At 42.5% G+C, this 72,089-nt stretch overlaps 3 protein-coding genes across 12 annotated transcripts in view; 1 reads left to right on the top strand and 2 right to left on the bottom strand.

Annotated features, from left to right (window-relative positions):
* Positions 1-12,952, bottom strand: part of ide (insulin-degrading enzyme) — a 29,535-nt gene extending 16,583 nt beyond the window's left edge. For both annotated transcript variants that reach the window (XM_061228231.1, XM_061228232.1), the window contains exons 1-11: positions 12,801-12,952; positions 9,255-9,439; positions 7,522-7,729; positions 4,802-4,971; positions 2,923-3,045; positions 1,913-2,025; positions 1,471-1,633; positions 1,169-1,261; positions 923-1,014; positions 269-349; positions 1-5 (exon numbers count right to left, since the gene is read on the bottom strand). The exon at positions 1-5 is cut by the window's left edge and continues 99 nt beyond it. In XM_061228231.1, the coding sequence (XP_061084215.1) occupies positions 1-5; positions 269-349; positions 923-1,014; positions 1,169-1,261; positions 1,471-1,633; positions 1,913-2,025; positions 2,923-3,045; positions 4,802-4,971; positions 7,522-7,729; positions 9,255-9,439; positions 12,801-12,886 (1,319 nt within the window). In that variant the 5' untranslated portion in view covers positions 12,887-12,952. The remainder of the gene's footprint in view (positions 6-268; positions 350-922; positions 1,015-1,168; positions 1,262-1,470; positions 1,634-1,912; positions 2,026-2,922; positions 3,046-4,801; positions 4,972-7,521; positions 7,730-9,254; positions 9,440-12,800) is intronic.
* A 4,959-nt stretch (positions 12,953-17,911) lies between these two features.
* LOC133118755 (kynurenine 3-monooxygenase) lies at positions 17,912-36,365 on the top strand. Its single transcript, XM_061228948.1, has 15 exons — positions 17,912-18,058; positions 20,732-20,801; positions 21,644-21,741; positions 22,289-22,378; positions 23,470-23,518; positions 24,065-24,152; positions 24,438-24,603; positions 24,739-24,810; positions 25,471-25,592; positions 26,286-26,433; positions 27,626-27,683; positions 30,081-30,163; positions 32,304-32,405; positions 33,688-33,747; positions 34,831-36,365. Exons 1-15 carry the CDS (start codon positions 17,963-17,965, stop codon positions 34,966-34,968), a joined length of 1,440 nt encoding a protein of 479 aa, XP_061084932.1. The 5' UTR covers positions 17,912-17,962; the 3' UTR covers positions 34,969-36,365.
* Positions 36,366-37,268: 903 nt separating this feature from the next.
* Positions 37,269-51,614, bottom strand: opn3 (opsin 3). 9 transcript variants are annotated; one of them, XM_061228641.1, is made up of 4 exons: positions 51,485-51,614; positions 39,596-39,915; positions 38,067-38,318; positions 37,269-37,656 (listed from the first exon to the last, which is right to left on the bottom strand). In XM_061228641.1, the coding sequence occupies exons 2-4, from the start codon at positions 39,899-39,901 to the stop codon at positions 37,390-37,392; spliced, it is 825 nt and encodes a 274-aa protein (XP_061084625.1). In that variant the 5' UTR covers positions 39,902-39,915; positions 51,485-51,614; the 3' UTR covers positions 37,269-37,389. The 9 variants fall into 9 exon arrangements, with proteins under 9 accessions (XP_061084625.1, XP_061084618.1, XP_061084619.1 ...); XM_061228634.1 differs by lacking the exon at positions 51,485-51,614 and adding an exon at positions 42,965-43,437; XM_061228635.1 differs by lacking the exon at positions 51,485-51,614 and adding an exon at positions 42,522-42,702.
* Positions 51,615-72,089: the final 20,475 nt, after the last annotated feature.

Here is a 72,089-nt window from a genome sequence, read left to right as displayed (position 1 = left end):
TAGTACTGAAACCCAGGGGGACAACATTCAGCGCAACACAGGGGGAGCCTTTTACAGTAACACAGGGGCTGGCATTCACCAACACAACGGAGAAAAGTGCATACAATGTAAAATAATAACAACAAGGAGGTTTGCGGTACAAGCAACGAGGCCCCGACAATGCACTCCACCGTCTGGCACTCGAGGGACGTCGCCTGAACAAAAGAAGAAGGGAAGAAGAGCGCGGCTGCATTCAGCGCCCTTTATGGGGACAGAGAATAGACCTTACGTGCAGCAAGCCGGCTACTTTAGAGGTGTATCCGCGAGGTCTCTCCTTGTCCTTAAATCTGAAGGCCACTGTGTTCAAGTCCTGCGGAGAAGAATTGCAGTCATCCATCACTGAAAAAGCAATTTGCAGCACTTTCCCAAAAACACCGAAAGAATATCTATGATTGGTTGGTACAATAGAGCCAAATTACTGTCCACTTCCTACACTTCCGTACAGATAATTTCAAAGGGAATGCTTGAGACGAGAGCTAGGTGGACAAAAGCGATATCGTGGACACAGAACTACAGGAGAAGACAGTACAATGCTGTTTCTCCGCTCCATTCACATCCCATGTGGAATGCAGAATGAATACACAAATACAAAACTGTAAAATAACACACAAAGCTGAATTCATTCCAGTGACGATGCACTGCACTGAACTATATTTCATCATTTAACCCTAATACAGAGAAACTTACATAGATTACATTTGAAACATACATTTATACAGCTTAATATTGTTAAACAAGCCATTCAGGTGAGATATTTTGCTCAAAGCTGCAGCAGCAGTACCACAGCTAGGAATGGACCCCACAGCCCTACAAGACCATTACACTACACTGCCCCCTCTCTGTGTGACTGTAAGACCGTGTCTCTGCGGCGTTGGCGGCTCACCTTGCACTCCTGAAAGACCCACTCCTGAGGTCCCTCAGTGCGCAGTTTCTGGATGTACTGGAACATGTGGAAGATGATGTCCTCAACGTGCACTGAGAGACAAGAGGCTCCTTCAGAAACACACACCGCCTCACACCAACGCATGCAGAATTACAGAATAGAGCTGCCAACTGCACGCACACATGCACGCACACGCACGCACACGCACGCACGCAGATGCACGCAGACGCACGAACACAGCCTTACAGAGTCCTTCCTCAGTCAGGTCCACATTGATGATGAAGAACATGAAGCCTCGAGCGCCCTCTTTCTGACCTCCCACCAGTGTGTTCACCCAACCTGTGTGCCAATAAAGATTTCACATTCAAGATCCTCTCAACACAGTACACTGGGGCAGCCCTGTAGCCTGTGTTTCCCCATTACTGCTATCCTAACGCTACTCCACCGTCTAAAGAACATGCTTTCTGATCACAAACACCTATAGATGTACAGATAAAACAGCTGTGTCCATGGCTCAGTAGGCCCCTATGGGGCAGAGCGCTGTTCACCTTTGGCCTTCAGTTCAGACAGCAGGCTTCCTGGGCCCTCATGCCCAATCAGGTGGCCCACATAGTGGCCTGGGTTGCACTTGTAGTACTTCTGCAGGTCGGGGATGGGGAAGGTGACGTACAGATTTCTGATGTCCTTTATGGGCACCACCTTGTAGAATTGCTGAAAGATTCAGGAGGAGAGAATTTTTTTTTTTTTAAATTATATATATTTTTTAAATACACACACCTCTAATTCTGCCACAACACACACACACACACACACAAACTGTTCAGAACCAGTACTATTCCACATGAGCAATGTATCACACTTTACAAAACACAGGAATCAGGAGCTGAGGTAGTTTGTTTTCTTTCTTTTTTATATATATGGAGAGGCACAGTCTAAACCCCTCTGAACATGAATACGCAGGCGTACGGAGGGGTGACGTCATCCACTCACCCGGAGATGCTCTTCCTGGAAGGGGTGCTCAGGGAATTCTGGGACAGGGACATTCTTATTCTCCACTTCACCAAACAGATTGACCACCATGTCGGTCAGCTCGTCCAGGGTCTCTGAGGGACAGAGGAAGGAGAGAGAGAACAATCATAACAACCGGTCAGCAGCCATCTTAAGACAGACTTACGCATACTGCAAGTCATGGCACTGAACTGGAAATAAATACTTGTTCCTTTGGGCATCTGATTTCACATTTTTCACAGAACTGGGTGGAAATACAAGGTTTGTGAGAAACAAACTCAATAATAAAAAATAAAAAAAGGTGTGCTGGCTTAATTGTGTGGCTGGGCCCCAGATGCCAGAGCGGGTAAAGGCCTGGCGTAAACAGCCATCCCCAGGGGTATAATGACTGCAGAGCTGTGAAAGGCATTAATTAAGAGATCACCTCATCGTAAACGCAGCTGTGGAGCGGGATGCCGCCCCAGCCCCGCGGTGCGTGGCTCTACACAAACGCACCGCGCATCTGGCAACCCGCGCCACTCCGGCAGAAAAACCCATCCGAGAAACTGTACACGAAACCAGGGTCAGTCTGAAGTCTGGACCCAAAGGCCCGTTTCAGCCGAGGGGAACGATGAGGACAGCTCTGTAAATCCCGTGAGGAGAGTAATGAGTGCCTAAGGGCTCCAGTGGACGTCCTGTACTGTCAGATTGACCTTCTGTCATTCACCTGCTTCTCCAGTGACAGAGAGTCCCTGCCCCCTGAAACCAACTCCCCGCTCACGCCAGTGCTGCTACATCCTGGCCCTAAATTCAACCGAGCACTGCCAAATCCTGCCCCTACTCAAACCAATGCTGCTAAACCCTGCCCGATACTCAACCCGGCACTGCAAAATCCTGCCCCTATACTCAACCCAGCACCGCTACATCCTGCCCCTCTACTCAAACCAAGCACTGCTATGTCCTGCCCCAAACCAGCAGTCTGGAATTACACATGCACACGCACACGCACACACCTCTGCCCAGTACACACAGCCCCATCAGGTTTGAGGAGTAGTACGTGGAGTGAAACTCCAGCAGCTCCTGACGGACATCAATCCCCTCTTCGGTTGGCCTTGTCTCCAACGTCACCTTGTTCCCTGAAAAACACAGAGAAGACCAGATTCAGGCCAAACACACACTCCTCATGTCTCCAACCATGACTGTCCACAGCCTGATTCTCAGTGCTACAGTAGAGCAATTCTGACACAAACCATTAAAACAACAATTTCAATCAATTCATTTCATTTCATTTCATTGAAGGAATTACAACTGCTCCATGTTCACATTTTCAGCACGTTTTCTTGACAGGTTGCCAACATAGAACACAGATTTATTGTAAATTAAAATGGAATCTTTTCCCTGGCTATTTATTTGCACATATATGACACACAGGGTAAAAGATAAAAATCTGTTCAGAAAGACAAACTTTTTCAAAAAACATAAAACATTCACATTTCTTTTTCTATTTTTCTTATGAATGGAAGTTCCAGAAAGCATGAATGGTCTTCTGAAACAGGTTTCGTTTCCCCCAAATCAAATAAAAATACCCAGAGATCTCTGACAATCCTGCTACAGCAACCCTGTGATTTAAGCCAATCAGATTACAGGCCTCACTCTCACTCAGACAGCACTGCGCTGTGCTTCAAGGGCAGAGTGGTGGGGGCCTGTAAGGACATCCTGGTCGCCTATCAAAACCAGCCAGGAAACTAAAATAAATAAAATAAAATACTTCTGCAAAATTAAATATTCAATCTTTCCATAGCAGGTTAAAGTAGGTTCCTGCCTCTAGGCACATCCATCACAAGGTAAAAGGTTAATTAAAAATACTTCACAAAGCAGTAGGCTATCTTTAGATTATATCAGAGTTAGAAGCCTCAATGCTGCCCCCTGCTGGCCCCAGTGAAGCAGGCCATTATGGGAGATGCATGTTGGAGAACAGTGGAAAAATATTACTGAAAAAACAAAACCTGTTTTTAACAATTCGGCAGATGCATTAGCATGTACAGAAGAGGAAGAGGCTCCAACTGTACCTGTTTCCTAAACATTTGAAGTGCCCTCACAGAACAACAAGTAATTCGATGCAAGCAAAATACTGGTTACATGTACAGTCACCGAGAACTTTATTAGGCATTTATTAGACTTGTTTTTTAGCTCTTCTACTGCTGTAGCCTATCCACTTAAGAGTTATGATGTGTTGTGTGTTCAGATATGTTCTTCTGTATACCACTGTTGCAATGTGTGGTTATTTCTGTTACGGTCACCTTCCTGTCGGCTTTGATCGCTCTAGCCATTCTCCTCTCTCATTAACAAGGCGTTTCTGTCTGCAGAACTGCTGCTCACTGGAATTTTGTTCTTTCCAAACTCTAGAGACTAGTGTGTGTGAAAATCCCAGGAGATCAAGCGGTTTCTGAGATACTCAAACCACTCTGCCTGCTACCAATAATCATTCCACGGTCAAAGTCAAATAGATCACATCTTTTCCCCATTCTGATGGTTAATGTGAACATTAACTGAAGCTCCTGACCCGTATCTACACACAATTGGCTGATTAGATTAGACCGCATTCTTATGTAGGTGTAATAAAGTCAGTGTTCCTAATAAAGTGCTCAGTGAGTGTATATCACAATGAAATGCAACAGTGGCTCAGTCAGGTGGTGATGTGTGGCCAGTGCAGGTGCCCTCCCCACTCCATGCCTAGCCTCTGCACATTCAAACAGCTTCACCCCCCTCTGACCACACAGCAATTCACCAAAAATCCTATCCTGCTGCCCCCTCTGCCTCCATTGCAGTTCACAAACCGCCTATCCGGCCCCATCACTAAGCTCACAGCCGTGAGAGGTGCAGTGTCCATACCTGTGCCGAACTTGCTGAAGGGGTGATTGGGGTTCCCGGTGGCCTTCTCCAGCTGGAACAGCCTCCAGGCGTCGTTCATCACGTTCTTCTTGTGCTCCGAGTCCACCGCGTTCACCTCCCGGTCCTTGCAGCTCTCATCGAACAGCGGGCAGAGGAAGAACTGCGCAAACCTGTCGCCAAACATGCTTATGTTCACCTCCCACCATTTTAACAACAACCTTTCACTTACAAGTCCGGTTCCCAAACAATTTTACTACACCGTTAACCGAACAGTCCACAAGCATGGTGTCAATACACAAGTCTGGTCACAAAGGCACTAAGATACCGCAATATACCAGCAGCGATACACCATGCACCCTGCTCCTGCCTGTAGGGGGGGCCATCTACCCTATGGTTAAATTACCCCCAATGGCCCAGCGCAGGGATGGGGACACTGCGCTGCAGGAGACACCGTCTTCCGGATGAAATGTTAAACCGAGATCCCGAATCACTGTGGTCATTAAAGACCTCACTAATGACACTCATCTTAAAAAGGAGGGGTTTCCTGGTGTCCTGGTTAAATTCCCAACCCGGCCCTTTCAACCTGCCACCTCAGCATCCCCTCAACACTACAACCACCCCAGCGCTTTGCGAGTGTCTAGAAAAGCATTATAACATGCCATGATCTATCAATCTATCCATCAATCCATCTATATTTATCCATGGGACAGCATTGGGTTAGCTCAATGCTCATTTTACAGAGAATACCAGAGTGGAAGGCCACAGGTGTTCATATGAACTGGTCTGTTCACCTCATTTGCACCAGAAAGGCCAGAAGCGGGAAAGCATGAGGCGAGCACAGCTCATTTGAATAGCCCCAGACACGGGTGAGCACCATGCAAATCCGCCAGACACAGCTCAACGCGCATCACCGCAAGCTTCTCCCAGAATGCGCCTCACAAATTCAATACACGGACACATCTGCCATTCCTACCTTAATTCTGAAACAAAGAGACCAAACATATTTTAATACACCTGAAGGAGGACCCATTACACCTCAGAAACTCGCAACAGAGATGTCTCAAATTGCATCAAGAGCAAGACATTTCATATTATCATTAAGTCAAGCGGCACAACTGGCACCAGGAAAATTTAAACGGAAAGGAAAGTCTTCCTGAAGGGTGAACCGTGAAGATGGCCATCACAGGCTCAACCCACATTGTGCAATGTTCAGGCCTCAGGACATGAGTTTTTTTACACATTTGTCTCAGGATACTTCACGAGATACGCAGATAATGACAACGGGCACAGGACCCGCACATGCGACGATGTGTGATGGATTGCCTGCAGACTGTCGGGTCTGTGCCCAGATGGTGAGCGGCTGACACCGGATCAGTTACCTGCCCGGTCTGGCACAATGTACAGCTACAATGCTACTGTCCAATTACCGGAACAGGGATACAGTGAACGAGCAAGAACAATGGCCGTGGGTCAGACACCCCCACTCCACCCACTACACAGGATCTCCATCCCTGGGTAGGGGAACTCCACCCCTAGACAGCATCCCTCTAACCAATCAGCTGGCCACACGACGGCATTACCCATGTGTCACATCTGTCAGTGATGAAATATGCATCACCTTCTCAGCCGTGTGTGGGAGGAACACCAGCCCGCACCCCATTCTGCCGCAAACACTAGAACAGGTGAAACCTGAACTATTCACAAAATGGAAATCCACACCTCTTAAAACGGCTTTAGTGTCCCCACAATACCACCTGCACAGAACATCCCAGCCCCAATCTCACACACTTTTAGGAGTGAGTGGCAGTGTACATTAAGAGTTAAGAGCATACTGAATATGGAATATCCTCCATAGGGGAAGTGATATTGTATTACTGAACACGAGCGTGCTCGACTTGTCTCTGAGATATAACGGTTATAGTCCACCCACCAAAATATTTACAATATCAGCCGGTCAATATTAGCCCAGGGATGCCAAAGGTATCACACTATGAACTTAAATAATATTGCATCACATCCCTCATTTTGTGCAATTTTAGGCAGCTTCGGCTCTGTCAGTGTAAAAAAACCACAATGTGTATTTGCAAAAAGAATTCTCATTAAATTAATACAACTCAGCAGTGAAAATATTTTTGAGTGTCATGAGCTCATGTTTGGACTAACTAGCACATTAAATAACTGAAATTACCATGAAATTGGTCAGATTCAGCTAAAATATATATAGTTAGTTAGCTAGCTGGCTAGCTACAAATAATACACAGCCGTTTTTCCAAGCGAAGGTTATCCCTAGCATTTGTAGACATAGCCAGCTGGCCACATAGCTAGCTAGCCAATGAACTGCAATTGTTAGCCTACTCCACAGAACCTCACACATTAAAAACAGCTTCTACAAACGTCTTGTTTAAATTGATTGATTAGGTAATACATCCTGTAAGGTAATCTTACTTTAGCTATCTACATATATGCGCAGATGACTAGTTAGCTGGCTAGCATGTATTATGTTCATAGCTAGCTGTACTTTTTCATGATCGACAACTAGCTAGTTATCGATCACTAAATCTGGCCAATTTCCCGATGAACACTGATTTAATTAATTGATTTAAAGATGAAATGTGCAATGCAAACTGATGCAAGTTAAGCACCGTGAGGCTAATTTAGACGGGCGGGACATTTTTGACCCGACAGGGGCCTGGCAGACCCAGCCCTCGGGGCGTTCTGACCTGTCCAGCGCCCCCTGCAGGTGCTCGTGGGACACGTCGAAGTAGTAGTTGGTGTGCTCGCCGCTGGTGAAGGCGTTGGAGCTGCCAGCGTGCTCGCTCAGGAACTGGCTGTACTCGTTCTCCTTGGGGTACTTCACCGTGCCCAGGAACAGCATGTGCTCGCAGAAGTGCGCCAGCCCCGAGATGTTGGAGGGGTCTGAGAGGGAGCCTGAAACAGAAAACACGGCACGGCACGGCACGTTCCTCATCACCAGCGACGGAATCATCACCGCCTTCATTAACCTCAACACAAGTCATCATCTCGGGTGTGGTTTTATCCAGCGATGTGCAAAACAGTCGTGAAAAACTGCATTCCAGAAAAGCGGAACCCAGAAGAAGAAAATACAGAACAGCACAGCGCACAGAGGCTAAAATAATGCGAATAAAACATCAAGCTAAATGAAGTACAGAACCAATAACCATCATAAGGGCAGACTTAAAATGACCATATAACACAGTCATTCCTAACATCACTTCCAATCACAGAAGTATAACAATAACAGCTGTCAGCACACCGCCCTCAGCCAAACCCTGTTCTACTTCCACACACTCAAACCTCAGGGCTGTACCCGTAACACATCCAGGTGATTTGCATGGGTTACATTTAATCAGGTGGCTGTCTGGCACATCAGCCCAGGATGAGTCACAACACACACAAGTGCCATTTAGAATGGCTCAATGCCAGCTCTTGTTCTGAACAATTCCAGGTAATCAAGTCACAGAATCTGTCCACAGGTGTGTGGATAAATAAATGTAATCTTGTTTGGAAATTGAACACATTCACATCTAGCAAAGTTGTCTTAAAAGTGGTTCTTAAGTACTGGGGATGAACAAGACGCAGAGAATTATGAGAAATTGACCATCCTTTTCCTCACCAACTGTGATATCACTTGTTTATTAGATGGAGATCTGTGCCTCTTAAATGCGCCATGTCTTGTATACTTTTTTCCGTTAAATCACACCACCAAACATTGCCTGTTTCAGCGAGGCCCGTGTTCCAGTGGACCGTTCGGTCTCTCTTCAGCAGGGCCAGGCCCCCCCCTGGGCCCGTCTGCCCTCAAAATAACATCAGGAACATGCTCTGGGCCTCTCTGCTGCCGCTACACCTCAGGGACGTCTCATTTTTACCCAAAAACAATGTGAATTATTGAATGTCTTCCCCCTGCCCCTGCAGTGCGGCAATATGAAAAATACAGCCAGAGCAGCGTTGCCAAAGCCACAGATACAGAGGGCTCTGCTGAGGGCTGCCAAGGAGAGGGAGAGAGAGGAGGGCAGGAGAGAGAGGGACAGGGACAGGGAGAGGGAGAGAGGGAGGGGGAGAGAGAGAGAGAGAGAGAGAGAGAGAGAGAGAGAGAAGGAGGGGGACAGGGAGAGAGGGAGTGGAAGATGGATGGTGCGAGGGGGATAACAGAAAGGGATGAGCTGAGAGAAAGGGAGAGCGATGTGGTGGCTTGATGGATTACTAGGGTGAGCATGTGTTTGTGCATACCCATCCTTGCCCTGCTTAAATTGTATTGGTGATGAATAAAGCTCTATTGAATTGAAACTGAATTGGGGGAAGGTGGCGACCAAAGAGAATGAGATAAGAGTACAGAAAGCAGAGGGGGAGATGGGAGGGAGGGAAAAAAACTGAAAACAGAGAAGATGGGGAAGAGAGGATATGAATGGAGCGGCCTGAAGGAAGAGGGGGTTACCTATTTGGACATCGAGTGCTGCGGAGGATTTGTCGGTGGTCGGGTCGCTGATGAGGATGGCCTTCAGGCCGTTGGTGAACTCCAGCCCCCGGTAGAGCCGCTTGTCCTCCGGGGAGCGGACGATTTCGCTCACCACCCTCTTCACTGCAGGGTCGGTCATGTTGAGGTGCCGGGCCGTGGCGAGTCTGCAATACCACAGGGGAACACCGGGGACGCAGCCAGGTCAGCAGAAAAAACCAGGCAGACCGATAAAGTAATCACCTTAATGGCAGTAATACCCAACAGACAGCCTGTGCCAAGCTTACGCAGAGGGCTTACATTACCCCGGTCAGTATCACACACAATGCAGAGCTGAAGTACTTTCTCAGGCACTCCAGGGTCTAACGTCAGCCTCCCAACAGGCGTACGCCCGGAACCTTCCAGTCAGAAGCCACACACATTCATAACCAAACAAATGGGGGGGGGTCACATTTCGCAAACAAAGTCAAGGACTTTGAGGACTCTTAAATCGCCTTCCCCAAACGAACAATTAATTCAATTAATTTGCAGTTCATAAAAATTTGCCTCCAAAGTGAATCCTGAAAACCCATTTTCAAAAAACCAGAAGGCATTTTAAAAAATCGCTATTTATGACCGATTATGCGCAGCTAGTAGTCATGTCTACAGTATACACTCCCCTAGAACATAGTCACTCAAAGAGTGGCTCTCGTCATGAAATCTTCCTGAAAGGAAAATAAGGGCCACTGACAATAAGCTGTAAAGAGCACTCCGCTGACCTTCGGCACTTCTTAACAAGCGCATTTAACTGCCCTTGGAAAACAGAGGGTGAAATAACGAGCCAGAGGGTGAGCCAGTTAAAAAGATCCATCCATGAGACGGTGCCCCAGCTTTCCATTCAGGTTGACAACATCTCCTTAAGTCAACAGTAATCCCAGTTTCCCTGGTGATCCAGGTCTCCAAGGATTAATATGAGAAAACGTGGAGTCCAGACAGCACTCAACAGTGGGTACACACATGAGCTGCACTGTAAAAACCCTGTGCAGTCCACAATAAGTAGTGCGGATTTAAGGGTAAGATCTTGCCAACACATTTAGATCAGCAGGTTCATTCTCCCTCTATGGGTTTTTATTTTTATTTTACTGTTGCACTGAGCTATGTCAGCTCAGAATTGAATGCAAAGAGCTAAGAGCTTAAAAAAAGGCCAGTTTTAAACCCAGTCTGTTGGCACTAAAAACTGGGACATAAAACATAGAATGCCCACCACAAGTACACAGGGGAAAGATGCCATATAGCTTTTTATTTTGGGGAAATGTTCATCTCGGCCAACTGACAGTATCCAGGCAGAAGAGGTAAATAGGTCTACAAGGACAATCAAAAGTGATAAACTGAATGCTGCAATTAAAATGGTACGATTTAAAACCTGTACAATATATGTACAAAGTCCAGGCTTTGCATTTGACTTTTTGCTTTGGATCTCATTGCTTGTTCTAACATGGTTTATGACATGCTAATTTTCAAACCATCACTATGTCTTGATTTCCCTAATATCCAAGGTGAAAGGAGACACCAGTGCTAACCAAATCCTGTTCTCAGGTTTCAGGAGTATGGGTTTTCCACTACTACAACATTGTCTGCAATCCGACTACTTTAAGAAACTGTTCTGAATGACCAAGCTAAGCCAATTCAGCTCGATATGGTATCACAAATCACAACATCAATGTAACATGACAGTCTACAAAAGGGTTGTTAGCTCCCATTCTTGGAGGGTTCATGCGCGTTTCAGCATGACAGGTCAATTTCAGTCATCTACTGGCAAAAGCAGGGGTATTCAAAGTCTGAGGAAGCCCTAGGTATGTTGCCCACAAGGGCAATCCCAGAGTTGTAACAGGCTGTTAATTTGTATTAATTCTGCAGTCGTTTTGCAATTCCAGGACTGGAGGTTGACAGCCATGGTCTACAATGACAACATTTTTAATAAACTCCAGATTCTACCATCACCCACTGAAAGTCAGCGTAGTTTTTTGCTGGTTTTTCAGAACGCAGCAAAGACGAATTACAGTTTACTGGTAGTTTGGGTCATAATTCAAAGGTTCTCATCCCAATTTATTTGGATCTTTGCTCAATATAAAATTACATAATTGATACAGTATAGAATAGTGTACGTAAGGTCACCAAAATGACAGGTGATTTTCTCAATGTTGTGTAGCTTGCTACCTTGGATAAATCTCAACAAAAAACGTTCCCAGCTTCTTGTCTTCAAATGCGAAGACCGGAATCACAAAAGACCTAAACTACAGATGCTAAAACATGTAGACCGGCACAGCACTTATTACAATGCCAACATATGTGGTCAATTTCTGCTTTCAGATTGTAACTAATGTGTACCAACAACAAATCAAGAATACGTTGGACTAGCGACGGTAGCTATAGCAAACAAACATGTAAAAATAGTGCGCGACATCCAGGGATACGGTTAAGGTTAACTTAACATTAGCTACAGAACATGAGTAACTGCTAGGTGACGGCAGCATTATGAATAACAAACATTTAAGATACATCATTAAAACCGCTGATGACAATGTGGCTTCACCATTTTTCAAAATTATAACAACATCAGCGAAGACCATAGAGCTAGCTAACAGTTAGCTAACTTAGCTAAATTCAGTGTGGGGGCCAGCAGATAGCTATCTCTAACTTTAGCTGCACTGCTACTGGCCATTGCTACTGTAAACACAGATTGAACGATCCGCTTGCTCTGTTGACCATAATGTAGCCAAACCTAATTTTAGCCACCCAACTTGCCATCTAGCTAGTAAAATAACTTCGTGTGAAAGCTTGTTGATAGACATCTAGTCTAGCTAAATAGAACGTGGCCTTTCAAAATGATCCCACAACACAAGTGTCGTATCATGCAGTAAACAAGACAAATGCAAAAGTAAAAGAAAACGGAATTGAAGTTCGTAAACGTCAGAAGAGGCTATGAAGCGCCGCTTACAAGAGAGGCCTCAGTACCACATCCCGGATACCGGCAGTTTACCGATCCAGGAACCCATTTTTCTGACCATACAGTTTTAGCGAACTGGAACTACCAGGAAACTCAGCTGTTAGCAGATTAATTTAAGTAACGTAGTAGCTATCTACTGGGAAAGTTAACAGGGACCACCTTTGTACCGAACGATACGGAGGCTGAAAGTCTGGAAACTTAACGTTAGCTACATTTGCACACATTGTTTGCATCATTCATGTACACCACAACAAACAAGAAAAGCAAGTCAATCCCAGGTTTAAATAACTGATTAACCAGCCAGCTGCTGAGTGTAACACATGAGTTCGGCTAGCCAAGGCTGCGTAGCGATCACTACTGATAATACTAGACTTGACCCCGGTTAGTCTAGATGTCTCTGGCTGGGTTGTAGCTAACTAGCTAGCGTCGAAGCCAATATTACCATTCAACTCCAGAAAATATCAAACAAAACCTAAAACGGTACAATTAAATGTAGAAATGATCAATGTCGCAGAACGTGTTTTTACTGGCAGGTCACTTACCCCAAGCTTTGATGAAAATATGCACTTTTTCTGAGAATTGGGAGATACCTGTTAAACTGGGCCGTTCGACTAACACATTGCTGCATACTTCTGCCCCCGACAACAAAAAAAAACCTGCAGCGCCATGATTTTATAAGACAAAAGCAACAGATTCATCCATCCCTTTTTGCACACCATTAGACATACATTTGCCTTGAAGTCATCGATACTTATCAATATTATAGATCTCAAAACGAGGATAGTATGGCATTTGTATATATCAAAGTTACATTAACCCCGGAATATCATTAACGGTTTGATGTCAATACATTTCACGATCGAGTCACTCGATTAATTGCACTGGTGCCATTATTCCTGGCGTTACGCAACACAGACTGATCTGAGCCGGCGTGGTGGCAGCTAGATAACTTTTCCCATTTCCAACCATGCCCGGACAATTACGCCTACTGGACTGCTTGAAACCGGACATTAACACCAGGGTTTGACTGATTGAAGCGAATTCTACAGGGTTTTGTGGTCATTGTACATATGAGTAGACAACTGCAAATGTTTACCCTCAGTGGGCACTTTATTAGGTGCTCTTTTACGGAAATAGCCTGCGCCTCCAAACAATGAACCATGTGGCGGAAACTCAATATATAAAGCATTCAGACACAGTTACGATGTTTAGATGTTCTTCTACCAAACATTAGAACGGGTGATCTAAGCGATTTTTAGCGCGGTGTGATGGTGGTTTGGTGCAAGATGTGGTGGTTCCAGCATATCAGAATAAACTGTTCTACAGGGATTTTCAGGCGGTACATGGTAAATGGTAAATGGTAAATGGCAGGCGTTTACAGTGGTGTGAAAAAGTGTTTGCCCCCCTTCCTGATTACTTTTTTTTTTTTGTTTGTCACACTTAAATGTTTCAGATCAAACAAATTTAAATATTAGTCAAAGACAACACAAGTAAACACAAAATGCAGTTTTTTAAATGAAGGTTTTTATTATTAAGGGAGAAAATCCAAACCTACATGGCCCTGTGTGAAAAAGTGATTGCCCCCTAAACCTAATAACTGGTTGGGCCACCCTTAGCAGCAACAACTGCAATCAAGCGTTTGCGATAACTTGCAATGAGTCTCTTACAGCGCTGTGGAGGAATTTTGGCCCACTCATCTTTGCAGAGTTGTTGTAATTCAGCTACATTGGAGGGTTTTCGAGCATGAACCACCTTTTTAAGGTCGTGCCACAGCATCTCAATAGAATTCAGGTCAGGACTTTGACTAGGCACTCCAAAGTCTTCATTTTGTTTTTCTTCAGCCATTCAGAGGTGGACTTGCTGGTGTGTTTTGGATCATTGTCCTGCTGCAGAAACCAAGTTCGTTTCAGCTTGAGGTCACGAACAGATGGCCGGACATTCTCCTTCAGGATTTTTTGGTAGACAGCAGAATTCATGGTTCCATTTATCACTGCAAGTCTTCTAGGTCCTGAAGCAGCAAAACAGCCCCAGATCATCACACTACCACCACCACTGTTGGTATGATGTTCTTTTTCTGAAATGCGGTGTTACTTTTACGCCAGATGTAATGGGACACACACCTTCCAAAAAGTTCAACTTTTGTCTCGTCAGACCACAGACCACAGACCACAGAGAGACAAGTCTTAATGTTCTTTTTGCTCACCAGTGGTTTTCGTCTTGGAACTCTGCCATGCAGGCAATTTTTGCCCAGTCTCTTTCTTATGGTGCAGTCATGAACACTGACCTTAACTGAGGCAAGTGAGGCCTGCAGTTCTTTGGATGTTGTTGTGGGGTCTTTTGTGATCTCTTGGATGAGTCGTCGCTCCTCTCTTGGGGTAATTTAAAAACTGCATTTTGTGTTTACTTGTGTTATCTTTGACTAATATTTAAATTTGTTTGATGATCTGAAACATTTAAGTGTGACAAACATGCAAAAAAAATAAGAAATCAGGAAGGGGGCAAACACTTTTTCACACCACTGTATATAGCGCCTTTATCCAAAGCGCTGTACAATTGCTGCTTCTCCATTCACCCATTCATACACACACACACACACACACACACACACACACACACACGGCAATTGGCTGCCATGCAAGGCCCCGACCAACTCGTCAGGAGCATTTTGGGGGTCAGGGACACCTCGACACAGCCCGGGCGGGGGATCGAACCGGCAACCCTCCAACTGCCAGACGACTGCTCTTATTGCCTGAGCTATGTTGCCAGTCTGTAGAGACTACAGAGAATGGTGGAATAAACAAAAACCATCCAGTGGGCGACAGTCCTTTGAGCAAAAGCACCTTGTTAACGTGAGAAGTAAGAAGAGAAATGGAAGATCCTTTAAGCTAACACAAAAGCTCAATTAACAACTGTTTAGAAAGATGTCCCAGAATTTGGTGCAAATAGCATGAATCTGCCCTGTGTCAATGGTGCATGCTGTTGCTGGTGATGTAATGTTTGAGGAATGTTTTCTTGGCACATTTGGCCCCTTAATGCCAACTGAGCGTAATTTAAATGAGCAGAACAACAGAATCTCTTGCCATCTTCAAGCGCAGACTGAAGACGCACCTCTTCAAGCTGCACCTCTCCCTGTCCCTCCCTACCTCCCTGTAAACCTTAATTGTTGTCTTTACCTGTGATATTTACTTGTGTATTAAGATGTTTTGTTCATACATTTGCGTGTTGCGGGACTACGATTAAAAAAATCTGATGATCAAATAGGCCCTAGTCCTGATCTTTGTTGTGCAGGTAGCTGTTGGAATTGTACTTCCCTCTACGGTCTTTCAGCGCACTTATCCCTGGTTATGGGTATGCACTTTGCCCTTTGTTGTATGTCACTCTGTATATGAGCGTCTGCCAAATGCCATTAATGTAATGTAATGTATTGAATGTGTGGCTGAAAAATCTGTAGAAAGGGCATGATGCTGTCCTGGAGGCAAAAGGCGGTCCTACCCTACTAGGTGCAGCTAATAACTTGGCCATTGAGTGTATAACTGCTTAACAGCTAAGAGGCTGACTACCTCTTCCAATTGTTCTCAAACTGTTCCAACTGAAATGTGCCCTCAGCAAGGGCTAGTGAAATAGCAGTTTGTCACATTGATGTCAACCTATAATATTGTTCATTTGCAATCAATCCATTTGCACACTATAACCAGAGGCTTTACTAATGGCACAATAGGCCTCTGAAGTAATTGGCAAATCAGAATCAGGTTATCACCAACTAAATTTGCACATACAAGTAATTTGCCTTGGTGATTGGTGCATTAGGGCTCAGAAGACAACAACATAGAGCTAACTTATTAACTAACACTGACTAACAGAACATTGAGCGGCAACAACATAGGACTAACATAAATAGAGCTGTGTATATACATTCACATGTCCCAGGTTATTGCACATAGTAATAAATTAAAATAATGAATGACAGACTGATGAATCGGCCTGATAGTGAACAGATGTAGCAGCAGCAGTGGTGGATGGGTGTCTGGATGGGTGTCTGGAGGGGGGTGGGGGTTGTGTGTGTGCATGTGTGTAGAATTGCGGGGTGGGATTGGGCTCCTCCTGAAGTCCACTATCATCTCTAGTGTCTTTAGACTGTTAAGCTCCAGGTTGTTTTGGCTGCACCAGGAGGCCAGGTGGTACCCGGAGTAGGCAGACTCATCCCCATCAGAAATGAGCCCAATGAGGGTGCTGTCCGCGGGAGCTTGCTGGCTTGGTGATGGAGGCGCAGCTGTTTGTGTAGAGGGAGAAGAGTCAGGCACATGCAGCTGGTAGAGTTGGTCCTGGAGGAGGGCTGGAACAATGGTGTTGAACGCAGAGCTGAAGTCCACAAATAGGATCCTGGCACAGCTACCAGGGGTGTCCAGGTGCTGGAGGATGAGGTGGAGGGCCATGTTGACTGTATAGTCTCTGGATCTGTTGGCTCTGTCGGCAAACTATAGTGGGTGCAGGAGGTGATGGACTTGAGGTATATCATATAAACATATCTGTGAAGACTGGGGAGAGCTGGTCTGCACAGCCTAGCAGGGGTTCTGCTTTGCCTCTTGAATGGCCTGTTAAGCAGTATGGTGAATGACAATGTGGTGGTGGGGCTGTTTCGTCCAGATGTGTAACGTGGGGTGTTGATGGTTGTGATGTCGGGGAGCTGGTGCAGGGGGTGGAGTCAGTAATGTCCCATTGTCTTTCAAATGCAGTAGTATTTGTTCAGTTCATTTGCCAGTCAAAGGTCATTCATAAGAGTGGCCAAACCAATACTTGGCCAGCTTGAAGCTTTCCCAATCTTCTCTCTTGTAGGCAGTGGGGATGAGATTTATAACTGAGTGGTCAGATTTTCCCAGTGGAACATGGGAGACTGAGGCACCGCTGACCACAGTAGTCCAAGGTGTTCTCCTCTCTGGTCGGGCATTGAATAAACTAACTGTGATCTGCATCATAAAACATATAATTTTACATACATTTAATATTACCATGTTAATGGTGAATAAACACATTGTAAAATAATAATTGTGTAATGATATTGCAACATGACATCACCTAAATTACCGTAGTGTAAAAGGGTAATAATATGAACACAAGAGGGCAGCACAAAGCAAGATAACAGAAAATCGGAGCAGAATTCGCTTACAGTAGCCGTATCCTTAGCAACTATCAGAACCCATATAGAAATTTAAATACAGAACTTGTTTTTAGCCTGATCCATCTTAATGCAATAACAGTGTCCTCCACAACAAATACACATTATTTATTTATTTGCCTCTGTACTCCAGAACTGTGGTTGCTCTTTTAAGTACTTCTGGGCAAACTGGCCATCCTGTTTTTGCTGCTAACCAGTGCTCTACATCTTGCAGAGTACCGGTAAGCTTTGTCCCAAACGTTATGGAGGGCACCTTACGTGAATAGATTTGGTGGATTCACTATTAAATATAATTACATTTACATCATATGTATACAGTACAAAGTTTTGCCATTTTATGGACATTAAGACTATATAATATAAAATATACTTTCATAGTAGCACATATGCTTTGCCGTTTTCGATGTTAGCTGTAGTATATTTGACAAAAAGGAACACGGAGGTGGGAGGGCTTTCGCTCCTCCCTTAAAATAACGACTACAAAATGCAGGAACTCAGGAAAAGCGAATTTCCCCCATCAAATTCAACCAAATGAATTCCAGGGAAGTACCCGCGATGGACTCTACACCTTGCGAGAACAGATCAACAGGCAAGCGCAAAGTTATCGCCGTAGTTGGAGGAGGCTTGGTAAGAAATTGTGTGTCACGTTAAATTATTTATTTAGTGGGCAGGTGGCTTTCCCGTGCGACAAGGCAGTCTGCATATTAGAATGCAGTTTACTGTGAACTAGCCTACTCTAGTAATTGCCATTTGGCAACATGTCATGGAATTAAGTATTTGCAGTTTTTTAAACTACGTACAAGCGACAAGCAGTTGTTCACCTGCTTCGGCATTTATGAACAGGTATCACCTAAACCTATTATGACTACAATACTGTATACCAACGCTTTTGGCACATGGCACAACCAACAACAATCATGCATTCAATTGTTACCTGCCATTTTGTTTTGAATATACAAACAAACAAACGTTTATTGTGGGGTATGATTTTTTTCTGATTAAATTTTAGTTACTGCTGCCAACGACGTCAATAGCTGTGTTCAAAACCGCCAGACCAGCTCAATACACAACATGGTTTGACCAGCTCAAGCTATGTTTTGAAACTGGTACCAGCTGGTCATAGCTGGATTTTCCAGCAGGATTTCCAGTTCTATTTCTGTAAAAATGTAGGTTACAGCTTCACGCACCTGCGCCTACATGTACTTCTATAAGCAGTTTTTGGAATGGACCATAATTATAAAAAATAATTACAGTCCACAGTAGTTATACCTATAGACAAGTGCAACATCGAAGAAAGCAAATTGAAAATGAAAAAAAAGAAGAAGAAAGAAATACGAGTTATTTTCTTTATAGGCTATTTGTCCCACAGATGCACTTATATCTTCCTGAGACTCAGCAAAAAAAAAAGGTTTTAGAATTTTCATTTTTTCTTTATCACTCAATTATTTGAAGTGAAAAAAAACAATGAAAAGAAGAAAATGTGAATACATATTTTCACTTTTTACATATTGCATGTCCACAAAATAAAATTTACATTCAACCTACATACAACCTACACTGCATTAAAAAACTTATCGACTATGTATTGTTATTGACATTCAGTTCAGACCACAGGTTTTTCATGACTCTGAGATGGCCTTTGCAGAACGTGGATGTTGTTTTTAGTTAACCATTCCTGGATTTTAATGGGGTAATTTTTTTGGAGTCACTATCCTGTTGGCAAATCCACCTCCTGTTTGACCAAGTCTCAGCTTCCTAGCAGAGACAACCAGATTTTCTGCCCAAATTTAATTCATTATGCCATTGATCTTAAATAGTACCCCTGGCAAAGGATTGCCAAAAGATCAATGACCATATTTGACAGCAGGCATAAGGTGCTTCTCCTTGTATGTATTCCTCTTTCTTCTAAACATGTGGATGGTGTGCATGGCTAAAAAGTTCCTGGAAAGTTTGTCTTTATGACTTATATTTGTTTATTATTGTCCTTACGGTGCTCAGTGGTATGTTTAACCATTTAGGTCTTTTTTTGTACCCATTACCAGACTTGTGAAGGTCAATTACCCATGCTGGTAGATGACTAAACACAATATACTGTAGTTCCTTTTGACTGAGGTTAACTAAATTAACAAAACTTTTATTGTCAATTTCATTGACAATAATTGTAAATAAAAGGGGTGCCAATAATTTTGACACTTATGGTTTTCAGAAAAAAATTTGCCATGACTTTCTGATGTCGGTAACCTATTAACATCATCAAAAAATATATATGGATAGATTCAACTGTGAATTATGCTGATTCAGTATGGAAGACATTTGTTGGCTAAATGGTTTTAAATCATCAAGGGTCCAAGGTATCAAATCAGCCTCAAATCATCATGTTACTGCCAGATATGCAGTCAATGCTACAAGAATTGTTTCATAGTTTAGATTTATGATCGATGATATGTTTTGAATTGTATGAAAACTTTGTAGTAGAGGCTTAGTAAGCTAGCCAGTTGCAACACAGTTATGAGACACTTTGAGGTATTATAACAGTGAATTGAATTGCCACCTTTAAAGATACACTCAGTGACCACTTTATTAGGTTGACCTGTATACCAGCTTTTTAATGCAAATATTTAATCAGCCAATCATGTGGCAGCAATGAAATACATTAAAGCATGCAAACGTGGTCAAGAGATTCCACTATTTTTCAGACCAAATGTCAGAATGTGGAAGAAATGTGACTTTGACCGTGGAATGATTGTTGGTGCTAGGCAGGGTGGATCACCTGGGATTTTACACAACAGTCTCTAGAGTTTGCAGAGAATGGTGCGGAAAAACAAATAACATCCAGTGAGCAGCAGTTCTGTGGGCAGAAATGCATTGTTAATGACAGAGGTCAGCGGAGAAGGGCTAGTCTAGAGGAAGCTGACAGGAAGGGGACAGTATTAACTATGCATTACAACAGTGGTGTGCAGAAGAGTATCTCTGAACACACAATGCATCAAACCTCTAAGTGGATGATAGGCTACAGCAGCAGAAAACTTAAATAAGCCTAAAAAATAAGTAAAAAATGCCTAATAAGGTGCTCCCTGAGTGTATTTCAAAATCACTGGTATATCATGGTTTCCTAAACTTGCTTGATATTCCATTTCAAGGTCGGCCATTTTGTGTGTTTCTTGGCACCTATCTATCATATGGCACTGCAACACCGTAGAAGGGTTGAGAAAACCTTCAGTCTGCATTAACTGGGCTCCTATTCTCAGTATGGCTGTGAAGAACTTCAGTTTTTGTGACACATCAAATTTCTCCCCCTAGGTAGGCGCTCTGAATGCCTGCTACTTTGCCAAAAGAGGGTTTGAAGTTGAGCTCTTTGAGTCTCGCGAAGGTAGGCCTGAAAATAATGAACAATCCATCTACTTTAAAATGTCAGTCACTTGTTATGACTTGGGCTGCACACATCCTGATATCAAACTCATCATTGAGAGGCACAATGCTGGATTGGAAGATTTTCTGTATATAAGGTATAGAACTTAAGGTAATAGAGTACAATCATATCTGTCTTGTAATATTTACTCTGGTTCTGTTCTGTTACCCTCTTCATATTTTGCGTGAACCCCTTGTCCACAGCATAAAGAATGACCCTCCATTGGCAGACCCCCTTGTGATAATTCCTCTCCTTATAACCCTAAACCAAGGTTTTTCATGTAGAATCAACCGGTCATTATTATTTATCGCAGTCCAGAGAAACGGTTTTTCATCATTCTACAACAATAATTTTCACTACAAAATACACATCACTGTTTTGCTGTAATAGATGTGAGGCACTTAACTTTGATTATGACTTCTGATTTCGTTGCTGCAGGGTTAGAAAAGACTCATAAAGCAATCTTTGTATGCTGATGGTGTAACACTTATATGAAATGTTTTTCGTCTGGTACGGTCACTCCAGGAAAAGTAATCAAATTTGCTGAAACAATTCAATCTCACTTTTCACTGCTGCTAAACTCAGGTTAGGGTCTTTTTTGATCCTGAGGACTATAGAACAGCTATGGAGTAAAGAGTGTTTTCTCTGAAATCATGTAAAGAATCTCAACAAATAATTCAGTAAAAATATTCTGAGAGAGATATCTGAAAAACTGTATTTCTGATGAATATAGTCATTTTGCACATAGATCACTGGGGATGCTCTCTGAATGACCTATGGTTATGTACTTGGTTTCTCTTTAGATATCCGGCAAGCCAAAGTTGTGCGCGGCAGAAGCATTAACTTGGCTTTGTCTCACAGGGGTCGGCAGGCCTTGAAACATGTCGGAATGGAGGAAAAGGCAAGATTTGCAACTGTGCACTTTCTCCTATACAAAGCCTACACACATACCGTATTTTACATAAGGGGTGGCCTGTAGCGTAGTGGTTAAGGTACATAACTGGGACCCGCAAGGTCAGTGGTTTGATCCCTGGTGTAGTCAAAATCTTCCCAGCTGTTGGGCCCTTGAGCAAGGCCCTTAACCCTGCATTGCTCCAGGGGAGGATTGTCTCCTGCTTAGTCTAATCAACTGGTTGTCGCTCTGGATAAGAGTGTCTGCCAAATGCCATTAATTTAATGTAATGTAATGTAATACATGCCCCGATGGTCCCCATGTCACACAGCTTTACACTCCATGAGTTTTGAGTTCAGTGGACCTAATCTTGCTGAACACATTTTTTCAAGCACACCTTCAAGCACAGCCACAGTAGCTGGTGGAGGAATGACTCACTTTCTCTGGGTTGCAGAATGAATGTATAATTGCAGAAGTTTGATGAAAGGGAAGAACATGTGCCGAAATGCATGAAACATGACTGGATCTGTTCTGACACTGAATGTTTTGGTTCCAGATTGTGACTAATGGAATCCCCATGCGTGCCCGGATGATCCATTCACTGAATGGGGCCCGATCTCCAATCCCGTATGGGAAAAAGGACCAGGTACCGCCCATCTTAGCACATAGCAAAATGGGCCACACACATTCTGTAGATTTAAAGATGGGTTCAGGGTTTTAGAGATGTCCGAGTTGGCAGCCATAAACACAGGATGTTTACCCTTTTTGACAGTAATGTGCAAAGGACACATTACCAAATGCTAGCTACACTACCATACAGTCAGGCAGTGTATCCACCTGGTCATAGTCCAATTCTATGTAAAAATCCATACCAAGGTCTTCCCCCAGATAAGATAAGGTATTAGAAATGGCTTGCCTGCTTCCATAGCTGTCTGTGTAGTGCACTGAATGTTTTCCCCTCATGCTTATTTGTATCCCTCTAATCCACTGTGTCCAATCTTGTCCAAAAAGGGCCGGTGTGGGTGCTGCTTTTTGTTTTAGCCCTGCACTAAGACACCTGATTCTGTTTATCAAGATCTTGATTGAAGCCCATGATTTGTTAATTAGTTGAATCAGTTGTCCTAGCGCTCGGCAAAAACAAAAAAAACATCACCACACTAGCCCTTTTCGGATAAGATTGGACACCCCATGCTCTAATAAGAGTGAATACTTACAACCTTTCACCAGTGGCCTCATCTGCCTTTTGTCTTGGTGTGTACTCAAAGGGGCAGAACTAATACAACCAGCTCAGCAAAACACCACAATAAAGGGGTATTATTTAACATCTCAATCATACCCACATGCCAAGTCTCCCTAGAAAGCTAGAAAGGTATTACACCTCTTAAAAAGTTGATGTTTTAGTCTCTTAATAAATAATAAGCCCATGGGTTTACGAAGGGCTTGTCCAACTATGGTTATGCAAAGAAGCCCCTTGCTGAGATGAGCTAATTTAGACCAGTTTAACTGATTACATTTCCTCAACAGAGCAGCATTCAGTTCACAGCAGGTAGGCATCATGACCTATCTCCAGATAACAGCAGCAGGATGAATTTATCTTTCATAAAATAAAATAAAAACATTTCTTTACTTTATTCTTATTGTTGTTGTTGTTGTTGTTGTTATGATTAAATATACCAAGCTTTTCAGAATATTTGCCAACTGAAAAGTATGAATAATAATGTTCTGCTTTTCTTCCAGTACATTCTGTCTGTGGACCGAGCCAACCTGAACAAGGAGCTGCTCACAGGTATCGGTGAAAGAAATTCAAAGTGATCCACGCTCTGGGACAGCACTTGGAGGACTTAGGCTGCATACCTACCAATTAATTTTTCTTTCTCAAAGATTCAATGATACACATTTACTCTAATACTCTCTAAAACTTGTTTTTCAGTTTTTTGAACAGCACTATGTTAGCTCATTTCAATATTTTTTTATTGGCTGTCACAGTTGCAAAGTAGTTTCCTAATATAGCTTATATGTTTTGTTTATGGGTATGAGATGCATATGTTCTACTCTGTGTGTGTGTGTGTGTGTGTGTGTGTCTAGCTGTCTACACGTGTGTAGTTATTACCACATGTATATAGGAAGAACAACAAGACCTTCAGCTGATGGAACATACCTCCTTACACTGATCTCTATCATATAATCAGATATATGGTTGAAATATGTTATCAAGCAGGTCGCTTTGTAATAGTTTGCTGCTGTGTCATCTCATGTCATCTAACAACATCATATTGTGTGTCATTGTGATGCTGTGCAACTTTTAATGTCTGGCTCTGTTCTGTAATGGAAGCGGCTGAGGAGTACCCGAGCGCAAAGCTGAACTTTGGACACAAACTTTTGGACTGGAGCATTGAGTCGGGAGCGATGACCTTTCTCAGGCAAATACTTCTAAAAGTCATGCTCATGCTTTCATAACCAGGTTGGAGTTTGATGAGAACGTGTGTGTCTGTTTGTCCGTGGGTGTGAGGGTGCGTGTGTGCTTGTGTGTGTGAGAGGGTGCGTGTGTGTTTGCAGGCAGGTGTATGTTTGGGCACGTGCGTGTGTGCGCGTGTATGTGCTTGTGTGTGCGTGTGTGTGTATGTTTGTGTGCATGTGTGTGTGTATATAGAGGGAAGAAAGAGCCTAGTTTGTGCTTCGTTAAACAGATCATTTTTTGCGGTCAGGTCGGATGGCACGAAGGAGCAGATCAAAGCTGATCTGATCGTGGGCTGCGATGGGGCCTTCTCTGCCATCAGGAAGCAGTTCCTCCGACAGAGTCGCTTCAACTACAGCCAGACCTACATTCCCCACGGCTACATGGAGCTTACCATGCCCCCTCACAACGGAGATGTGGGTGCAGTCCCTCTAATCCCCTCCCTGCTACCTCCTCCATACACATCATAAAGTGCTTGTGCAGTGGCATTATGTTTTTGACATATTTCTATATATGTACTGTATTGATAAATGCTCCTCTGCTTTCCTCAGTTTGCCATGGAGCCCAACTACCTTCATATATGGCCCCGGAACACATTCATGATGATCGCTCTGCCAAATCTGGTGAGTGCCTTATTTGCTTTTTCTGGGTGTTCCTCTCTCCCGCTGCCACCTGTCTGGGTGCCATCTTGCCCTGCGGCGAATTGGCTCCACCAGGACTGAAGAAACAGGTTTGCTCGAGGATACGCTGACATCATCACACTTTAGATGGCAGGAAGTGATACAGTTCACTAATGAAACTCAACCTTCACAATGGTTTCGGCAATGACATATTGAAATTGATTGAGCGATTCATGCCACCCTGACCTATCAAACACTTTGTCTCTCCAAGGGTATCGTGTGAAGCTCAATAAATAATGCACGTTACAATGGGGAGGACACACACACACACACACACACAGTCATGTATGCTCGGATAAAATGTTGTATTATGGAAATGCTGTTGTTTTGAATCTATAGAAGGAACCCCATTTAACAGTCACAACATTTCCCTAGGGGTTTACATTACAAAAATATCTTAATATAAACAATCTAATGAGTGTCCTTGCTTACAAGGTTTTGTACATACATCTATGTGATTGCATGTACGTATTCATGTGATATTGTCCATCTAAGCTATTGAGTGACCTTGTTGTATTGTAGCGGACCCCTTCACTAAAGGGACATGATGTTCCCTGCGCAAACTGAAAGGCATTTCTGTATCTTTTTCACTATCTGTTGTAGGACAAGACTTTCACCTGCACTCTGTTCATGCCATTTGAAGAGTTTGAGAAAATTACCACAGAAGAAGAAGTCATGGCGTTCTTCCAGACCTATTTCCCAGACTCTATCCCTCTTATCGGAGAGTAAGCATTCTGCTCTTCCCCTGCCCTCCTTCCTCCACCCCTACCTCTTCACGCCTCGCATTCATCTGCTCTTTACTCACTTTCTCCATCCCTCTCTATTATCCCACCATTTTCCCCTGCCTCACATCTCTCTCTTTGTACCATTTAACTTGCCATTTAACATCTTTCTGTCCCCCATATCTTTTTTTTCTTCATTCTTTTTCAGTACCCTCCCCACACGTGCGCACACACACACACACACACACACACAGCTCAGTGTAACATCATTAAGTCCATGAAGTGTGAAATTACCGGGTCCTGGGCACAAGAAGAGTGATGGTTTTTTAATTTGCCCTGTACTGTGCGGAGCAGGTAACGGAGACATATGAGCTTAACGTTGCCTGCTCGTTTATCTTCACCAGTTCATTCATTTGAAATGGCAGCAATAGAAATAAGAGCAGGCATTCTAAATTGATGTTTGTTTACTAAGGCCTTTCTCAAATATAGCAAAGAACTGCTGCCAGCCAATTTCAGTTGAGATGTGATGTTCGTACTTAGCCATACTTTACACTGTAGTCCGTACATTACAGGTGATAATGAAGAGCGTAATTGCCGTTCAGAAACTGTTACAATGTATAATGTTATATAATGTTATAATGTAGCACTATATGATAATTGTGTTGTGCTAACACCCCCGCCTCTCTTTTCCTTTAGGGATGCTGTGAAGAGAGACTACTTCCGCCTGCCGGCCCAAGCCATGGTGTCCGTCAAGTGCTCCCCATATCACATGGGGGACAAGTGTGTGCTTATGGGGGACGCTGCGCACGCCGTGGTGCCCTTCTACGGCCAGGGGATGAACGCGGTCAGTCCACCGGGTGGCCCGGAGCCGCTCACAGCGGGAGAGAGAGAGCGGGAGAGAAAGGGGAGAGAGGTAGAGGGTCACGGAGAGTGCAGGAGCGAGGGAGAGAGACAAATCAGATTGGGAGTGGGGAGGATAGAGATGGTGGAGAGGGAGGAAGAGAGAGAACAATGAGGGAGGGAAAGGGGGGGGATGGAAAGTTAGGTCTAGAAAGGGGAAGAAAGGGAGGGAAGGGAAAGAGGAAGAGGGTGAGAGAGAGAGAGAGAGAGAGAGAGATTTTTTTAAAATTAACTAAGTCAATTTAGTGTAATTTAGTGTAAAATCTGAAAATTGTCATACCAAATTATATTGTCCAGTCAACCAAAACAGACAACAAAACGGATCCCACAGGAAAAAAACAAAACAAAAAAAAAACAGGAAATTAAAGCCAATAGAGACAGAGAGACAGAGAGAGAGAGAGAGAGAGAGAGAGAGAGAGAGAGAGACATAATCAGCCTTAAATAACACTGTATGAGAACCGGACTTGCAACTCTAAGGTTGTAAGTCTTGTGTGGTTCTGCCATTTCTCCTTTGTGCGAGGAACTTCACCTGAATTGCTTCACTAAATATATCCTGCTGTATAAAAGTATGTATAAATAATGTAAGCTGTAGATAGGTGTGTTGGCTGAAGGCAAAATGGTGTAAATAAATATAAAAAGAGAGAGTGAAGTTGATGGGGTTAAGGTGGAAGTGGATTGAGAGAATGCAGAAAATGGTTGTAAGGTAGAGAAAGGCAGAGGGAGAGGGAGAGGGTGTAGGAGAGAAATATCAAAACAAGAGAAACTGAAGGATGATCTGTCACTTTGAAAAGTGGTGAAATTGATCCAATCGTCAGATTGAAAGCTGTTATTCAGCCAGTCATTCTATTTTTGACATTTCCTGCCGGCTGGTTAAATTGAGTGTGGAGCGTGCAGGGGGAAATGTGTCTTATTTCTCATTTTTTCTTGGCTTGGTGCCACCATTTTCACTTATATATTGAGCGAGGGAAAGTAATTTCACATTGATGGCCTGTACTTGTCTCACAAGGCAGAGGTATTACATTTAAAGAGGTATTACACCTCAAGCGCAAAGCAGGGATGTGGCATGTGATTCATGTCATGTTGCAGGTATGTCGCATCATAATTGAACAAAATTATCTTTTTGTCCTTTTTTATAGGGCTTTGAAGACTGCCTTGTTTTTGATGAAGTAATGGATCAATGTAATGAAGATTTCAGTGAGTATATTAGTTGAAACAAAGCTCTGTATTGTGGTCATGACCACAGAAGCTGACTTGCTCTCTCTGGCAGAGCAATTGATTGAATGCAGGTGTTTATTCAGTAGCTGGATGGTATGGATGTGTTTGTTTCAGAAGTAAATGGTCGTGTTTCTATCGTGATTGTTATAAGTGATTTTTCCATATTTATGAAAAACAGAAATAACTGTGTTTGAAAGGTTGTATGATTGGTTCTGTATGGTTTACCTTTGACCCTCTCAAATATGCAGGCACTCTGAAAACCTTATTATTTACGGGGATCTGGGCAATACAGGGGATTGTGCAGCAAATCAAATGTAATGTTAAACAGAGAAAATTCTCTCCTTATAATGACCAGACACGACCAGTTATATCTAAGAAGAAAGAGTTCAGTACCTTCACACAACAAGCTAGACAAGCACACTGATGAGGTGGAGGCTATCTCCACCATTTATAATAAAGAAATGTTTGACTAATACATGCATTATTCTACCTCTAATTGATACATGGTTAATATGTAAGCATATAGTAAATGACCCCTAACCTTCAACATTACATAAACAGGTTCTAAATTAGGGAAGTGACAAACCATTGAATTTGCATGTCAATGAATAAACACGGATAAGGAAACACCATACAACAAGCCACAAGTGAACTAACAGCTACAAATTTAAAACACAAGGACATTCTTTGATAACTATAGTAGGCTACTGTAGCATTCAATTCCCTGCGGTGTTCTTAACCCTCTGAAACGGCCACAGATTGCTTGCTAGTACTACTGTTGCTTGTCGATTGCTAGTTTAGAATGTAAACAGCGTATTGTAATATTGTGTGCAGCATTCGTCCAATGTTGTATTGCTTTGTTTATTTTAATGTAGATACAGCATAGTGGAAAACTACGATCAGTAGTTTGAATTTGTGTGTCAATGAATAAACACGGATCTTCTGTGAAGCTTAAAAAACAACATAAATTTACAGTAAGCCATAAGTCAACCAACAGCTACATAAATAATTTGATAACTATAATACTGTAGCATTCAATTCAATTAAAATTGTGCATTTTAAACCCCCTGAAATGGCCAGATTGATTGCTATAACTACTGTAGCTTGTCGATTGCTAGTTTAGAATGTAACCCGCAATAATACGCCTGGTGGTGAACGTGCATTTATTTTAAACTGAGTTTACCATTTCAGAAAATGATTGGTTATCGGTTAGCAATCTAAGCAAAACGTTTACAGCGTTTTGGTTAACCGTTTAAACTTTCACACCCTTATTGTAAATCAGAAGTAATTATTTGGACTCCCAGAGACGTATGTTTTTTTCAGAATTTAAGATTAAGAGTCTCCTCTGGTGTTGTAGTGATGACAGGAGTTATATATCCTCGAGCCTGGGATGAAACTCTGTCAAAGGCCACCTGCAATGTGTGAGAGAGAGGGAGAGCAAGAAAAACACACATAACACTTGCAGGCTATATTTTACTCCTCGTTGGCATTGAGAGAGATAGATAAGGAGGGCCCTGAATTCCTGGCCTGGAAAGGTTGGGATCTATTGCCACACCGGCTTCTTGAAAGGCCTCACGAGGGACTTGAGAATTTTGAGAACTTAGTGCAGAGAATTTAGAGAATTTAGTGCATTTATATATGTTTGAATTGGTGTTATTATACAATGAGAAACCACTTTTCCTTTCAGTAGGGAGGATGATTTTGTGCCCTGATCTCAGGTGAGGGCCAGTTCTCTGAACAGACTGATCAGAACACCAAGAATTACTCCCCTATTCTTCTGAAAAGTGGAAAATGTGGATTCTTTATGACCACAGTGACACAGGGGCTGGCAGTAAGAGCAGTCGTCTGGCAGTCGGAGGGTTGCCGGTTCGATCCCCCGTCCGGGCTGTGTCGAAGTGTCCCTGAGCAAGACACCAAACCCCCAAATGCTCCTGAAGAGCTGGTCTGTGCCTTGCATGGCATCCAATCGCCATCGGTGTGTGAGTGTGTGTATGAATGGGTGAATGAGAAGCATCAATTGTACAGCGCTTTGGATAAAGGCGCTATATAAATGCCAACCATTTACCATTTAATAATTAATCACTGACTTCAATCAGGACTTTGATACGTGGAATCAGGTGTCCCAGTGCTGGACTAAAATAGAAACCTGAACCCACACCGGCCATTTTTGGATAAAACTGTCCACCCCTGATCTAAACGATAGTACCTTCTGCAGCAGTCAGCCCATGTTGCTCCATTTTAGGATGGAATAGAATGTCTTTATTTTTCCAAAAGGAAGATTTTATTTAATTCAGCCGAAGAGGCTTTATTGGCCCAACAGTGCCCCCTGGTTTAATGGCCTGGTCAGAAAAGTGTCAGTTTGTGTTCTGTCTTTAGGTGCTGTGCTTCCGGAGTATACCAGAGTCCGTGTACCTGATGACCATGCCATCGCTGACCTCGCCATGTACAACTACGTTGAGGTGAGTGTGTGCGTGTGTACGTGTGTGTACGTGTGCGCATGTTTGTGTGTGTGTACGTGTGTGTGTGTGGGAGGAGCAAGGTTATCACCAATCATGTTCCATCAAAGCAGCCATCCTTCCAATATTTCTAACGGATCTATTATTGCTCTGCATGTTGAGGGAATGCACAAGTGTGACCAAATTAATCAGCTTTTTCACTGAAAAAAGCTATTAAGGGGTTTAGATGGACTCAAGCAGCCCAGTTATGTAGGCGGCTCAGTCACACTTCATATTACGCTTATGTTCACATTCAGGACGCACATAACAGTTCTATTCATAAAGTAGTTATCAAATAAAGTAAATATTACAGTGTATAATAGTAGACAGTTATATCACTTGCGCTCCCTTGCAATGTATTATCACCCCATATGTTGTGACTCCTTTCCACATAGATCACAGACTGAAATGCCTTGGGAAGACTTGGGGGCTTCTGGGGCACTTCCCTATATGACAGGCCACGGCTTTTACAGTTGTGTTGGGAGAATGAGGCGACATGAACCCTATTCTGTCATGGTTTTAGCTGGCTCCGTTATTTTCTGGGTATTTCCTCTAGGGGGCGTGAGAGGGCGCTCCTGTCACGGTCATGTCTCCCTCGTGCAAGCAGGTGAAGGTTTCGTAATCGCGTATCGGTGAATTTGCTCTATTTACGCCCTGTCTTTGTGAGGCTCTGGGCTTTTGTGTCACTTCTGTCTTTTACAAAGCCATGTATACGGTAGCCGGAGGACTGCTTTTCTTTTTAAATGAAAAAAAATGCTGGAACCTCTTTTAGCTTGGGCTAGAGCAGAGTAGTCTTCTGTCTCCCTGTTTGCTTGCACTGTGCTCGGTTTCGATCTCCGTGCCGTGCTGCTCCCCATTTTGGGCGACGCCTGTGTGTACCTATTCTCTTCTCACCTTGTGTTGTCAGCTCTTTCACTGCTAGTAGAGTGAGAGGCTGAGTTCCCTTCATGCATGTCTTTCGTCGTTACGTGCCATGTTTACTAAGCTATGTAGACGTTAGCTATCGAAAAGGAATGCAGGAAGTTCCTTGGCCTAGAATTAGGGGTTAGGATTTCCTTGTTACCCCTGTCTGTTTGTTCTGTTCTCCGTGACGGACTGGCTGTGATTTAGGCAGCCATGTTGTCTACCTTTTTCAGTCTCGCCTCGTTTGTGCGCTGCTGGGATTACTTGGGGAGTGAGAGGCTGAGTGTTGCTTGGGTGATCTCGGTCGGTTGTCGGAAGCCCCTCACTATATTTTGGTTTAGATCTCTCGCCCTCTGATTCGGGGTTGCTTTGTGTTGGCAGTTTTTTAGTCTCACTCCATTAACTAGTGGTTACCTCACGGTCCGTGGGTAACTTTTAGATCCCCCTTCACTGTCCCATCTGATCCTCCGACCCCACTCCCACATATTCATGAAATGGTGCAGCTACGATAAGCTGTGAATCACTGACTGGTGTAACTGCCCAGTGTATTGATTCAATGGGTCTCTGGACAGATTTGCTTGCCAGTTTAGTTGGTAAAAATGATAAATTATAAATGCGTATTACATAAAAGGTGCATATTTTTGCGCATGACGTTTTCAGTTCATTTGCAGCATCAGCAATGCAATATTTTTTGTCACATATTTATTACATCATCTATCATATGGCCTTGATCTTACCATGCTGATACAGATCTATTTGTCTTAAGCTGATATTGGCCAACACCGATCCCACCCCAGTATTAGTGTGCTTCCCAAGTAACTACGCTGAGCTTCAGAGGATTTATGGGGGGTCTATGAAGTTCAAATTACATAATTGTTTTGAACACCAGGTCAATTATTCATGAAAATGACAGACATTCAGCACCCTGCTGTGTCTTCATTAGAACGCCTGACTACATGACAAAATTAATCCCTTCACTGTTTATAGACAGGAGTATGATTAAAATATCAGCTCAAGTAAATGCTACTGTTTGCTTACAGTAAACCTGTCTACATATGTACATATCTATACCATGACACAAATGTAAATAATTATGAATATGATATTTAGTGGTAAATGATGGTAAAAAATGTATTTTAATGTAATGCTTCTGTGATTGTTTTATTTATTTATATTCATATATATTTCTGTTCTTTTAAAGATGCGGTCACACGTCAATTCAAAATGGTTTCTCTTCCGAAAATACTTGGACAATTTACTTCATTTTATAATGCCAAGAACAATCATACCTCTATACACTATGGTAAGTCATATATGCTCAATCACCAATTATTGTATGTTTTTAGAAGATGCCATGCCCTTGGTTACCATTTGTAAGAAAATCTGACAATTTTAATATTGATGAAGAGAAATAAAGTTTATTAAAAGTATGCAAGCAGTGACAGACAGTTTGCAGAGTCATTATCAGGACTGATTGGCTGGAAATAACCAGACATTGGCTGTGTTCTAAACTGCTTACTAGCATACTACTCATACTAAATTTCAGGCTGATTTTCATTTAAATATAGTACGCAGCTAAGTATGCTAAGAATGCAGCTTTGAACACAGCCATTGTTTTCTTAAGTGGGAAACAGAAATAAATATATATTCAAAATAATGTGATTTGATTCAAGGAAGCCAGTGTCTAGTGCCTCCCTAAATCAACCAGTTTGCCAATCAATAGGTGGAGTGATGTTTTAGTTTACAGAGACTTAGCTCGGAAGCTATGTAGTATCTATTGTGGTCTTAATCAAGTCTCCTTGTTTGGCGTTGTCCCCAGTGGCTGTTCTGTAATTGAGTGCTATGCCATTCAGTGGCGACAAGCTGCTGCTTGTACTTACAGCCTTCATTGTCCTTATGATGAGTTGACTTAAACTATCTGGGCGGCAGGTGTGGTTTATCTGCCTGGGTTTAAGATTTAAGTGGATAATCCTACACATTTTAAATGGTAAATTTTAAAATAAACATTATCTGTATTATGACCCACGTAATACCTTGAGCAGATTATGTCTATTGACTAGGATATTAATGGGTTGAGTCAGAATTCTGGTCCTCTTCCACATTTAGAGTCTGGTAAATAGATTACATTGATGTTCACTGCATTTGTCTCACAAGACAAATGGCAATTTCCTGAGAAATTCCTGGAAGAGGTTTAACATCTCAAGCAGTGATTTGGCCTAGGGGTGACATGTAATGCATAAGCAATATTGAACATGCTATTTATATCCCTCTTTTCGTCCGTGCTCGATTTTGTTTACAACACAATAATGAATCTGTTTCGAAAGCCTCTTGCTTTTCAGTTTTCTCCACAGCCCAGGTGATGTCTCCTGTTTGTGTCAGTTTTGGGGACATCATCGGTAGCTCTCGTCGCTGTCCACGTTTTGTGGTGTTCATGTGATAAATTGTCCCCCCGCTGTTCTGCGCTGCTATATTAGCCTATCTGTGATGGATCCTGGCCCAGGACGTGTTTCCTGTGGGATACAGAGAAGTTAAGACGATGAGGTATCATTGAGGACATAGCGTTCACACCTCTCACCTTTCTACAGATAACTTTCACCAGGACGAGGTATCATCAAGCTCTACAGCGTTGGCACTGGCAGAAAAAGGTAAGAGAGCTCTGCTGCATATGCGCATGCACACGTGTGTATGTGCGTGTACATTTCTGTGCGTTTTCCACTGTCTGCCTTCATTGTTTCAGTTGCATGCAATTATGGGATATCATTACCTTAGCCAAGATCATACCCATATTACACTACATACTGTTTGTCTGTGTCATATGAGGGCTTGTTTTCCCTTTGCAATAAGGCCAGACTCAGTGAAAGAGCTGATTAAGTTCTTCCAGCTTAAAAAACTGAAACATATTACCTTTAATACTTGTTGCGGAAACAAATGCTAGTTCATACAAACTCAATTATGTGAAATGATGTTTGTGGAGCAAACAAAACTCTGCTTCTGCTTCAATTATTTAGCTGAAGCATTTGTCCAAAGCCACTTACAGTGTCCCATGCTTATCCAGTCAATTAAATATAATTTTATTTGTATAGTACTTTTCACAGAAGACCATCCCAAACACAGACAGAGTAACAGAAGGGGAGAAAAAATACAACTCCCTAGTGGGGAGAAAAATCTACACTCACTGACACTGAGTGTCACTAAACAAACAACTTTGAAACTGAAATGAGAATACACTTGTTTGTATGCAGTGCCATGTTCAGCTGTGGTTCGCTTTTGGCAGAGTTTGCCAAGTGTGACAGCCCCAGTTGGGTCTCACGCTAAGATGGTAACAAACCTGGAAAAGAGGGTGTTCTCTTTACACTTTGAAACTTTCTATTTACCTCATGGGCAAGCTAGTGGAGTTTGGACTAGAGTACGATATGTCTGATTTAATCAGTACTTAATGGCATGCTATCATCATCTGAATTGCAGTGTCACCTCTGATTTGAATTAATTCCCCCTTTTATCTCCCCGATTTGGAATAGTCAGCTGAAACTCTGTGCAGGGTGAAACAATTCAGCCAAACGTATGCGCCTCATATGCCAGATTATTATTATTATTCACAAAACCTATTGCATGGTGAATCTAGATGTGAGGTTTCAGCGGTTAAACACTTGACTGAAGTTGAATGTATGTGCTGTTCTAATGCAATGAGAGATGGCAGGTTCTGAGCGACGTGATTTCTGCTGTGGCAGGTGATAGACGTGAGCCTGGGCCTGTTTGCCGTAATCTCCCTGGCTGGAGCGACCTACCTGGCTGTCAGATTCCCCCCGGGGCTCCCCACTCTCACCCTGGACCAGCTGTGGAGACCGCTCTGGTCACCGGGGAGCTAAAAGGAACAGGACGGATCCTGTCCGCAAGAGCGCAGTCCTGTCAGCTTGACCCAACTACCAGAGACTTATTTGGTGACAAGTTCCTAATTAGTATTACGTTTTAATTTATTTCAATCCTGATGGGCTTGGTCATGTCAGAAACCTGACCCACGACCCTCTCTTAATCAGGCCCTCCTCTCTCCACAGTCCTGCTGTGTGCTCACTCAAAGCTTTGCAGAGGAGAGCGCACGTTAGAAATGTGCCAAAATTGTAATTGGCTGCCCTGGTCATCAGTCACAACAATGGTGATTAGAGAAGAGACACCATGTTCCCGATGAGAAAGTGGGAATTTGAATGACAGACCAAAGATGTCAGACTAATCCACAGCACCCAGTAAATTATGTGATGTGTTCATATCTTTCTAAGCCTGTACATACACTCAGTGGCACTTAATATGGTATTTATGACTTATTTTTTTGACTTTTTGGTCTTCTGCTGCTGTGGCCTATCCACTTAAGAGGTTTGACACATCGTGTGTTCAGAGATGCTCTTCTGCATACCACTGTTGTAATGCGTGGTTATTTGCTGGTGTACAGGTCTACCTAAAAAAGTGGTCACTGAGTGTGTAGCCTATAGCCTTTTTTTGAGTCAGATAATTACAGTCCTGAGCACTTCCCTTACTATCTTACTAATGCAAACGCAATCCACAAAATCCCTGAAAATGCATTGTACACTGTCATGGATTTTACCAAGACAGCTGGCAATCTTAGTATGCTCCCCATCATCTTACACAATGATGTTACATCACGCTCACGCTTTATCAGGTTAACAGTGTGCTCAAGCGAGCGCGCAGGCAAAGATTTGAGAGCACAGGGCAGGGGGGCGGAGACAGGAGGTCACAGGCAATGTGCTTGCATATGGACTTCAGCACTCACAAAATGGATTTTTCTTTGCTCAAGATTAATTATTATATGCACAATGATGCATCTCTAAGTTTCTGCCTGTGTCAATATCTCTGTGCACTCAGGATATCACTACATCCAGGCAGAATTTTGGCACAAAAATAATGCCATAAATGCTTGTTACATTTACTGTGTTACTGAGGGTGGGGGCAGTGAGTGGGGCTTCTAAATGTACGTTTGAAATAAATGTCAACAATCTTGCTTGATGACAAAATCTGAAATACAATGAATAAAACAACAGTTGCCTGTCTGCCACCAACAAGCCCTGCACTTTTAACGTAGTCCATGGTCAAAGTCACTTGGATAACATTTTTCCCCATTCCTCAATGTGAACATTACCTGAAGCTCCTGACCTGTATCTACATGATTGTATGCATTGAATTGCTGCCACACAATTGCTGCTGAGATAATTGCATGAATAAATAGGTGAAATAAAGTAAAAATGTTCCTAATAAAGTGCTTGGTGAGTGTATGTAATATTTTCTCACACCTACTGTATATGCCGTTTACCCTTAAGACTATATGATGACAAATAGAGGGCAAGTACATATAGTGCATAATAAAATATGTTTATTTGTTTCTTTACAAGATTTGGAGAGAGCAAAGGGTCACAGTCTTTTTGGGCTTTTAAACCAGTGAACCAGTTTGTGACTCACCTTCTCCAGAAATGCATGCTGTCCATCAGAGTCACCAGTAAAGCTGTCCCTTTGCATTGTAAAGAGCCAATAGCCACTTCGTTCAGCCTTACGATGAAGTAATTGAAAAAATGAACAGATCTACATCACTACAGCACAATAACAGTTCCTGACCGATTCCCTGTATTAATTTCTGCATACCAATAACTCCTTTGGGTTATAGTTTGTGTGTGCAGGTCACCTGACATGGTTGGTTGAACACTTTTCCTGGGTGAGAGAGTAGGGCAGGGAAGTACCTTACTTCAGTCTTATAACGACTGAGGGCAGTTGCCTTTCCTGGCTGCTTTGGCTTGTAGACATTTTGAAATGAGCTGCGCTGTAACTGTGGGGCGTCCGTGGGGCATCCGCGGGGCGTCTGTGGGGCGTCCGCGGGGCCTCTGTGGGGCGTCCGTGGGGCTCTGTGGGGCGTCTGTGGGGCGTCTGTGGGGCGTCCGTGGGGCGTCTGTGGGGCGTCCGTGGGGCGTCTGCGGGGCGTCCGTGGGGCCTCTGTGGGGCGTCTGTGGGGCATCTGTGGGGCGTCCGTGGGGCCTCTGTGGGGCGTCCGCGGGGCCTCTGTGGGGTGTCCGTGGGGCGTCCGTGGGGCCTCTGTGGGGCGTCCGTGGGGCGTCTGTGGGGCGTCCGTGGGGCGTCTGCGGGGCGTCTGTGGGGCGTCTGTGGGGGGTCTGTGGGGCGTCTGTGGGGGGTCCGTGGGCTGTCTGCGGGGCGTCTGTGGGGCGTCCGTGGGGCCTCTGTGGGGGGTCTGCGGGGCATCTGCGGGGCCTCTGCGGGGCGTCCGTGGGCAGCCGTCACAGAGGCCGCACCTGAATGACGTTGACCTCGGACGCGTCGTTCACGGAGGTGACGTCCAGGCGCTCGGCGTCGTTGCTGGCGATGATGAAGACGATGGAAGACGAGCTGAACGTCACCCTCTTCTTGGGCCGGTCGCCAGAGCCTCGCTGGGACATGACGATGGGGCGGATGGGGCGCTCCACGCTGGCCAGGGGGCGCTCTTTAATGCTGCGCTGCAGTCCCGACAGACGGACGCACAGCAACTGCAGGACACACCGACGGAACTGGAGGAGAGGAGGAAGATGAGGAGGAAGAGGGTGCGGAGATGGTGAAAATACCATTAGCCGTAATGTGTACGAGTCCTGGGCTCAAACAACCTTTGGCTGAAACTTTGACTTACAAATAAATTAAAGTTTTGCCTTTGGCTAAGCAACAATAGAAATCATTGCTGTTAAAATCTGACATACAATGTGGCATTTTCAATCATGGTGAGACTTGTTAGTTTTAAAAACAGGAATTGTTCATATTAACAGAGACTACATTCCCTGACAGTTTTTGCCCTGTAGTGTCGCTTAACAATCAGAAAGTTCTGGAGCCAACTTCTCTCTGCCTCCTCCAGTCATAGTCTCGAATATCTGTGTTATGTTTTATGAATAAAGACCAGTTCAGTCAAACAAACTCAAAACATACTGACCTTTCTGCTCATAAATATGTAGATTATGGGGTTGTAGGCCGTGCTGGACTTTGCAAAAAGAGAGGGTATGATGGCAACCGTGGGTGTGATGACGTAATTTTTGCTGAAGGCCTCGAGCATGGACACCACAGCATATGGAGTCCAGCACACCAGGAAACAGGAAATCATCAACAGGAACATGACTGCCACCTTTTTCTCATAGCGAAGGATTTTAATGATCTGAACTGTCTGGAGGTCTTCGATCGACCGAAGCTGTGAAAGAAAAAAAGACAAAACACCTCATTTTTCTTTGTAAGCTCTGGGTCTGACAGTTGCATAACTGTACAGTTACATCAAGTTCCTGATGTTACCTGGCAGGACCTATATTCTCACAGATATTGGACGTGGTGTCAAACTGATGGAGGACCTGAGGACCACTGGGTGACAGTAGGTGCTTTGCTGAAGTGAAATGGTAGTACTCCTAGTAACTATCCACTGCCTGGTTACTGAGCTCACCGTCCTGACTGCTGCTCCAGTCTTGCAGTCTCAGCTGTGTCAGAACCATACACGCACAGAGGACAGCCTTTCTGGGGTCCTAAGGCTATTCTATCATGGCAGCAGGACTGGCCATTCACTATCCCTATGGAAAATGTTCTCCTGAGTTATATCCTACTAAAGCCTGATGGGGCCCTATTCTATGTTGCTCAGAACTGTTTTGCTGGCAGGATATTATGGATGACTGTGGTTCTTGTCACGATGTCTGTTTCTGAAGAAACTGAGATGACTTTTTTTTTCTGTGTGTATCCCACTGTGTTCTTGAGGATGTATCTTGCTAATCTCCTCAGTCAAAGCATTTCCATTTTAATTGAGTCGTTTCTAAAAAACATTGTGTGTGTGTGTGTGTGTGTGTGTGTGTGTGTGTGTGTGAGTGTGTACGTGAGTGTGTATGTGTGTATGTGTGTGTGTGAGTGTGTGTGTGTGCTCGTTTGGGTACTATTGTTGGTGGCTGTAATCCGGGTGGGTCAGTCCCCCCTCTACCGGCCTGAACATTTCATGACCCTGCCACCTGAGTGTGAAATGACTGAATCTGTAGTGAAATGCCTTCACCGGCCACAACAGGAGCAGACTCCCATCAGCTCCTGCAGAGGGGTGATAACATAAGGAGTGCACACTCCGCCCTGTAGAGAGAGTTATTTATGGGCGTCTCGCAGTGGACGCGCTCTGTTCCGTTTCAGTGCCTTTCACCAAAGGCCCATCACAGGAAGTGACCTGAGAGCTGTGAAGCTCTAAATGGAAAGATGAAAGAGGATGGAAGAAAAAATAAAAAACAGGGTGAGCAGGAAAACACAGTAAGGAAGAACAAGAAGTAGGGTGAATTAAGGATAGGGAAAAATAAAGGATGAGATGAATAAACCTAAAAAATAAACGTTCAAATGTTGAGCCGAAGATAATGGAGTGAACAGATGAACAGAACAGAAATGGTGGAGGAGAGGTGAATGGATGTGGAAAATGAGGACCAGACACAGGAAATGAGTCTGCGGTCTCCTCACCATCCGCACTGTGTAGAGGATGTTGCCGTAGCAATAGACCATCATCCCCACCGGCACGAAGAAGCAGCCCATTAGGAAGAGGAGGATGAAGGAGGCATCGTTGGGGTCCTTGGAGGACCAGTCCAGGGAGCAGCCCAGCTGGTGGATCTCCAGGGTGTAGCGGTTCCACCCAAGCAGAGGGGCTCCTGTCCAGGCCAGCGAGTACAGCCAGATATGCGTGATGGCCCTCCAGGCCCAGGGGAAGTCAACTACCTTGGCGTGCACCACCCGGATGTAGCGCTCGTAGGCCAGAGCGGACAGCGTCATAATGGACACAATACCTGCATTTGTGTTAGGGGGTACAAGGCAAAAGGTATTACAAGATTGCTATTAATAACCGTCACCCCTGCTACCATTACCACTACTGCAGCTACTATAATTATAATATGTTATTTAGCAGACACTTTTATCCAAAGCAACTTACAGTTGGTTAGACTAAGCAGGGGACAATCCCCCCTGGTTCCGTGTGGGTTAAGGGCCCAACAGCTGTGCAGATCTTCTGTACTTTAGCAAATAGACTTCAGGCGGCTGCAACTACTGTTGAACTACTACCATGCCTGCTACTGCTACTGCTACCATTACAGCTACTACGGCTAAGATTGCTGGAGCATTAGATTTTCAAGACACGTAACCCAAACTATTTTACAGGTGGATATTTAAAATGTGGTGATACTGCAGCACGTTTCCGACATTAATCTTCATAATTACCCCAGACTGGCCGCCTACCCTTTGTAGCGATGCCACATTTTACACTGACATTTAATTATTTGACAGACGAATGTGTCCATAATGCCTTATGAGGCCGTTATGCATCAGCAGTGAGAATAATATAGGCATCCATAAGCATCTGGCAGATGGCTGTTCAGACACAGCAACTGCACACGTGAACCAAATCAGACGGGAAATACTCAAATGCGTAAGGTAAAAGGCTGATCCAGGACTGAATTATGAGATCCCGGTACTGGAGGGAAGGTTCTAGTGTTTGCGTGTGCTCCAGGTTAGCATGACGAAGGGCAGTCTCTCAGGACAGGACAACAGCTAATCACATGCGCAACTGACTCAGCATTTTACACCAGGGGAAAGACTTATTTCCATAAAATAAAAAAAAATCACAGCTACTGAAGGATTACTCACTACTGAAGGGCTACTCAACACATCGTCACAGTCTGATGGTGGTTAAAATTCAGTCACCCTGTCGTGCAGCGCCACTTCACTCCACGTCCTGCAGGCTGCAGTGTCTGCAGGTATTCGCTCCTACCATGCACTACATCACCTGATTTCACTGATTATTTTACTTGCTCGGGTAATAAGCTAAGGTAAGCAGCGCACAGGTGAAGCAAATGCCTGCAGACACTGTGGCCCGCAGGACATGGAGTTGAGTAGTGCTGCACCCCAGGGTGACTGCATTTTAACCACCATCAGACTGTGACAATGTGCACAGAACCAGCCGTGAGAGTGGTTATTCGGCAGTTATTCAGTGACTAACGAGCTTGTCAGTTTTAGCAAGGATCATCCACCCGCAGCTGATTACTTTTAATGGCATTGTATGCGTGTGCTTTCAGGTGCTTAATAAGTATAAAAATAAAAATAACAGAAGGATGGGTCCACAGTGAATCATTCTGATTGTAACAAAATATGATTGTAGCAAATTACTTTTGATCTTTTTTTGTATACTTACAACCAATATCCATATGCCCCCTCCTCTCATTTCTGAACTGATTTCATGCAAGAGGCATAAATGAAGTGACAATAATGAAGCAGTCACTAATTTTGGATCCTTATTTAAAGCAGAGGTTCAGGATAACTATCAGATAAAAGCATATTCAGTGCCTTCCCAATTTCTGGTTCACTTACTACCACCAGTGTGATTAAATTACTCCTCGCTGAGAGGAGTAGCCGGCCACCTCCACACGAAATGCTCTCTCTCAAACAAACGAATAGATAAACATAAATAAATAATGAGCTTGCATCACGAAGCAGCCATCCCCTCAAATCCGCCAACAGATGTAGTCGACTAATTAAAAGAAGAATGTGGCTTAAGATTGTATGTAATGGCAATGGTAAACAACAACAAAACATGAAACGCTTCTAATGAATAAAAATAAAATTGAAGTTGTACGAAAACCAGCATGCACAGAGGACCCCAGATCAGTTAGAGAACCGCATCAGAACTTCGTGAAGAACAAAGTAGATATTTCATAAAGCCCAATATTGTGCTCATTTGAACTGAATCCCCCTTTAAACTATCGTTCCATTAAACGATCTATCTGCCACACAGTAGCAAACGGTTTGCCCCTGTCAAACTATTATTTCAAACAATAACCAGGCTACTATTTATTACTAATTTCCCATTTTTAATATTTCTATTACTATTTATCCCCATCTCATTCAGGCAATATCGATGTCAGCAGTCTTTTCTTCCCCACAAATTTTACATTTAGATTTATATTAAAAATGCAGTTAAAGCATCCACGTGAGATTTGTATTTTGCAATCCAATCTATTCACGTTCCGATTTATAACAAAGTGGACACATGGTGTATCCCAGTGCCGCGAAATTAGAAACAAACATTTCCCGCCCCCCCCACCCCCCTCAGCCACATCCCAAATGTCTTCTGTCTACAAAGGGGACATTTTGTCCACAACTACAGTGCTTATACCCAATTATAATGACCCTAAATACAAAACAGGTGCAGGGGTTAACTGCTCTAAAGTTGCCTATTGCTTTTACCTTTTCTTGTCAAACCATGATAGTTTTTGAATATTCCCGATATCATACACAAGTGAAGTCCCTTTAATACTAGGTGCAAGTCTCAGAAAACAAAACACCAGGCGTTTCGGTAACCACCGCGCTAATTGTTTAAGGTCCAGTGGATCCAATTACGCACAGCTTTTGTGGTACCTAGAGGTTGCTTCCTGCTCCAGCTGATCACTTATACGTAACCTTCCCGAGCACATCGAGATAATGAAACATCTTAACACGGTCTTCTGTACTTAAACTGTGTCGGAACATTGAACACAGCGTACACGATGCCCAAAGTAACCGGCTTCAGTGGATGCCCATGTGTACCAAGTGCCACATGGTAGGTCAAGTGTTCAGATCAAATGTAACCTTTATTTGCATGTCTATGATAAGACGTACAGAGGTGATTAAAAACAGTCTCAGATTAAATACTTAACGACGTTCATGTGGCGTATTAAATGACAATATCCAGGCACCCCACCCCCAATCTAAACACTTGTGTCATTCAGATTAAATGTACAATGTTCTAGAAAGCAAGGAATGGTTAAACACTACACTGGTACTAAAAGCTAAGACTGGTATACTAACCAAAAAAACTGTTGCTGAAGCCATCCCAGACGCATGTTGCTGAATTCCATATCCACCCTCCTTTAATGCATGAAACAAAGGTAAAGTTAATCCCGAAAAGAGACACCAGCAAGTCGCTTATACTTATGTTGACCAGTAACAAATTCGTAGGCGTCTGGAGTCTCTTAAATCTGTAGTACAACGCAATGACAAGGATGTTGTTGCAGAAACCAAAGACCCCAATAGCTCCGATGGTAAAGGCAAGAAGTTTGTAAGTGCCTGCGCCGAAAATGTAGTCATCTGTTTCTGCCTCATTCTCTGTCCCATTCGCCGGATTCATTGCGTGAAGAACTCCGTGTCCTGCATCGTGCCATGTACGTTGATCATAGTACTCACGAAGTAGCTCCACTGGTAATCATGATCTTCCGCGTCGGTCTTGAATTTCTGATGTCTGTTGTAATCCGATTAAAACGCGGGGCTGTGGTGCAGAAAAAATTAGGACACTTTTCGCTGGGAAAGGTTGAATGGGTTTAGGGTGTCAGCGTTAGTAATTCTTCCCGTCGCCATCACGTGTCACATGAAGTTATGACAAGCGGCATCTCCGGGGAAATCTAGTATATTTCAATACAATGTTGCTTAATCTAATAAACTGGCCACAAACTTTTAATCTTCAAGCAGTGTTTGACGTGAGTATCAAGAAAAAGTCTGCATATACCGCAAACAGTAGGCAAACCTGCCTTGCTGTTGCTAATGAAAAACTACATTAGGCAAATAAAAAACTGTTATGTTACAGAAATTCATAGTAACAGCATAACGGTATCCTACTCGAAGGACCATTCCACAGACTCCTCCCGTACGGTGATGTTTGTGCGGGTAGGGGATTTCAATGTCATAGATGAATGAATGTTTAATGTAGTTGCATAAAACCCAGAGGTATAGTCAGCCACGGCTTTATTATCCTACCGCACAAGATGACTATTTTCATTAATGGCTCATTGAATAATAACAGACTACGTAGCCTGTTTGTTGCCGTAAGTCATAAAACCGCACCACCCCATTGTCTTACGGAAAGAGTGTGTGGGCCGGCTTTGAGGATTAATTATTCTTACCAATTGCTTTTGAATTCATGAATCCAAATAGCTTTTTTTGTCGTAACAGAATTAATTTACAATTGAGTGACACATATGATCACAGTTCCTGCCAAAAACATTTTGTTTCTGATTGATCTAGGTAACTATTTGCACGAGAATGGCAATGCTTTGTGACCTTTTATTTTCACCAGTTTCCTACTGGGTGAAGCACTGCTGTTTATGATTATTATATTTCTCTTTTCTGGTAAGCAAAGGAACCACAAGCTAAGTGTCTGGACATTTTTCTAAATATGTAAGATTATTAAGATGATAAAGCAAAAAAAAAAAAAAAAATTTTTTCTATTTTCCTCAAAGTTGTTAAAAAATATATATACATTTAAGATACACTCACTGAGCACTTTATTATCTATTTCTTACATGTCTACTGTTGTAGCCTATCCCCTTAGATTCATGATGTGTTGTGTGTTTAGAGATGCTCTTCTGCATACCACTGTTGTAATGTGTGGTTATTTGCGTTACTGTCACCTCCCTGTCAGCTTTGACCAGTCTGGCCATTCTCCTCTCATGTCTCTCATTAGCAAGGAGTTTCTGCTGCAGAACTGCTGCTCACTGGATTTTTTTTTTTGGTTTGTTTTCTTTTGCAAACTCTAGAGACTAGTGTGTGAAAATCCAAGGAGATCAACAGTTTCTGAAATACTCAAACCGCCCTGTATGCCACCAACAACCATTCCACGGTTATCACATTTTTTCCCCATTCTGATGGTTGATTTGAACATTAGCTGAAGCTCCTGACCTGTGTCTACATGATTGTATGCATTGCACTGCTGCCACACGATTGGCTGATTAGATCATCGTAAAGTAGGAGTAAAAAATGTTCCCACTGGTTTATGACCCTTGGTGTTTCACATTAATATCCATTCCATGCATTGCACTTCTTGTATGATGGCACCTGTGTCTTCTCTGTCAGTTAACGTTCTCTACTGGTTTCTGTTGTTAATGCAGAATGCCCTGTACACCTGACCATCTATATATAAAAAAGGCACGCTCAGGCACACTCCTGTCTCAGCATCTGAAAGTAGGTCAGACCTCCATCAGAGCTGTTTCTTTTTTCTTTAATAGAGGGCCATAGCTTGGTTCCACACACATTGGCTGGCTATGCTTAGTGAAATCTAATTATGCAGAATTTCTGTACGAATGATTTTTTCTACAGTCTGCATCACTGCTATGGCCCAGTTAATAATGTGCAGTAAAGAGTAGAGAGAGAAGCTTAATCCCCTGCCCACTTACCAACCGTCATCAGAGTGGATAAAAGGAGACTGCTTAGAGATTAAAAATCTTCTTCTTTTTTTTTTCCTCTTAATGTTATACAGAAACCTTCAGAGAGAGAAAGCATGAGTGTATGTGCAGGTAGATGAGGAACAATGATATTAACGCAAACATAGTCATCAGAAGATGCTGCATGTATAATGTATGCATGACTGCAACTTTGGAGGGTGTATTGGCTCTGAAACAAACAGTACAGTGCCCTCCAAAGGTATGTGAATTTTTGCTGTATATTTAAGGAATTTGGATTTGAGATCAAAAGATGAGTACCTACAATAAATACAGATACAACCAGCTTTTATTTCCTGGTATTTACATACATATATATTGCATTTTACAGAAATGGCTGTTTTTGTACTGAGATTTTCTTGTGAAAGCTGTTAATGGCTGACTGACAGGTGCTAACTATCATCCTTTTCCATTAATTGTTCACATATAAAAGAGTAGTGAGTATCTAGCCTTGGTTTTAGTCTTTTTATATCTGTAGGCATATACTACAATGAAGACCAGGAGACTATGGCAAACATATGACTAATCTGTATGCTTAATTCATTAAGAAGGATAGCATGAAAACAGGTATATCAAGTACAGCAGAAAGTATTTAAAAGGGATAAACTCAGACATAAACATTGTGCAGGCAAGTCAGGGAAGACAACTGCAGTTAATGAGAGACAAATCCTATCTGTGAAGAAAATCCCTAAAATAACAGTTGATGACATCATCAGCAGTCTCCAGAGGGTAGGGGTAAAGATATCACAAGCCCCCATAGGCAGAAGACCTAAAGAGCAGAATTATAGTGGCTGCACTGAAAGATGCAGTCCTCATCCGCAACCATTAGAGTTCACCAAAAAATAAAGAGACAAGCCAGATTCATTCTGGAGCAAAGTGTAACGCCCAATCAGGGCTCTCAGCACGACCAGCCCTCGTGGCCACCCCCAGGCTCTCCTGAGTATTGACACCTGCGGACTATTATTCAATTAACTTGGGACTACTTAAAAGACTCTGGGGACTTTGTCTCTTTATGAAGTATTGTTTGTTCTGAACCTTACTGAGCCTTTACGTACATAGTTGTACTAGCCTTTTTTGACCGTGCCTGTTTTTCTTGCCTGATTATTGGATCACGTTTGCCTGTTTGTTTGCAATTCTGATCTCCCGTGTTTTGACCTGATTACCTTCCGTGGATTCCCTTCAAGTAAATACATTTTTGAACTCCTGCATCTGGGTCCACTGTAAAATCATACACAAAATAAACCAATTCAAGGGAAAGCCAAAAGCCATTTTCCAAAGTATTCTACCCTATCTGTGAAATGTGGAGGTAGGAAAATGGTTTCAGCATGTAATGCTACTTCTGGAACAAGCTCACATTATTGATGATGTAATGGAGGATGGCACTAGTAGGATGAATAAAGTGTACAGACAGATTTTGGCTCGCTATGTAGTGTGTAGAGAAGTTCCTCCAACCTCATCAGTCAGCCAGCACTGTACAAGAAGACAATCACCCCAAACATACTGCCTATGTATTCAAAGCAATGGGGAAAAAGTTTTGTCTAATTTAATGTTGAATGGAAAGTTCATTCAAGCATGAATTTCACATGCTGTACAGGAGACTGAAGACAGAAACCCTTAAACAAAGATCAGCTGAAAGTAGCACTAATGAAGGGCTAGAAAAGGATTTCCAAAGTAGATGCCACATTTTTAGTGATGTCAGTGGGTCATAGCCTTGATGAGAGGGGGGTAGAACTAGCTGTGCCAAGGTTTTGGGACAGGGGTCTGGCTTGCGTGCATGGTCTGATCATCTTCTGGAGATATGAAAGGGGCGCTCCACTATGTAGTCCAGTCGGCTAGTACTAAAGTTAAAAATCTCAGCACTGAAGTAGACTTGTTAGCCCGGTCGGCTAGTACTAAAGTTATAAATCTGAGCACTGAAGTAGACTTTGTAGCCCTCTCGGCTAGTACTAAAGTTAGAAATCTGAGCACTGAAGTAGACTTTGTAGTCCGGTCGGCTAGTACTAAAGTTAGAAATATGAGCACTGAAGTAGACTTTGTAGCCCTCTCGGCTAGTACTAAAGTTATAAATATGAGCACTGAAGTAGACTTTGTAGTCCGGTCAGCTAGTACTAAAGTTATAAATATGAGCACTGAAGTAGACTTTGTAGTCCGGTCGGCTAGTACTAAAGTTATAAATCTGAGCACTGAAGTATTTTTTTTAGCCCAGTCGGCTAGTACTAAAGTTATAGATCTGAGTGCTGAAGTACACTGAAGTGCTATCTGATCCATGAATCCAGCCTGACCATGCATACCAGAACAGGCACAGGGACGTTGACACAATGGGCTATTTTAAGGTGGTCTTGTAAACTGTTATTTTGATTATGTGGAAAACGCGAAAGAACCTACAGTATGAACTGCCAAAGCAACCTTCCATTTGTGTTTGTAATCCTCATTTGGCCTGGATAATAACACCAATTCCCCTGGGGACAGAAGCAGGTTTCAGCATCACCAAAGACTTATGGGATTGAAAAAACTGTGAATGGGCACTTTGCCATATAAATACGCCTTTTAAAAAAATGCTGACGAACAAGAAACATCAGTTGACCAAAAATGGTTGAGTAATTTTGGGCTCTGTATGTTGTGTGTGTGTGTATGTGAGTTTGTGTGTTGCACTGTGTGCGTACATGTGTTTGCATGTGTGTGTGTGTGTGTGTGTGTGTATATATCTGTGCGCGTGTTATCTGTGTCTGCAAATACATGTAATATGGATGTGTGCTCGATTGCTGTACATTGTTGTTCGAGTGAGCTGTTTCCCCAGCCTGTTCTGCTCAGTGGCACAGTACTGCTTCATAGCCAGTTGTTTATTTTTCCACTGAGGTCACACACACTCACACACACACACACACACACACACACACACCAGGACTCAAGTACAGACAAGGGCCTGTCTGCAGGAGAGAAGTTCAACAGACTCCATGACAACAGAAATATTTACCCTCTGTATGTAAATGTGTCTCCATCATGTGAGTGTTGAGGAACAGGGTGATTAAAAAAAACCCCAAAAAACAAATTACATTTAATCTGCCAGTCCCTGCTGCTAATCCATGATTTTAATATTTCAGTTGAGATCTACACTGTGTACTGTTCAATGGGAGCTGATGAACTATGATGAAGGTAAAACCATAACAACATGCCTTCATTAACCTAATAATATTGATTCAGCCTGTTTTTATTGTTTTCATATCAATAGTTATCATGCCATCTTGGAAGAAGGATTGTTCATTGGTAGTCAATTCCTTTTACTTGATTACAACTAATGTTGTAAGAAGATTTTTTAAGTTAATGACATTTCTAAACTTAACATGAAATAATATTGCATCTGGTAACCAAACCAATTAACCTCTGGTTAGAAATAGATTTATAATCTCTCTCAATCCACTTTTATTTTGTGGCCATTACTTAAATAATGTTAAGTGGTTGAGGGTTGTGCTACCACACACTATTAAAAAAATAATAATAATCTGCTGATACCTCAGGTTATTAAAATTGGGAAGCTTGTTAATCACCAAAAACATATTGCGATTAATTATAATTTAAATGATTTCCTGCCTCTCTTATCTATGACTCCCCAGACACTACCAGAATAGCTCAGTTCCATTGTGTGCCCAAGAGCCTCCGTCGAATAACATGTGAAAACAGCCTCCTTAAAGCTTTGTCAAAGGCTTGCAAAGACCATAGACTGGCAAAACAAAACATTTTCCCAATCAGAAAATAAAACTTTAAACAGTCCTTAATAAACGGTACTTGTTGAACTCCATCATTTGGGTGTGTTTCCTCCATTGAGCACAGAATACACTGTCATTGAACTCCTAAAATGGAATGACCTCAAAGCCGGAAGGCTTAATAAAAGGTGGGGGGGGTTTCACTCGTAAATAACATAAATCCACTGCTGGACATTCTATACTGAATATAATGTTTTGTGGCAGCAACAGCCAAGGTGAATGCATTAGCACATCTCTGATAAAAAAACATGCAGAAAGGCATGGGTAAGCCCCTTTTTTTTTTGCTTTTTGTGTGAATGGTGCATGTGATGGCTACCAAATGAAAACTTGGAATAAAGCAACAGAAACTTTCTGACCTCACCATGAAAAGCGGAGAGAAGGGCTCAATTCTCTTTATTAAATTCAGTTGAATTCAATGTTATTTGTTTAGTGTATCTTACAAAAGGCATTGTCACAAAGCAGCCTGAACCCCCTAAAAGCATGTCTATGGTGACAGTGGCAAGAAAGAACTGGCGGATAATGGGAAGAAACCTTGAGCAGAACCTGAATCTCACCACAAGTGGTTCATCTAAACACAGAGATATGATCCAGTGACAACACTGACAGCTTAGTCTACCAGAGATGCTATTGCTTACTTTAGCCACCCAGCCTGTCCCTCAGTTACAGGACTGTCTAACCAAATCTTAAGCTTAGATTTAAATATAGAAAGAGTGTCTGCACCCCAAACATAAACAGGTAGATTGTTCCACAGAAAAGAAGCATGATGAGAAAAGAAAGGCTCCTCCATCTACGGCACATTTATCTACTAGGAATAACAAGGAGACCCGTTCCCTGTGAGTGGGATGTTCGTGAGGGATTAGAGGAAGAAAGCAGATCAGATACTCAGGGGCTAGCCCATGTGAAGCTTTAAAATGAAGGAGATGCATCTCCCCAGGATTTAACTGGTGGCAATGATGTGGTCAAATCTCCTTGATCTAGTAAGAATTCAAGTACCAATTTGAATCAATTTCAGAGACGAATTTGCACATCCAGACACAGAGCATTACAATAGTCTAATCTTAAAGTAACAAAAGACTTCTAAGTTTATCAATACTCCTCAAATATTAAAAAGCAGTCCTAGATATCAAAAGGTAACTCAAATATATTTGATGACAGCACTCAAAGATTCCATCAAGGATTTATATATTGTACAATATATCGATTAATAAGTAATTTTCATCTCAGAGATTTGGGCCTAACGGCCATTATCTTAGTTTTGTCAGAGTTCAGCATGAGAAAGTTATGGGAGTTATGACTCATAAATAAAACTGCGTATCGTCTGCATGGCAGTAGAAGTTAACGCCAATCCAAAATAAAAAAACTGAATTGCCAAACAGAGTCCAAAAACTACAGGTCAAATCAGAACAAAAGTGTAAATCCAGAGACGGCAGTCTGAGACAGAACAGCTCACAATGGAAATCAATCAGGCAAAAACACTGGAGAGTATGGTCAGAATACATAACAACAAACTACACAAACAGAGGGGTTTCTATACACAGGTAACGAGAGGGAAATGACAATCAGGTGTGGGAAACAATCAGGAAGTGGGAGACAGGTGAAATTGATGGAATGAATGTACTGACAACCTCCCTCCCCCCAAAGTGAAAGGTCTGCATTCACTTTGTCATTCCAGCTTTAGAGTGCCTTTGGCCTTCTCTTAAGCAACACACTAATCAATGATTGACTGATTATTTATGGTTTGATTGATCTATTGATTGACCAGTCGATTTAAATAATCATTACACCTTAGTGTTCATCAGGGAGTAGGGACCAGGGGAGTAGTTTCTTTCCTGTGTGCTCTGTGTGGCTATTGGCTATCATTGGTTATAATTGGTTTCATGTGTTTTGAGTATTCACAAAAATCAGTGTTCAGCAGCATGTGATAGCCATTCATCCCTACTGATGCACACTTTAATTCCCCCAGGCTACAATTCATTACCTTCCCAACATATGCTGAACTGAGGGTGAAAAAATTAAAATAAAACTACCGATAGAACTTTGTAATGGAATTTCAGTTTCAAGCTCCCCTTCAGCATTGCGTTCAAATGTGCAATGAATGTTTCGCATTCACTTTCACACACACTTATTCTTGTTGACTGTCATTGTAATTATGAAGTTGGATGTAATAGGCTACACTCTATTTGTGTGAAAAATTGATTTTGCTACGTGTTAACGTGTTCCCTCAACGAATATTGCATTTTAGCCAATTTCTCAGCCAGCAGCGTCTTTTCTGATCCAATTATCAGATTACGAGTAGATCTGTCAGGGCTTCCCATACATAAACGAGTACGATTATGAGTGTATCGAAGTTGGCTCACCTCTAGTTCTGATTTACACCTTGCTCGGCACAAAGCAATTATCAGGCAGTGGCAATACACTATTTACGCTCAATCACTGTTAAAATAAAACGGTCACGTCCCGCGACATGGCAATGTCCATGGTCCTGCTTCAGCGCTGCAAACAGAGTTAATTAACAGAGGCGTGAATGAATATATCACGTTCAGAGTAATCTTTAACCCCTTAAATATCACCCCTTTTCTTTTACACAAGCTTGAAAATGACATACCCAAAATAAAATGGTGACTATTCTGGCATAATCCTGGTGTCTTCTGAAAGGTAACCCTATGGGGTTTATTTTCCAATATTCAGAATTATTAAAGTATTACTAAGTATTACTAAATCAAAGTGGAAACGTTTTCTGTTTTTGAGTGGATAATTCCTTTTTAATTCCCCTAAGGAACTCCACTATTTAGATATAGGCATTGCAAATTTGTTGTTGAACGCCTGTTTTACAACAGTTTTTGCCGAAGCGTAACAAAATGCTACGGTTTCCTTACGCAGGCAAAAAAATGTTCGGTTGGAAACTAAATGTCATCAGCTAAAATTCTTCTTAGAATTTTTCAATACCACACCACTAGCCAGTTCTAGGTTCAGCTGAAGTTATACTGTATTTTTTGCTCACGGATGGGGATCACACCTTTACTGTGCAAATGGATTACCAGTACTGATCAGATAAGCTTGTACTTGGGCTCTTTGTGTTCCAGAGGGCCTATACAAAATGTAGATAATTGCATTCCTATGTTCAAAGTATGCAATAGTGAAACAGACCACAATGATTATTCCTCCAGAGAAATTCTAAGTAAACAATGGACATTCTGTCAACATTTCTCAGGTTTGCTGGACCCCTTCTGTGAAAAGGACACTCACATTACCTTAATTCTTGTAGTAGGGGAGAACCGCGGTGAAGTAACACAGGTGGATGTTACTTTCGTCCTGCCAAGCAAGAGGAAAGGAACACAGGAGTGGGTCGAAAATCCAGCAAACTAGGGGTTTGCAATGTGTTTCTCTGTTTTTTGGGTTTGTAATTCTCTTTACTTTCAACACATGTACTATTAGACATAATTTCATGTTTGTATCGATTCAATAAATGCTATAGGTTTGAAATCCATGAAAATGAACCGTGGGTAAACATCTCAAATTGTTTCAACAATAAAATGTTTTGCGATACAAGATTAATCGGACTGAAATTCATTATTCTGGCTTAATAGCTACACTATTTATTTATTAAACCTGTCAATAAAAGTCAGCTATATCGTGAGTTTGTGATGTTTGTAGACACATTTTTTATGTTAGTTGTTTTTGGTAACAGTGACCCTCAAAGCCATATTGTTTATTAAACCTGTAGATACTGAACCTGTAGGTTCAGTGTTTGCCGTGAGGACTCAAAGCTTATGAAGCAGTCACAATTCTAATGATGCCATAGAATGAACTGTGTCTGTTGAAAATAAACCTTGCTGTGTCTTCCTAATTCTAATTCTCAACATTTTATGTAAATGTAACAAAAGAAAATGCATTATAAATCATTGTAAAATATCGCAGGTCAAAAGTAATAATGTTACTTTCATCCCTCCATGGGACATCACTTCCGATCCCCCCCCCTCTCCTGTCACTTCTCCCTAGCTAGCATCCAAGACTTGCAAGCATGAAACTTGAAAATGACATATGTTTGCAAACTTAAACAAGCAAACACAATTCTACAATCGAAAAAGACTTACGGCACTGTTTTCTTTTACAAAAAGGTTTCAGACGGTATCTCCACCAAATGTGCTCCGATGGCACTGAAATGTTGTATTAAGCTCATGCACAACTCCCATCATTTTAAAGAAAATGCTCATGTTATGTTTTCCCTCTGTTACTTTCGACCCAGCTCTCCCCTATATGGATTTCCAAAATGCAGAGAAGGCGTACTCTTGTTTTTCCACCCATATCTTACAAAATAAGGAACTGTCACTAAATCAATGGCATCTTAAAATAGGTTATACTGATACCTTGAGTTGTAATGCTTTTAAATAGTATATCCTGTCACCATTCCACTGTTAAAAAATGAATGAATGCAAAAAAACCCCACACTGGCCCAACCCTGGGCCGGTGAGACTTAAGGGGTTAAATTAGATTCACAGGGAGCCTGGACTATGTTGAAACATTTAACCTTCATCATGTATTTTTTTTATTCCTGCTTAGAGAGACGAGATTAATAATTTGTCACAGTAAAATTGTCTCTCTGTGCGTGTGTGTGCATGCACTAGACAGAGAGAGGGAGGGTGGGAGAAAGAGAGAGAGAGAGAGAGCAAGCAAGAGAGAGTGAGGTAGGGAGTGAGGGAGGGAGGGAAGGATGATTACACAGTGGTATGAGTGCTTTAGTTCTCACCGTGTTCTCTGTAAAATGGACAGAGGTCAATGTAAAAGCTTGTATGCTCAGGTTTCTTCTTTGCTGATTCTTCTCATGTTCTTGTGGCCTGCCCCTGGGCACCATGAGTTGTATAATTAGGGTGGTGTCTAATGTCTCCTCATACCTCCCATACAGTGTGCAGGATACAGTGGTATTGACCAGGCCTTCTTCGTATTTTAATGTCATCCGCAAACACACCTATTTCACTTTTACATTGCTGACACTTTTTTTGTCAGCAGATCTCTGTTTTTTTCAATAACAGTTTGGGGAGGAAATGTATTGCACTGAGTAGTGTGAGACTGTGTGATGTAAATGCCATCTGCCTGGTCTCTCCCTCCCATTCGTATATGTTGCATTGGACACAGGACTGGCAATTATAACTCCACATCACACTTATGAGTCAGTGAGCTGGTAATGTTACCCTTCGAGGCACAAACAATCATGAGGAGACGTTCGTTTGGTGGTGGTTTTGTAATTTATCGGAAAAGCCATCTTGAGTTTACTTGAAATTATGGCTGAGGGGAGATGCCATGCTCTCTCCCGATCTTACCCAGAATCCTCTGCTTTCCATCCATCTCTCTGCTTGGCTGTGGTGCTTCCTGGTTATTCGGTGCATTTTTCATCTAAGACCTGCCATACTCAGCCCCATCAACTCTCCCCTTCCTCTTCAACCACCCCACCCCACCCTGGCAGTCTCTGTCTCCTTGCCTGGATGTCTATGACGCCAGGAGACATGTTTCATTAGACACAACAAGAGCAAGCTCAGGAAAGTCACATATGTTGATATGGTCTTCTCAGCTGATACACACACCATGCACACACACACACACACACACACAGACACACCAGTTACTGTACATATGTGTGGTGTGCGTATATGTCCATTTGGTGGTTTAGGTTTGTTATGAACATGTGCTTTATCTCTTGTGTGTGTGTGCATGCACATACACACGCACACACAGTCTTTTTGTATTTTTACTGGAAGGAAACTTCTCAGTTTCCCATCATGTTGTATTTATTTGCCCAAGCATATGAATTAGGTCAGTTGCAAGTTTCGAATGGCACATAGCCAAAAGTGTGGATTTGCTATTAAGTTTGGCAGCTGTGCCTGCCAAAGATTGCCCTGATCTCCTCCCCAGATTTGTGCTAACTCTGTGTGTCAGACAAGATCTGCTTCTCCTCCAAGCAGACCTTCTGCTTGATAATGTGTATGGATGCCAGACACACCTCCTTAGTAGCTTCTCAGATACTGACATGTCATACTCAGTATTTGAATGATTCAGTGCTCTTTTGTGTTTTTTCTTTTTAACTCCCTTGATGCCGGTCAGCTTAATGGAGCACACATTACACTGCAGTGCATGTTTTTTTTGCTGAGGTTTCATCCAACTATGAGTAACAAACTGCAAACAAATTCTTTCAGGCCAGAACTCAAAAAGAAAATGATCGGTATGAAGAGAAAACAATGCACAAACGTATGTAACCTTTCCCTCGCACACCATAAGGCGTATCTAGAAAGCTTTAAAAAGCTTAGAAATAGCTGACCTCTGTCCTGAAAATAATTTACCAACATATATTTTTTCCTGAGAAAATTCCCCCATTGATTAAAAAAACCCCACAAAACCTGATGAAATCTGAGAGCATGGGCTAAAGGAGCTTAATTTGATCGAGCCCTCAGACACATTTTTAAAAGTCAGGTAAATGCCAGTGCAGAAACGGAGAGATGGATAGCTCAATTGTTTTAAGGCAGATATCCCCAAGTGCAATCATCCTACATATCAGCTAAAATAATTAAAATGAATGATTTTGAAAATGTAGTCCATGTCAATTTTCCTCCATGTAAGCAGATTAACCTCCAAACCAATTTCCTTGGAAACAAATGGCACCGGTTTTTTATAGCATGCAATTTTGCAGGTCATTTGAACTTACCTGAATTGATCCTTAAATTGGTGTGTCTTGCATTGCTAAGATACAAGGCAGTTACACAACCCTGCTTGCAAATGATACTGAAAAAAACGTAAACCAACCTTGTTACATGAAAATGCAAACTGTCTGTATGTGTAACTCCTGTTAAGATCATCCTGCTGTGTAATGCAATTTGTATGTCGCTCTTGAGTCGTAAAATATCTTATTTTTTTATTTCTGTCCAAGGCAGAGTCGGGTCACTTGCCTGTGTAGTACTAAGGATGCGGTTTCCTTGAACAAGTTAATAAGCATGAGCATGGTGTTCACTCCACACCTATCCAGTCCCCATAATTCACTGCAGACATCTGTCAGGAACCAGATAGAGGGAACCAATAGCAGACTCAGGGATATAGTAAAAAGGCAGGTTTATTATCAAAGGGAAGATCCAATAATGCAATCAGAAAACAGGCAATGTTCATGATAGGTACATACGGGGTAGACAGAGCATAATCGGGAAAGAAAGGCAGAGTTCAGAAACCAGGAAGTCCAAACAATCGAAGGTACAAGTATAAAATCCGAAACACAGAGTCCAAAAACCAGGCAGAGATCAAAATAAGAAAAATCCAAAAACAGGGCAAACCAGACAGAATATACTGGGGCAATGGCACAGGGAAGAGGAAGCTAGAACCAGGGTAGGGGACAGAATAACAGATAAGCACTGAACATACAAAACAGGCAGGTATATATATCACAGATAATGAGGGGAAATAACAGTCAGGTGTGCACGATCACAAGGAAGTGAAAACATGTGAAATTAATGAATGGGAATGAATGGGGATACGTACAGACTATGGGAAGCACAGGGGGTAACAAGGAACAAAAACGCTAAGAACATACAGATGCAGAAAAATCACAGAACCTAACAGATATCTTTGTATAAGGGCTTAAGACAAAGTTCAGTGCATAAATGATTGTAAGAGGGATGCTGAAGTTCTCCCAAAAGACTTTTGGATTGAGTGATACAAAGCAACAGCAAAGGTGGCAGGTAGGTGACCTGAAGGTGTATTGAAGCTATGTGTAGGCTTTCAGATGTTGAGCTCTGTTTATTTATTTATTTTCTGTTCTTTTGAGAAGCAAAAAAATCAAATAATAAGATGCTTCAAGGGCAAGGAAAGTTGACTCTTTAAACAGAGCAAATTAGTGGACAGTGCTTGGATGTGCCAAGAATGCATCAGCATTTTTTGTGACAGAGGTATCACCTTGGCAGGTCCTTGATATGTTTCATTAGAGATGTCCCATGGGTTTAATTTCAAAACACTTAAGAAGTCTTCCCTTGGACCGTAAAATTAATGTTCTGCTCTGATTAGACGTGCTATGTGCAAGATGGTATGGCATTGATCCTTGCTCCAAAGATCAGCTGGATATGCCCTTGGGATTCAGAACTGTGATTTCATGAATGCCCATTGGAACTCATTGGTTTGTTACCTCAGCTCTTTAAGATCGGTCAAACATTTCTCACAGAAACCAAAAATGCTGTGTGGAGAGAAAAAATAACAGTTCTGTGGCTTCAAAAAAATGTAAAGAAGCAAGGTTCTCAAAGGAAAAAGGGATCCAAAGTAAATCCCAGGTGGCTTGGAGAAGCTAAAAAGCCTTTTGTATGCGCCACTTTACAAAGATGAAAACATGGGTGTCTCAGCCTTCAATTCAAATCAGTCCCACCGCTGTGAGTGATAGGGTGGGCACACATCACACCAGCAAATGAACAGGCGAACAAATCAATTACTGTTCGACTTTCATGAAAAGGCTTTTGTCTGGCTTTTGATACATTTACCTTCATTATACAACTGGCAATTCATTACCTCGGTGGCTACCATAAGTAATGTGCGCAGCACCAACTGAAAGGACAAAAACCAGTGCACTCTCGACCGAATACAGGTCGACATCCATTTATCAAATTCAATTTTCTGAGGAAGAAATAATAGAGAATCATCGGCAATTACTGATAGAAGAAGTGCCATACAGGCAAACATTAGCCATTGTCTGCCATTGCAGATGATGTTTTACTGTGATATGTCTTTGTGAATATCTCTGTGAAAAGTGCTGTAGAAATCAAATATAACTGAGTCGATTTTGTCAAGCAGTGGAAAGTATCCCCTTATAATAACCAGGCAAAACAAGGTATATCCATATAAGAGAGATTATTTATTTATGCAGAAAGAGTCAGGGCAGTCCCTACATAATTCTACATTTGATTTGTGAATAGTTAACATGCAATCATATTGTAAAATGTATTTGTTGGTTGATTGGTGTAAGGGTAATTTTCTTAATCGATTCTTAATTGACAATATGTGTTAACATAAAGACAATCACGTGATTACAAATAACCTTTCAGTGATAATCCTTATTACTATTAGACCACTTTCTGAATTAGCTGCTTACTATGAGTCTTTCTCTGTCTCTCTCCAGCAGACAGACAGCCTTTGACCTTAATGTCTCTGCTTCTCAGCTAGCACATTCTGGTCTTACAGCAAGGCCAACAAGGTTTATTCAGAAGACAAAATACTGATAAATGTTCGTGGCCAGCTTCATGTCTTTTTGTTTTGGTAAAGCCCCCCCTTTGGGAAAAGTGTTTATAAGAGTCTTACTGTGTCTGATGCAAATCAGAAAGCCGGTATGCTTTCTCACTTACTGTCATTTCTTTGCAAATAAATACAAAAGTTAAAGAGAAGAATAGCTATTGTTGTGTTTTTACTGGATCTGTTTCATCAGACGATGCTCACCTGTGAAATGTTAAAAAGGGCATGTCTTATCATGAATAGGAAATAGTCAATTTGTCTTTATATGACAAGGTAGCATGCCGTCAGACACATTATGGCAGGACGAGGGTGAAGGAAAGGCCCAACTCGCCCACCTGGAATCCTGGGAATACATAAGAGAGAGAAAACACACACAATCGCAAACACAGACATTTGATAACTTCTTGTAGTCTTTGGGAAGTTCAGTGGCTGGAGCGAGAGGCCCTTTGGGAAGGCCTGAGAATCTAATGCAGCGCATACCTTCAGTCTTAAAGGTATTCTATACCCTTCAATTTGAAAATAGATACCCAAGGACTATCTGTGGCATTTGGGTTGACTGTAAGAGATATCAGCAGCTATATTCATTCTGTGTTATTCAACAGGATATTGTTTTGCCCCAATAGTGTGGAACTTGAACTTCAGTGGAAACCCTATACTGAGATCACTTAAACTTGGCTTAAAGTGGCAGGTAACCGAACACTTCTACAAGCATGCAATGTGAAGTCTTTGTTTGAAAAACAGACAGCATCTAATTACTGAGAGAGCTGGGTGTTGACATGAAAGGAGGCAGGAGATGGGGATGAGATCTGGATGAGGGATTTTGGGACTTCCTACTGCTGTCCTCTAGCACTGGGGGCGGCATGACTCAGGCAGTAAGAGGAGTCGTCTGGCAGTCGGAGGGTTGCCGGTTCGATCCCCCGCCCGGGCTGTGTCGAAGTGTCCTTGAGCAAGACACCTAACCCCCAAATGCTCCTGACAAGCTGGTCGGGGCCTTGCATGGCAGCTAATTGCCGTCGATGTGTGTATGAATGGGTGAATGGAGAAGCATCAATTGTACAGCGCTTTGGATAAAGGCGCTATATACATGCCTGCCATTTACCATTTAGAAGAGAGTTTGTCTGTAAGAGGACAGAGAGCCAGGAAGAAGACCACTGGAGTGTGATGAGCGAGGGTTCTGGGTCAGTACTGACAGGTTGAGGAGTCTACCACTGCTGGACAGCTGCTGGGTGCTGCTGTTTAACATTGTGGTCAAGGAATACATTTTAACAGTTGCAGATGATTTCAATAAAATAAATGTTTTTAATTTCCGCATAGCACTTTGCATAATCTGCTATAAATGAAGGTGAGAGGACAGGTGTCGAGTGAGCACCACATGCTGATTAACTCTCTCCGGGAGCCATTATCATTGCACTAATGCCCCTCTGTTCTTGTGCTCATTCCTGCCTTAGCTGGAAATTGAAAAGATAAGACATTTCACAACTCTGCCAGAGAGACGTACTAATTGCATTGCGCAGCAGGACTGCCTGACACATACAGAGATTGCTTGTAAAGTGGCTTCTTTATGCTGGAAGGTTGGATTAAGTTTCTTATTTAGAAGTCACCATAGACCTAGGTAATGAGCAGAGGGGGGATTTGAGCAGGAGGAGGAGAAGGAGACATCACTGGCTCTGTGGGTGAGAAGTAGGGGGAGTAAGTAGGAGACATCACTGGCTCTGTGGGTGTGAAGCTGTATCCGGAGCTGTCTGGTGCAGGTTATCTTTCACAGTGTTACAGATGTGTCATTGGGCAAGTTATGGTCAGGGACATCAAATGGACTACTGGGGTGAGGAAGATGGTTAATGTCCAGGATGCTGCAGGGTACAGGCAGAGTGATGGTTTGTGTTTGTTTCTCTGTTTGTTTCATTCAAAACCAAAAACGGCAGTTTATGAGTCAAAAAAAATATTATTGGCCAAAATGTGGCTGGGGTGTTCAGGGGTATAATTTAGTGGAGGGAGGAAAGTACATGGAATAGGTTAAGGGAATAGAATGAGTTTTTTCCTAATTGTTTCTTGTTTTGTCTTTGTTATTGTCTCTCTTTGTTTTTGTAATGTCATTGGTATTTTGAGAGCATAAATCAATGATGGTTAAAATAAAAAAACATTCACTCATCTCTGTGAGAGCAGACCTGTCTCTTCAAGGCCAACCAAGAGAGACCTGATCCTGCCACCATTGATTTGTCAGTACTCACATACTACATACAGGCACACACACATACACTCATACACGGACACACACTTCAGCAGGATAAGTTACAGCTAGTATTTATTGAGCAAAGTGGTGCTTCTGCTTGCAAACTTGCAGTTATGATTTGACAAGGTAAGTTACATTGCTGCGATAAAAAAAAAGTGCACCACCTTTCTATGAAAAACAGCCGTTACTCTGAGCTAAAGCCAGGCTCCTATGAGAAAGGTCGCTCAAAACGCTCAAAAGCAGATGAATTCTGGGTAATACTCCCATATCTTGCCCTTCAGCACAATTTGATTAATTAGTGCACCACCCCAAGGATAAACGAGGGCACCCTCATTATAGCCTTTAACAAGCCAGTGACATTCCATCTGCAAATTAGTTTAGCAATTTAGTTTTGGTTATGAACTTAAATTAAATGAGAAAATTAAACCTTGTTGTTTTGTGATTCCTGCATTTTCCCCCTCACAGGGCCTGGAGCTTGGCATTTGGGACTTCACCTGTGGATTTCACCCCTGAGATTTCTCTGCACGTGGGGAGATGCAGCAGAGAATCTCTATCAGGTGAGCGCATATCTGTGCCTGGAATAATCTACATTATGAATTATTCATCAGAGTGCTGAGGCTAATGATTCAGGGGGGTAATAATTAGGGTGCCTGGCTCTGGGGACTGAGGAATTGTAGCTTGTGTTCCTGCACTAGCAGAAGGATTGAAGCTGCATCAGCATCAGGGGCATGTCAATGGATGGGGGTGTTTGGGGATTCTGGTGGTGAGAGTGTTCTGTGCCTTTTTTGGTTAGGTTAGGAGTTTAGGAGAGCAAAAAAGAGAGAGAGCGAGCGAAAGAGAGAGAGAGAAAAAGAGAGAGCAAGAGAGAAAAAGAGAGGGAGGAGCTATGACAGGTGGTAGGACGTAGATTATTTTTTAATTGTATTCCCCTTATTTTTCTGTTTGACTGCGAGAGACCGTCTGACCTCTGATATTTGTAGTCCGTTATTCGGTGTTGGATAACCACGGGGACAAGGTCAGAGGGGGATAGAGGGAGAGGCCGAGCCACTTTGATGTGAACCGACCCCAGAGCAAAATGTTGCGGGTCAGAGAACATTGTCCCGATCAATACTTTGGGACAGAGTGCTCTGATTTCGACATTTATAGAGTGGATAGAGAAAAGTGTGACAGAAATACTTCTTCAGGCTACCTGTCCCAGAACTGGCCTTCAATTCACAAAAGGCAGAAAAGCTTGACGCAGTGGCAGGTAGGACATATAAGACACAAGCTCCAGTCCAACGCATTCATCCTTGAGCCTGGATGAGCTGAACGGCCCGTTCTCATCAGCACATGTTCTTGTGTTCGGAATGACCTGTCAGTTTAGATCTAAATGTTTCTCTCAACCCGGGGAGGCGTTCCAGTGCCTTTAATCCCTGCCCAAACGCTTTGATGCTCTTATCAAAAGAGTGTGCAAATGACGGCTTTGGGAATAATATCAGGCTTTGGCTGCAAATGTGGAATAATACTGAGGAGAGGGTAAACTGGTTTGATCTGAAGCAAATTCACCATGACAGTGATAGAGGTGGATTCATTGTATTTAAAAACTCTAGAGCTGGGTCTGAAATACTCCCGCCCCATACAAATGCACACACACATATACTAACAGAGCTATACAGCTCAGCTAGGCAGTAATACTACATTTATGGTATGAAAGGAATAGGTACTCTTTGCGATAATAGACTTAGTGAGCAGGGTCAAGTATAAGGATAGATACAGCAACAAGGTCATCTGTCGAAGTGATGGTTATGAAACGTCCAATGCATTTCAGTTATTGACACAAGTGTGCGTGTGTTCCTTTGTGTGTGCATTGTGTATATTTGTCTCAGTATGCAGGGTTGTGCCTTTGCATACATGCTTGTTTTTGAGTATCTATCTGTGGTTGTGATTGTGTATGTCTAAATGTACATGTGTTTCTTTACTCTGTGTGTGTTTGTGTGTTCTGTATTTATAATTGTGTGTATGTCTATATGTTTCTGTTTTTATGTATATGTGTAGTGTATGTGTAAATGCAAGGTGGTTGGGGGAATCTGATTTGAAGATTTGAAGACTAAAACTAAAACAAAAGTAAAAACAAAAGTTAAGAGGGGTTCAAAAGCTAAGTATTTCAAAAAATAATTAGTCAAATGCGCTTCCCCACACAGTCAAATTGCACTACAATTTCATACCATTTCCTATCTGTTGAGATTGCCTGAACGAGCTTGACTCACTCACTACAGTAGCACATTAATTTTTAAGAGAGAACATAATGCAGAGTTCAAATTACAGGGAAGCCAAAGGGAAACGTATCCAGCCTGAAGAGACCTGAGGTGCAGTCTACGATCCCCCCTGTAATCCCATCCTGTCTGAATGTGTCTCTCTGCATTCAGCTTTGTGTGTATTTGTGAAGGTTTTTCCTCCGGTAATAAATTAGGGCTTTAATTGAGTGAGAGCCCCTCAGAAGCACTGAGACAGCAGTCAGCGAGCTGTCAGCCAGCCAGGGCCCTGTACCTGGGCATAGCTCTCCACATGTTCTGCAGCTGTCTTCTCATAAGCTGTCAAATTCACCCGCTGTTATTTAGTTGAAATGCAATTGTCACATTGCTGTCATGTGTATTGTTGTTTGTTGCCATTTTAAATTAGATTCCATCCATCAAAATATGAGATGAGTGTTTCCGTTTCATAACTCATAGCCTTATTTCACTAGTCCAGTTCAATAATGATTACGCTTCTGTATGAAGCTTGAATAACTATCCATGGTATTCTTCTGTGCACATTTGTTTGTGTGTATTTCGGACAACCTAAATGTATTGTGTAATGTAGGAACAGAAACACACATATCTACACACAAGTAACAACAACAAAACATGCACATTCGCAAATGCACACACAGACACACACACGGGTGTGTATGCGCGTGGATGTGGGTCCGTTGGGTCTCTCTGTCTCATCACTTGCTGTTTGTGTGTTACGGTGTGAACACAAACCTCACCTTACTGGCAAAGACCGAACAGCTTTGAACATAAAAGCACTCTCTCGACACAATAGTCTGTGTGTAGCGGTGTTGCTAATGCTAAAAAAGAGATAATGAAATGGCGGACTGTGTAAGTGCTGCCTCATTGTCATCCCCCCTTGGTTTGATATTTTTGTAGTTTTTCCACTGGGGGCTCACAGAAGCCGCAGGCCGTATCTAATCTAATCGGGCATTTAGAGGCGTGCTGACACATGAAGGTGTTTGTTTGCAGGATCGATGGCACAGCAGGAGGTCAGAATGACAGCGACAGGAGACAGGCCCCCAGCACTCCAGCGGGGGAGACATTTTCGGTTGGGGAGGTGTATGCAGGGGGGCACGCAGAGGCTCGTTCTCCACACTGGCCTGGAGAGATGCGTCTCGTTCATCTCCCACACGGGCACTCGAGTTTCAGCCTCAGAGAGAACGCTGCACAGGGGCCACACCCTGGTCAGCAGCAGCACAATGCTACAGGTGCGTCCATGGCAACGGCCAGTGGAACGACACCACTCATCCTGTCGAGTCACAAGTCAGAACTGTAGCAGGGTCATGTCAATCATTTATGGGCAAAATAGCATTTGGATGAATATCGCCGTTTTCCATTCCATAAAACACACGCACATCTTGTGGAAACAAGACGATTGCTAAATATCATACTATCATAAAGTATAATAATCATATAATACTAGATAAAACTAATGTTCAGTCTGATATGTAGCAACTTGACAATTTCTGTCCTGAAATAAGTAGTTTATAATGTGTCTATAAGCAATGTATAAAGTTAAAGACAAAGGTTAATTGAATCTGTGCCAGTATGTAACTGGCACATGACTGTCATGAGCATCCAGCATGCTGAATTATTACTGTATATTGTCATCAATCATACTTACTGCTCCAGCTCGTAATTCAGGACTGCGGATTCACCTCCAGTGTAACATCCAACATGACCTGCTGAGGGATATTATTTCTAATTCAGCTTCAATTAGTTACAGAATAATGTTAAAGTTAAAGAATAATGTGGGCTGGAGATGATTGGTCAGGCTTACTGTCTCTCTCGTTTGCGGTTAAATGAATACCTGCCTGCTTCTGGGCTTGCCTCTGTAATGTTGATGCCTGCAGATACGTGCCGATGGGGCAATGCACTGGGGCTGTGCACACAAAGCTGTCGTTCTCTGCCTTAATCTCCACAACGCAGGCTGTGTCTGTGCATGTGTTAATGCCGAGGCTGACCTTCAGTTAAAACGGCCCAGCTGCCATCTGCTCACCTCTGATGTTATATAAAAAGAGAAACTTTACTAAGCTCCTATGCATCAGTCCCAGAACATCTGCCTCCGTATGAATGCACTCGAAATGCAATTGTCATTTGCTATTTATAATATCAGCAATAAGATGGGGTGAGTGGCTTTGCGTTGATAGTAGCATTTGCCTATGTTCTTATGTTCTTAGATTAAGGTGATCTGAATTGTTCCTGGAGAGATATGCCTTTCTGATGGGTACCCTGTGTCTCCTCAGGACCAGGATTGGCAAATTCAAAATATATATTTTTTGCATTGGCTCCATCCGTTGGATCGGGGAGGGGGGCAGACTAGCACATGCATCCTTAGAAATTCATGCAGTAAATGTTAACCCAGGAAGAGCCTTGAGTGTATGCTATACCTTCATCCCTCATTTGAAGTGGGATGACATTATCTCAGGAGGTCCCCCCGGGTGTGTCCCTGACCAAGACTCCTAACCCCCAATTGCTCCTGACAAACTGGTCGGTGTCTTGCATGGCAGCCTATCGCCGTTGTTGTGTGAGTGTGTGTGTGAACGGGTGAATGAGAGGCATTGATTGTAAAGCACTTTGGCACTTTACCACTTATCAAAATACAGGAGAAAATGTTCTGGAGTGGAAAAAAGTCATGAGGAAGAACAGTCACGAAGAACATGGTGCATTGTGGGAAAACAGGGTTTCAAAAAGACTTGAGAATCATTCTGAGAGTCCTTGAGAGTCATTTATATAATTTATAAATGTTTTAGTACATTTCTAACCAGTGTAGTTTCACAGTTTTCAGTCTGTGTGAGTGTTCAGGATTAATTTAAGTTTATACAGAAGACATACAGTATTTGCCTCCAGCTGTGGAAAATGTGTCAGGTGTAGAACACAAAGCTGTGCAAACTGCTATATATATTGTAATTCTGTGCTGTTAGCACAAAGCATATTTCCTTTCTTAAGCCGCCTTGCACAACATAATTAAAGCATGCTCTAGCTTTGGGTAGAACCAATTAAACGATCCGATGGCACTCAGAGATAAACGGCTGATTACAGCTGTCATCCCTGAAATATAATTTCTGCAAACAGGGTGAAAGCATGTCCATAATTACCTATAATCGCATTTACCTAAAATACAATATGAATAAACGGTTACTTTTCAGACCCTGCTTTCCCATATTACTGATATTGTGCCACCCGGAGGTAAATGAAGGTAACTGTACCTTATTTGGGGGAGGGCCATAATGCCGATGACAATGACTGAGAGATGGCACTGTTTCTTGTGCAAATATTCATTTGAATGTTTTAGCGGCTGCCTGTCCCTTCTGCCAGTGCTATTAGTCAGAGCGTGTGGTGCAGACGTAGCATTCGTACCAGCCACGTGCCATTTTGCATTGCACTGTTCACAGCAGACGGTCAAGTCACTAAGAAACAGGGAAGAGATTTCCCAAGAGTTTCAGGATCTATACACAAGAGAAACAGACATGCTGTCAAATGTTTTTTTTGAAGAAACAATCTCTATTATACTTCAAGGGCAGGGAGGGTGCATTCAGAGCAAAGGGCAGGGCCATTATCAGAATCAGAACATTGATCTGGGATTTGTGATGAAAGACCAGACCAGACCAGACCAGACAATCATGCACCAAGAGTTGCTATGGACAGAAGATGTCACCTTTAAACAGACTATTTTCTATCATAAAAGAGGACTTGAGCAGTTGGACAGTGATGTATGACATCAGTTCTTGGGCTTAATGGGTAGGTATGAAACAGCTGGTGAAGGGTAGCAGTTCAGGGTAATGGTTGCAAGAGAAGTGGAAGGGAAAGTTGTAGATTAGATTCCCAGGCGGGGAGCCTTTCTTGTACCCTTCAGTTAAGGTACTTAGCCATGCTCAAGGGTACGGGAAATATCCAGCTGTGTAAATGGATTGCATGTAAAAGGAATGTAAGCTGGGAAGGAGTGTCTGCTAAGTGCCTGCATTACTCAGGGAGGAAAAAAGTGGCGGAAATGAAGCAAATTCCAATTAATATTCAAACCCTGAGCTTCCAACGGCATTGTGACTATTCTCTCACACAAAGCTAGTGATTAGGAGAAGGGAAAATAAGCAATCTATTTTTTTCTCCAATTACTCATAACTGTGATCTGAATAATTGGGATGGGGGGGTAGTTATGAAAGGAAGTGTGAAGTCAGCTACTGCAGGGGCTACACCACATACAGGAGGTCAGCACGAACCAAAGATACGTAGATAGATACGTAGACAGACAAGCCAATGATGTAACCAACCGTAAACCCCAGTCCGAATCCTAAGTACTTAAACAGAAACAAAAATAATGAAAATTAATAATTGAATAAAATAAAAATAATAATCTCTAACATTCAATTTTCATTTGCAATTTTGCAGATTTTGCCTGACCAAGAAGAAATTCTGCAAGCGTGCATTTATGCTTTCTCGCCCTGAAGTACTGCACAATGAAAATAAATACTTTCAGAAAACACGCAGGACAACTCAAACATATTTTTGGAAGAATGATAGAAAACAGTTTCAACCAGGGACAAAGAAGAAAACAACAATATACACATATAAAAAAACCTTAATCTTTCATGTTTCAGGTTGAACCCCCAACAGATTTCTTGCTACTACAATGTGTAGAATTATCCGCTGCAGGTGTTCTTCTGTATAGGGCCTTTACACAATGCTCTCCATTCAGGTGTTAATGGGTCTTGTACATATAGTGTCCCTCTCCAAGGAGTATGTTGCAGATCTTTTGGGCTCTGTAATGTATGAGTTTTAAACAGGGCTCATGGATCTGCCTTCTTAATGACTGCAAGCTGTAAAATTTCTCAATCCTTACTCAAAGCCAAACACTTGTATTTCCGAACCCCTGCCCAGACTAAAGAAACTATCAGCTCCCTCCACTTTTCCCCAGTGCTGCTTGTACCTGTTCTAACAGATATATATATATATATATATAAATATATTTAACATTGTTAAAACACTGACAAAACATTCCAGTGAGTGTTAGCTGGGTAGACAGCTACTAATTAACACTTGGTTATATGATAATGTCATTAAGTAATGCGAGGCAGTTTTTTTAGTTACACTGTAGACATAGCTCTGAGTTAAAGCAAGCTATTGTTATTGAGGAACAACACAGTTGATAAGAAAGTGCTGTATGTCTTTGTATGTTATTGCATTTAAATTTTTCCTAACCAAATGTAACAGATTATTGGAGTTATTGTTTAAAGTTTTGACTTGCTAACTGAAGCAGGATACTTAGATATTATTCTACAGTGAAGTCTACTCCTAGCTTTTTTGCTCAAATCATATAAGGTTGAGTCACTGTTCCATACGCTTTTGTAAATCAGTTTGAATGTACACCTCACAGCAAACTTTACTAATGCTTTTACTTCACACCTTCAGCTCTTTCCCAAAAGCTGAAGGGAGATGATTTCTCCTTATAGATGTGCTGGGATCACCGCAGCATCACTGAAGTCCTCATATCGACATGGCAGCTTTGAGGTAAGTGAAAAAATGTATGTATCTGATTTCAACAAAAGCCTCGGGAAGAGACAGGAATCACCTGTCTAATGAAACAAAACAGGGCTGGATGAGCTGCCACTCAGAGTGCAGAGGCACGCAATCATTTTTATTCAGCCTTGTGTAGACAACGATTTTATTCTCCTCATTAAAATTTATTGAGCGTATTTCTGTTTTTTCAAACGCAGACTGGAGGTGGGGTGCCACAGAGGGGGCTCAGGACAATCTCAGATCACATGAGCGAGTGTTCAGAATATATAAATATGATATATGATGGATGACTGACAAGGAGGAGGGAGAAGAAACCTTTATTCATGTTGGTCTTTCTTACCGGTCATATTCAGGGTTTTCCTCAGAAGCTTCTATCGGTTCTTAGGTTCTATTGCGTATGCAACCAGAACCTCACACATTTAGAAGATGAAATGAAATAGTTTTTCACATGTAGGGTCTTTAGCAGGACAAGGAGATCAGACTATTATTTGTCTGCTGCCAGGACCCCAGGATTATGCTCAGATTTCCCCCTCTTTCACAGCAATGACAAGCTGGATGCCTTATCTTTATCTCCAATACAAATAATAGGGGCGTTTGATATGCGTGTTCCTTTCATTTAAATATGGAACATGAGGGCACGAGACGTGTACACTCTTAATTTGACAACCCAACAGGATACATTTGTTTTACTGTGATCTAGATCTGAGGATTAGTGTGTTTCAAAAGCCTTCTCTTGGCCTCCTTGACATTCCTTTCCTCTCAACTTTGTGCTAGACCCACATACTGATCCCCCTCCCCCCTTATTACTGTGCTGGTGCTGCAAATAATAATTGATTTGAATCCCATTCATCTAGGTGCACTCTGCAACGGTGGCCTATGAGGTCACAGCTGTACTCCTGCTGAATATGAATCGTATCCAAGCTGTGCTCGTGAATATCTAATGCTCTGTGTCTGTGGCACCAGTGTGGCACCAGTGGGTCAGTGCAGTAATGCTGTGTCTAGAAGGGTGTGGGTCTAAGCTGCTCCCCTTGTTGGAGATGACCAATTTCGTCTGGCATTGTAGACGGATGCAGAACTTTGAGTCATTTAGCAGACAATCTCATGAAGAGTGACGTACTATAAAGTGCAAATCAGAACCAGGGACAAGTGCGCTGAAAATCCTAGAGGAAAGTACGGTTGGACTGATACCTCTGAATAATAGTGTATTTATACTGTATACCAAGGGGTTTGAAATGTTGTGTTTTGAGTGCTCTCATTTACATTTTATTTCAATGTAGTATCCTAAAAATATTTAATTACACTTGAGTATAGTTCACTGAATAGATTTCAATATGCTATCAGTGAATTGGCTCTGTGTCATGCAAGTGGGCCTGTCCAGAGGCATATGAAGTGCCTGTTTTAATGCTCTTTTACCATTTCAGCAATTGTACTGGTGAACTGCTTCCATCAAAAGAAGAATATCAGTGTCCCATCTGGGAATTTACAATTATTTCGCGCAAGGAAAAGGGTTTTATGTAAATCATGGGATTCAAACCCTTCTGCTGTTGTATTTGGGCTCTCAGCACTTTGCAGAAGTGGGGCCTGTGTCACCTAGCAGGATTATGGAGCTGGATAACTCTACTGAGTAAAACCCAGAACAGCTCTTTTTACTTCAGTCTGTGTTCCAGATTTGGGAGGGTTCCAGGTTCTGTAATCCCGCTTTGTGATACAGGCCCTTGGATGACAGCCATCACAACATTATCCAAATAACACAAATAAAAACTAATCATAGGTGTTGAGTTGCAGCTTGGTAACGCTAGGAGAGGCATCTGTTTTCCATAAGAACAAAAGCGAAAACAACAACAACAGCTTTTTCAACATTGGTCTTATTGAAAAAGACTTCTGCTTCCTTTTTCAAAGGCTTGGTTCTTTCTGTTTTTGTCACTAGTCTGGAAGAACAGGAAGTGAGGCAAAAACAAAAACAAGTGTGTATGCACGCACACTCTCTCAATTCAATTCAAAACATATTGATGACATATTTTTCACTACATATTGCCGAAGCCTAATCAATCATAATAATAACAACAAACATAATAACAACAATAAATAAATAAAATACAACCGACAGAATGTATACTATTAGTAGTAGCAATAACAGCACTAATGCTACCACTAATAATAATTTTAATATTGTAGTATAATTATAAGACTTTCATTATAATACTGATTATAATGAGAATGATTCAGACATTATATAATATATATAATATATAATATATATATATATTTTATATATAGGTACATGACATTAATTGGTTGGGGTTAGGCTGTGGCAGGTGGTTACGTATTGTGTGGCCAGTTTCTCTCTCTCTCTCTCTCTCTCTCTCTCTCTCTCGCTCTCTCTCTCTCACACACACACACACACAGGGTAGCATGAATTCAGTGTTGTGAGTTTACTGGTTGCTGTGTCTGTGGAGGGAGGTGTACGTGCTGGAGCCTGTGGTAATTGATGCGTTCGGTCTCATGGAGGAACCACTCCTGTGACTTCCTGTCCATGGAGACTGGGCACAGAGTGTGACACCACCTCTGAGAACCATAGCAGCCATTTGCTGTGACATCATTGATGTAATGGACAGGCTGACTTTCCCTGAGCTGGAAAACGCTGGCAGGCACTGTTTGCTGTGTTCCTGCACTTAAGTGCTTCGTTTAACGTTATTGATTGGCTGAAGTCTGCACACCTTGTTTCCAATGCTTAAATTGGCTGGTTATTGAGACAAAAACCAGCAGGAACTGTGGTCCTCCAGCCTGACTGGAGTTTAGGTCCATGGATTGACCAATAGGGTCATTAACACATACTCACAATGCAGGGGAGGTGGGCTAAGAATGGGTTCTCCACCCTGGAGGGTCACTGGATCTGAGGTTTGTTTTTCAACAGTTGTTTTTATATCAATAGCCAAATCAGGCCCAAAAATCAGGTCAGGCAAGTTAAATGTGACGGACAACTCAAACTTTGCAGAGTTAGAGGACAAGCTTTTAGATTTTGACAAAGAAATACAACCTTACAGTTCTGAAGTGGAATTTACAGGGGAAGAATTGTGTGAGGAGCTGAGTGGAGTAGGTGGTGAGAAAGGGTCGGATTCTCCGGATGTTGTACAGGAAGAACCTGCACTCCCAGGTCACCGTAGTGATGTTCTCGGAGAAGAATAGCCTGTTGTCCATCACCACTCCAAGGTTTCTTGCACTAGGGGATGAGGTCACTGTGGTATCCCCTAGTGAGATGGAGAAATCAGAGAAGGGAGAGGTTAAAGCACAGAGGATTACCTCCGAGTTACCTGGGTTGAGCTTTAGATGGTGGTTGCCCATCCAGCTCTGGATGTCTCTCAGGCAGGCGGAGATACGGGTAGAGACCTGTGTGTCTGATGGGGGGAAGGAGAGAAAGAGTTGGGTGTCATCGGCATAACAATGATAGGAGATGCCATGAGCAGAGATAACGGGGCCAAGGGATCTTGTGTAGATGGAGAAGAGGAGGGGTCCGAGGACTGAGCCCTGGGGGACTCCTGTAACAAGGGGGCGAGGGGTTGACACTCCTCCAGCCCAGGACACCTGGGAGGACCGGCCAGAGAGATAAGATTTGATCCACTCTAAGGCTGTGCCACAGATCCCTGTAGATGCCAGGGAGGCTAAGAGGATGGAGTGGTTGAC

Source organism: Conger conger, chromosome 18 (assembly GCF_963514075.1).
Source record: "Conger conger chromosome 18, fConCon1.1, whole genome shotgun sequence".
Lineage (NCBI taxonomy): Eukaryota > Metazoa > Chordata > Actinopteri > Anguilliformes > Congridae > Conger > Conger conger.
Note: the sequence above shows the minus strand (reverse complement) of the source record. Positions and strands in the feature narration are given on the sequence as shown.

Bases quoted from the DNA above. Each gene is read 5' to 3' on its own strand.
- LOC133118755 (XM_061228948.1), top strand. From the start codon at position 17,963: ATGAATTCCAGGGAAGTACCCGCGATGGACTCTACACCTTGCGAGAAC. The intron at 24,811-25,470 runs GTGAGTGCCTTA...TATCTGTTGTAG, and splicing joins TGATCGCTCTGCCAAATCTG to GACAAGACTTTCACCTGCAC. The intron at 26,434-27,625 runs GTCAGTCCACCG...CCTTTTTTATAG, and splicing joins ACGGCCAGGGGATGAACGCG to GGCTTTGAAGACTGCCTTGT.
- opn3 (XM_061228634.1), bottom strand. From the start codon at position 43,283: ATGAATCCGGCGAATGGGACAGAGAATGAGGCAGAAACAGATGACTAC. The intron at 39,916-42,964 runs GTTAGTATACCA...ACACAAATGCAG, and splicing joins CTTCAGCAACAGTTTTTTTG to GTATTGTGTCCATTATGACG. The intron at 37,657-38,066 runs GTCAGTATGTTT...CCTCTCCTCCAG, and splicing joins ACATATTTATGAGCAGAAAG to TTCCGTCGGTGTGTCCTGCA.